This window comes from Mytilus galloprovincialis, chromosome 12 (genome assembly GCF_965363235.1).
Source record: "Mytilus galloprovincialis chromosome 12, xbMytGall1.hap1.1, whole genome shotgun sequence".
Taxonomy (NCBI): Eukaryota; Metazoa; Mollusca; class Bivalvia; order Mytilida; family Mytilidae; genus Mytilus; species Mytilus galloprovincialis.
This window is the reverse complement of record NC_134849.1, coordinates 54077696-54149784: the sequence shown is the minus strand read 5'-3', so window position 1 is coordinate 54149784 and position 72089 is coordinate 54077696. Positions and strand designations below refer to the sequence as shown.

Genomic DNA, 72089 nt, shown 5'->3' with positions numbered 1-72089 from the left:
CAATTAAAAGTCCCTATCTGTTTAACCAAATTTTTGCAATTTTCACAGCTTTCTAAATATTTTACCTTAAGGTTTACTTCATAGAAACCAGGTATATCTTGAATTGTACATGTATCAGCTTTCTACATGCCAATTTTCACTATACCTTTAAAGCCTTCTAACAAAATAACTGACCTCGAGCAGAGGTACTCCAAAAATAACCCATGGTTTTCTGGAAATCTTAAATTAGTATACTATGGAGCGCATTAATCCTCAATTTTTAATGCAAACTCATAGACACGTAAATTTTGACTTAAAATGGTCTAGATATATGTCTCTTTCACCAAAAGTTTCATTTCTGCAAATTTGTTAGTTAGTTCAAGTGAACAAGGACATCAAAGGCACTATTTTGTGTCAGAGTAGGGCTACTTTCACATTTTTGAATTTTAAATTGAAGGGAGTAATTGGGGGTGTGACACCTAAACTTTAATTATATTTTGGAAAAATCATAATACAATATACCTTTTGACATATTATTAAACAAATATATGGATTTTAATTCAGACCCCCATACTTTCAGGGAATGATAAGCAAAACTTGTGAAAGGTGTTCTTTCATCTTTAAGCAGTAACATTTATTCATATCACCATACATTTTGTGATTGATTGACAAAAAAAAAATCAACTTTGTATACAAAACATGCTTGTAAAAAGTTTCATATAAGACTACAGCATGTTTAAAAAGAGATGTTTGATAAATGTTTGTAAGACAGCAATAAAACTAAAAACAAAATCCAATTTGACACCAAGAGGTCGATACTAATTCTTCACTCATATACGGTTAACTATACAAAATATTAAGCTTTTGTTAACATACAGGTAAGAAAAAAAAAAAGAATATGGCAATAACATCAGATTTTTTTTAAATGGAAAAAAAATAAAATAAACAACAATACAAAACAATTCCAGATTCCTTACATTGGGTGGTCACTTAAATATAGGCTGGATCGTACCTTAAGAATAATAGAAATAAAAACTACCTGTCCATGCAGCATCGACAAAACAGGTTCAAAAAGTAAGTATTTATATCTAAATGAATTAACGAGCCTTAAAAAAAAACAGAATAATGTAGTAATTTTATTAGTTTCAAAGTCTACCTGTTATAATTTATTCTCTTCAGTGAAAAGGAGGGGGTGGGCGAGAGGGGTTTCATCCCGATTTCCCGTTTTTAATATCAGAAAGTGCCGAAATCCCGGACATATTTTGTGAAAAATCTCGATCCCGATAAATTTGTTCCCCAATTTTAAAGTTTACAGTTTCAATGCTTACGATTTAAGTCTTTTAGCGTAACCAATCCGAACATGTATTACCAATATTACCGTGACCATGCTGGACAGAAAATAACCTTCTTTAAAAGTGAGGCAATGTAATTTGTCGAGCGAAGCGAGGCTAAGCAAGGCGAAGCGAGGCGAAAAAGTGGGCGGAGGGGGACATTAGAAGCTATGAAAAAAATGACGCAAAATCGTGTACTCTGGGCGTTTCCCGGACTCTTTTTTACTCTGAAACGCATTATTTCTAGCTATTTTTTAACAACATTCTGGTCTCAAAGCAAAATATATAAAGATTCATTTTAATTTAAGACTTTTGATAAGTGTACATGTAAGGGACAACATTAAAAGACCCAATATGTAGGATAAAGCTAGATAACATAATTATGATTGTATTTTAATATAGTGAGAGTTCAATATTATACTTTAAGTGCCACAAAGATCAACACTAGGGACAATCTAGACATTGTTGTATGGTGTTAATGATTCTTTCATTGTTGAAGACGTAAAAGGATCTGAACACTTCTTAATGTCTTCAATGTAAAAGGTCATATTGCAATACATTGTTGTTGGGTTTTTTTCAAATGATTTGCTACTGGCCGATTGGTGATTTGTGTCCAATAACATTGTATCTTCTTAAAATATTTGTTCGCAAAATGTCTGGCCAAATGGACATCGGTAAACATGCAACATTGCCAAACCACACGACCGTTCACCCGTCATCGTTGATATAATTTCATATAGTCTTACAATTTAATGTAGTTGTTTTAATTCGGTATGAGTCAAATTACTAGATTTACAGATGAAAATCAACAATTAGACTATAGTTATAAAATAGGACAATAAATGAACAAAAGACAAACCCGGGTACAGATAAGACACATAACTACACACAATAGACCATCAACAGTGAAACCTAAAAGTAAAATAGAAACATGGATCACAAAAACAAGAAGGGGCGACATCAGAAAGTAAAGATAACATGCTTCTTGCAAGAAACTCACCGTGAAAACAATTTGATATGAAGACAACTTTTTTTTCGAAATTTCCAACATGAGGCATGTGACTCCACTACAGATGTCACTTGAGAGATTTAGAAAAGTAGAAAGTTAAGCTTATTTTATGTAGAAATCATGTTTTAAAAAATTTAAATAATCAAGATAGTCCGTGACAATTTTGTGAATTTTTTTTTTTTGTCCATTAGAGATTTCAAAATGCACAGTGTTAGTGCTATAAATAATCAGCCAGTCTTGATGATATTCGTAAAGTCCTCCAAGATCGAGAAACGGTCCGATTGGTGATCTGGATTTACTCTGTTTCTAAATGCTGTTCTGATTGAAGTATTATGAAAATGGCACTTTTATCTGTCCAAGGTACAGTTGTTTGTCTGTCCAAGGTACAGTTGTTTGTCAATCCCGTTATATTTCAAAATGAAAATCCCGATTTCCCGTGTCTAAAAACGTGGTTTTCCCGTATCCCGATGTTTTATATACCGAATACCAATCTTTAAACAAGGCAATCCCGATTTCCCATTGCTAAAATCGGTCGATCCCGGCGTCCCGCAATTGGCCTCGCCCCCTCTTCAGTGTAATATTCGATTGCCAACACGTGACAATAAACATCACAATAAATAAACTTTCCATGATGCAATATTTTATTGGAAATATTATTGTTGCTGTTTTTATATGTCGCATTACCATTAATATTGGTCAGTGGTTAAACATATTACTTAAATAAACCATGTTTGATGCTAAAACAGTACATTCATATTTGATAATTATACCCTTTGACACATGTGTGTTATTTACATTGTATCACTCATGCTCTACGATTGTTCTAGAAATGTAATGTTAATATATGCTATATTCAACTAAGAGAAAACAATCTCTGATACAACGAAACAAATCTGAATAGCATTTAAGTAAAAGAGAGTTGATGTATGAAATACATATTTAATGACTTTATAAGGTGTAACTAGAAGAAAGGTATCCATAAAAAACACAGTTACATCTACTTTGGTCTGCGAGTTTATATCTAGAAAAAAGGCATAACTTAGGAATTTAACCTCAAAATGCAGATTAATTGATAAAATCTTATGTTCTGCATCTCAGCAGAATTATTGCTATGTATTGTCTTAATTTATATATGTAGCATTAAAGCAAGTGTTATATGAAAATATTTCAAACTGATTTAGATACTTGAAAACGTAATGAATAAATTAAATAGCAAGTCTGCAATTAGGCGCCTTTATTATAATGCACAGTTCAAATAGTAACGAGTGATACTTCACTTTCTGAAGTTTTATTCTAAAACAGCAAATTTTTATTTTTAAAATATTGCTCTTTAACACACATGTGTAATTTTCATACTATCACTAGTGATACGTGATTGATATAGATGTGTTAAAAGAATTGTACATACATGTAAATTCTTGGTTAGGAAAAAAAAAACTAATTATAAAGCTTAATACAACAATATGTAATGCCTTTCAAGGTTAAGCATTTTTAAATTTTAAACATATAAAAATATAACTCCTAGTTTTGGCTGAATAATATAGGTATTAAAGAACAAGGATTTAACAAAATGAGGAAATGAAAGGAACACATGTTTGAAATAACATTGAATAACATCGAATGATAATAATTTTTAATACCATCAAATAAAATCAAATAACTTTAAATAATACCCCAAAACATCACAGAAGTCAGATAAAAACTATGTTCTGTAAATTAATATCTAAATTTATTTACAGTTACGGATTGATTTAACATGCATATATATGTAAGCACTAAATATGGTTGTTAAATTTGAGAAATGCTTTTTTGTGAGTCTTTGTTAAATATTTGTTTGTTTTTGTTCTCATTAAGATTGTGACACGGTGATGACTGCTGTACCCCTATTTGACAATTTTGCATATTATGTCTCTTTTGTTCACGCATAGTTGTAAATATAATGAAATGTGATGCAACTGTCATACCAGTGAGAAGTTAAACGCTTCAAACCAGGTTCAATCCACCATTTTCTACATTTGAAAATGCCTGTACTAAGTCAGGAATATAATAGTTGTTGTCAATTCGTTTGATGTGTTTTATCATTTGATTGTGCCATATGATTTTCCTTTTGAATTCTCCTCGGAATTCAGGATTTTTGTGATTTTACTTTTTTACGAAATTTAAAGCAACAAATGAATATAGATTAATTAACTGCTATAATTTAATTCTTATTTGTTCAAAGAAAGCTTATTCGTTTTGTTTATTTTGAATAGTGAATCTATCGTTTGCAACGAATCTAATCATGAGCAATTGCAAAAATTTAATTTAATTATTCCTCATGAAATCAAAGAGGGACGAGAGATACCAAAGGGACAGTCAAACTCATAAATCTAAAACAAACTGAAAACGCCATGGCTAAAAATGAAAAAGACAAACAGACAAACAATAGTACACATGACACAACATAGAAAACTAAAGAATAAACAACACGTACCCCACCAAAAACTATGGGTGATCTCAGGTGGTCCGGAAGGGTAAGCAGATCCTGCTCCACATGTAGCACCCGTCGTGTTGCTTATGTGATAACAAATCCGGTAAATAGTCTAATTCGGTAGGTCACATTCATGAAAGGGAAGGGGATTGTAGTTACGACGTAAGGAATATATCAGATATCATTTGTGAAACGGTTATTCAGTAACGGTCAACCAACTCGTGATGGCGTACGTAAAATTTACGAAGGGATGATCTCAACTTCACCATTTATATTTCTTGGTTTAATAGCTTCCTTGTGAGCAGAACCGTCTATCAAGAAAATCATGATAGGAAATGCAAGCACAGGAATATCGTATCAATTGGGAGATATATACCCCGTATGCAGATGCTGCTGGAATGTTGCTTCTTAGAAATGGAAAGTTCCCAATTGGAAAGCTGAAATCATCTCTTTTGTCGTAAAGTTTGGTTTTCAACCGACCCTCATTATCAATTTAGATGTAAGTCAAAATATGAGGCCGACTTAACTGTATCTGTAGTATCCTTTATCTCTAGTTCGATGGGATAGATGCGTTCCACATAGTCGCCAAGTTTTGAATTATTTATGGAAAGAACATCATCTATATAGAGGAAAATAGAGTTAAAGGATATTGCTAACTTCTTATCTTTCTTCCTAAGAAGTTCCTGCATGAAGTCAGACTCATAATAATAAAGAAACAAGTCGGCAAGTAGAGATTGCACAGTTTATTCCCATCGGAATACCGACAGTCTGTTGAAAAACACGTCCTCCGAACGTAACAAATATGTTGTCAATCAAGAAATGAAGCATCTTGATGATGTCAGTTTCAGAGAATTTATTGTTTGAATCAAAGTGATTCTTTACAAAGTAGGATTTATCTCTTCCTAAGACAAGATACTTGTATCTTCGTAGGCCATTCTTTTTTCATGAAACATTGCAATACCAACTCTCCCAATTTGTCTCTTAGTTTGGAATGTGGTATACTTGTGTAAAGAGTAGAAAAGTCAAATGTTTTAATACTGTTGCATGATGAAAGAGAGTTAGATTGTATGTACTCTAAAAGATCTTGAATTTTCAAGAATCCACATCTGATTCACGCCACCTCTAGAATAGGCAGTTCACAATTACTATGAAGCCCGTCTTTGATTGCTAATAAAATAGATGTTAATAATTTAGAAAGAGGTGTCGTTGAGCACTTGGAAGACACAGCAATATACCGTTGTATGTAAGGACACTTATGTAATTTAGGTATCCAATACAGTGATGGAAGATCCAGTTCTTCATCTTTGGTTGAAATTCCAAAGGAACAGAGAACAGATCTATGATTATCCAGGATTTTCTCTTTGGTAAGTGTCATGAGGGTATATGTTCAGTTTCCAAGTGAATTGTCAATACCTAATTCGTTTATCAAGTAGTTAATGTAATGAGTTTTACACACAAAAACGATGTTGTTTGGGGCTTTATCTGCGGGGACAACAACATATTTGTCATGGAGGTAGGATAGGTTTTTTGAAACATTTGGGTCTTTAAAGATTGACGTAGCATGGGCATTGATAGATCCATTCAGTTTCTTAATTAATTCTGATTTGTATCAACGACCTCACTGCCTTAATCCATTCGGAAAGAGTGTCTACGTCTTCCTTCTGCGCTTAGCCAATTGCCAGGCATAATCCTCGACTGAATCCATCAAAAGTTTTAAGTTGTATTTCCAATTGATGGATTTAGGTTCACGATATTCGGACCTTTCGATAACACATTTCGCAGAGAAGTGTTATTAACAATGTTAAGGTCACCCGTAATAACGTGGCCAGCACGATTATATGTGAATTGGGAACTAGCACAAATGCAATCAGGAGGTTAAGACTTGAAGTCGTTAACATCGAGATCCTGCAAAACGTGTTTGTAATTGAAAATTTTAGTTGCAATAGGTTTGGTATAGGTATAAAAAATTATTGGTACAGACTGGTCTTTGAAATAAGGAGGTATTTCCGATTAAACTAATTTATGATGAAGGTTATTGCCTAAGTTGGCGCCATCGAGACCTTTGTTGGCATAGGGAATTAAGGAAAGATTTTTTTTCTCTTTTTCACCTTTTCCAATGCGGACTGGCTTGAAAAGTCTGTGACTTGCAATATCCGAAATTATAGCTTCAAGTTTGTATTGGCTTGAATGAGGGTTTGTTACAGTGGATTCCAAACATAAATGGAACAGACAATGAAGTTTTGAAAGGGGTAATGAATAAAGTTTCGTGCGAATGTGATGAATACCTAACGGCTTTTGTATAAATGGCAGCAAGTTATTAATAGAGAAATCATGCAGAGAAGGTGATGTATAATGACGATGACAATGACTGCGTCTACGTCGAGGAGTCGAGTTGAAAATATTCATCAGATTCACCGAGTTACACGAAGGGCTCGTGCGAATGTGATGAACATCTAACGGCTTTTGTATACAATTATCACCACTTTACGGAAAATATATATAGTCTCAAAAAAAGATAACTTCGTTGATGTCATAAAATATTCAGTTCGGAACTCTTTTTCACCTATATTTAAAACGACCAAGATAGTTATCGGACACATAAATCAGTTTTAATAGATAAATGCATTACACATAGCATATATTATATGAAAATAGTTAAAAATAACAAAGTTATTTTTGAAACTGAAACTATGCAATTTTAATTGTAAGTAAATCGTTCTTAGACGTGTCTCTATTATATTATGCACAAATAGTTGTTAATAACGATATGTTATAATTAAAGGAGATTACAAATTCGTCATGACAAAAGTATTCAATTTAATGACACATATAGCAACTTTTTAACAAGCACTTTAAACCTTGAATACTTTAGGAAAAAATTGACAAAAGGACAAATTGGAATGACATAATTTGTCATTCAAGTTTATATAGTAACGCTATTATTACAGAAGAGACAGAAAATTAAAATTAAAAAAAAACAATTGATGTGCTCCTCACAATAGGAGGAAGTTCCAGAAGGATGAGGAAGTATGTGATATATTCATTTGACTTTATTACTGCTAATCGGTGTACTAAAACACTTCTGAAAAACAGACAGCAACAGGTTACAAAAAAATCACACCAAAATGAATCTTTAAAAATGAAATTACTGAACTGCAAATATACAACTGTGCGATACAATACATATTACAACGATGAAAAATAAATTATGATGCTTTTTGCAAATGCACCGTATCCTTAATTATATGATGCTTTTGACAATTTTATAAAGCACGCTTTTGGTTTTTTTTTCTGTCTGTAGCATTGACGGTCATCACACATATCCCTTTTCTTTCCATTCCGTCCCTGCCTTTTTTGACACTTGCTACGAAAGGATTAAATGATTCCAATACAGTATAGTATATCAGTAATTAAGCCGGCGGGTATTAAAATCCATGCTTTTATATAGTACATTTCCTTGTCACTTAAAATAGCATTTAAAGTTTTTAAAGAAAATTAGAAATATCGAGGAAGTTCACAGCTTATATATCAGTTCCTGGAAACCATGACCGCTTTGTTCAACATGTTGAACAAAGTTAACAACGCAATGTATCAATCAAATTCTAAGCATGTAATCACGAGCAAAAACAGATGGTTTAACGTAGTTTTATATGAGAAAGTATCGTGGAATGCGTTCGGAAAGACAGTACCTGTTAGTAACATTCGATTGATAAATGATAGGGTTTTTTTCTTACTTCGAGATGTAACAACACTGACGCAGTACTTATCATTCATCTCAATTACGTCAGTATGCACGTGCACTGTAATAAAAATCAATAATGTAAACTGAAGACGGATTAAGATTGGTATTTTTATATACAAAAAGGTACTGATTCAAATGCTAAACACGACAAAAGAAGAGGTACGACATATATGCAAGTTAATAATCATCACACAGAAAATACAAATTCGAGTAACACTTAGCTATCAAATTTGTCAGCTGATTGCTATAGTTGCTCCTAATCCTTAAAATGTCAACCGCAAATTTCACTTTATTCAATCAATTGTCTATGATGAGGCATTATATTTAGAGCTTGCCTTGAGCCTTGAGTTTCATAGACATTGCATGACTTTTTTTTTTATTAGAGTGCCACTTATCCGTCTTATGAAGACAAAATATATGTATGGTGTACTTAAAGTACAATATCAGACAATGAGAAAAAAAACCGATTGCAAATGAAAAACATATAAATGACTGTACCAATTCAACAAAGTAATTAGATCATTAAATATTATTTTTATTGGTTTTAATATTGATTTTGGTATCAGTAAATTAAAAGCAAACTAAATATGTTTGTTTTATACATATAACCTTCATGGATCTAAATTTATCGATACCATTATCTTGGCATGCGTAGGGTCATGGTTTTTTTTTTGGACTGTTTATGACGTCTTTACACTATATCCATTTGACGTTGGATGTGTACTGATTGAAAATTTAGTCTTTGATGGATCGTTATTTTTATTAGTTGTCCGTAAGTGCGAGTACTCTCAAATCAGAAGGAGCAGTTTTGTGATGGGATATACAAGTACCCGGCCATGTCCATTCTGTGTTTTTTAGATGTATTTTTTATTCGTATTCATCTGATAAGTTAAGCCTTTTTTTACTGATTTTTAAAGTTCGTTTTTATGCTGTTCTGTAACACCACTGTCCCAGGTTAGGTTAGGGTTGGGATCTTGGGATGTTCCGTAAGGTGAGCTTTACTTGTTAACTTCTTCAAAACACATCTTCTTTTTTATATTTATCGAATAAACATAAACAAACACATCTTCTTTTTTATATTTATCGAATAAACATAAACAGTAACCTGCTGAAATAAAAATAAAGTAGTGTTTGCGTCATTTAGATATTTAGATTATGACATTTTTGTCATCTGGGACATATTTTATTGTCTTTTGAACTTAAATACTTATTCAGGAAACCAATTTTGAAAAACCAAAACCACGATCATTATTGTTTAACACAGTTTTTGGTATATTAATATTGGCGTCAGTGATTAGATAACTTAAGTTAACAAATGTTTGGATGAAGTAAGTGAGTTGATGTATTATAAGTTCAGAAAGACCGATATCTATGTTATGTAAACTACAATCTTTTTCAGATCTTCATGAATATATTTTAATCAAACTACTATGCTTTGCAACATTATCTTTAATGTGAATAAATATTGCCTATACATTAGCTATTAACGTTGATGATAATGCCTAGTCTCGTTTCGAAGCCTTGATACGAGAATTACGGAGCGACAGAGCAGGATGATATAGGTGTAGGGAAAGGGCGATCAGTAGTTTTGATAGGACAACCTGATTGATATCAGCCAATCAAAATGAAGGAATCCTCATGAAAAGTCTGTATAATATTTATAAGTGTATCAATCGTGCATATCTTGACTTGTGCATAGTTATAAAATAGTATGTTAATCACTTAAGGGAGGAAAGCACACGACAAAACCACAAAACAATAAAATTGATAAATATTGGTTGACTAAGGTGTTAAAATATTTTATGTATAACTTAATGTCATAAAGTTATGTTAGTGATATAAGTCATTTGTTATTTTTGCCTCCATACACTGAGTGTTTCATAATTGATTAAATTATGAGGCATTGTGTCGGTAAGGGATAAGGAAAGTGGTAGTGCTTATCTCTATAGCATTTTTAAAAACTGTTAATAATTTTTTTCTTTTTTCTTCTTCTGTATTCTAGTATTCCCGATCACGTGATTATGTTACTATTATATATACATATATATATAAATTACACGTGTTCGCAAAATTTAAGGCTGGATTATCAAAATACACATCTTCAAAAGAGGGGCGAAAAATACCAGAGGGACATTCTAACACTTAGATCGAAAACAAACTGACAACAAATACATTTGAACTACTTCTAAATACAAACATTGGACTTTTGTATTTGTTACTTATATTGTTTTTTTCTTATGAAGGAGGTAAAAAAGGGTCGTGGACGTCCTTCAAGTCTTATAAGTCAAATGATGATATAAAGTGATTCAATATTATCTAGTTCTTTTTAAATGAGTAATTGGGTCTTCAATGCTCTTCAGTTGTGTACTTGTTTTGCTTTTGATAACTATTTTAATCTGAGCGTCATTGAGCGTCACTTATGGGACCTTTGTAGAAGAAACGTGCGTTTAGCGTATCAAATTAAAATGCTTGGTACCTTTGATAATTATTTACACCACTGGGTCAATGCCCCTGCTTGTGGACGTTTCGCCCCGATGATATCACAAGCCAAGTAGTTAGCACTTCGGTGTTGACATGAATATTAATTATATGGTATTTGTTTTGTAAATTAACTGTTTGCAAAGTATGAATTATTCGATACTTAAGAGTTTCTTATTCAAGGCATACAATATCTTAGTGGTATTTGGTACAACTTTTTTTTAATTTTGTGTCCTCAGTGCTCTTCAACTTTTGATTTGTTTTGCTTTCTAACTTTTCGTTATCTCAGCGTCACTGATGGCTCTTATGTCCACATGTCATAATTCTCTTCAGCACTTGTTCTGTTGAAAATATGAGAGAGGAAAAAGAATGTATACAGATGTGTATCTATGACATTTAAACTATATGACCTTGTAATCAAATTATGGAAAGAAAAGTAGAGATTAGTGTGCTAATGTTTTACTGGCAGTACATGGATAAAACCAGAGGATTCTGAAAATCTGGCAAAATCATAAAACCAGAGAAGAGATCAGATGATTACCGCGCGCACAACACGTGTTTCTTGAATAGCCTTCACCTTGCATAATCGAGATTTGAAATAAAAATGAATTTACATTTCTATTATGTAATGATTTATGAGTTATAATGCATATAATCAATGTCATTTTTATTGTTTGATGAGACATTAAACAATGTTTTCCTGACAACTCCCAGTGTAAGGTTCAAATCAATGCTACGGGGTTAATGCAGTTATCAACAACAACACAAAATGACGATATCAAGAAATTTCATTTTTCTCCCATTGGTCTTTGCCGGATTTTTGTCTCATTTGTAATCAAACCACATCTTCTTAAGTTTATATTTAAAACAGTCGGGAATTATTTTTATCCTTCGTACATGTAGATACTTCAATTTGAATTGAGAACAAAAAACAAGTTTGCTTTTCCTATCAACAAAAAAGAAATTAGGACTTGTTATGGACATAATTGAATAAAGAAGATGTAGTGTACACATCCTATAACACCTTCATAGTTCTGATACAGTATAACACGTATAATGTGATTCTATTTTCATAGATTGAAAACATCACTTCACGAGAGCTGTATGTATTTTTTTATAAGCTCCAATGACATGTTTATAAAAAAAGAGGAATGACGAAGAAAGCGAAAATGTTTTATCTAGGTAAACCAAATTTTCAAACATTACAGTTTGGTTTACCAGTAGATAAATGATCAATTGGTGCTTCTTCTTAAAAATAAAAAACCTAGGGGGTAATAATGTTTTTACTTTTAAACCTGAATGCATAATAAAAAATCAGGACATGTAACATAAGCAACACGGCGGGTGCCACATATGGAGCAGGAGCTGCTAACTCTTCCTGAGCATTTGAGATCCCCCCAGTTTTTGGTGAGTGTCGTGTTGCTAAGTCTTTAGTTTTCTATGTTGTGTCTTCTGTTCTATTATTTGTCTGTTTGTCTTTTAATTTTTAGCCATGGTGTTGTCAGTTTATTTTCAATCTTTGGGTTAGACTATCCCTCTGGTATCTTTAGTTTCTCGTTTTTAAGTTAAATATGTGAAGGATCTTTTATAATATGCATCTGCATTGACAGTCATCAAAACATGCAGTGCAAATAAATGCTAGTTCTGTATTGCACCTTCAGCGAGGCATGTACTCGTTTATCTTTTTTTGCGATCTCACTTTTAGTTTGAGGTGAAACATTATCAACAGTAGCAAAACGTATGTTCACTTGCTTCAATTCTTAGGGAAGTATGTATACAGTGATGCCTTTTTCTATTTTTTAAATAAGGAGAAGAGCTTAGATTGTCAATGTGAACATTTCATAAAAAGGTACTCGTTTCTGGATTTAATAAGTATACATACATTCCTAGACAATGAATAGAACTCATTCTGGATAGTCAAGTATAAAAGGCACCGACATGTAAAAGGTGGTTCAGATTGAACGAGAAAAACAGCCAGTTTTAGGGAAAAAACACCGATACGATTAACAACATCAGGGACAACCCGAATTACAGTTTGTGATATTGATCGGGGATGTCAATAAAAGTAAACATAATACACCCAATCCATGCAGTCAAACCAGTGGGAACATCAGTATTTTCCTGATGTTTTCACTGATGCTGAACTCATTGACATATATTAATTTATGTGGTATATTTTTGACATTATAGTGCAATGACCGAAGCCCTCAAATGATTAATGGAAAATTGTTCACACCGATTGAAAACAAAAATGACCTTTGTACTATAAAGGGAAAATCAGTTTTCGATACTTATATTCTGTTATGGATTATATTTATGTCACCATTTTTAGAAAATGTATAACATGGGATATAGGTCAGAGACGCGATGAGAATTCGAAAACATACATTCCAACCTAGAAACATAATAAATAGGTTGGCACAGTACCAATTCCATTTAGACAAACACTGAAATTATTTAAAAACATTCTAAGCATATACATGAACAAAACTTTGCTATACTGTATCTTATTAGACGAACAGACTTATCGAGTAAAATAAAATCTATTTCATTGAATATAATTGTAAATTATTATTAGCAAACTATACTTAACAGTTTTCTTAATTATGAAACAAATAATGTGGATTAGATGTTAATTTGTTTAGTGTTACTGTTTCACTGAAATGGATATCACATCCCCATATTTGCGACCATATTATACATGCATTAATTTCAATTTAATGTTTAATGATTCGTAGTTTAATCAGCACATAGGCATATACAATTGTTTAGATATTTTATTATTTTGTATTTTTTCAGTAGAAAAAATTAATACATTTAAGAGGGACCACAACCCCTTTAAAAAACAAATAATGAACAATACAAAAGTTAAAACATTAGAAATCAAAAGGCTAGTTTACATATATATGTAAGGGGACTACATAACCTTTTTTTCATATGGCATTGAAATACAATCACAGGTTTGTTAATTGTACATATATATGAACAACGCCATGACTATAAAAAGAAAGAGACAAACAAACAAACAGTAATAAAAAAAACACAACATCGAAAACCAACAACTGAGTGATACGAACCCCAACAATAACTTGGGGTGATCTCATGTGCTTCAGAATGTTGTAGCGGATCCTCTTTTTTACAAATGGAACCCGTTGCTTTGCGAATGTTAATCCAACCCGGTAATTGGTCCACATCGGTAGATCAAATTCGAAAAACATGGACGAGATTGTAGTTATAACATTAGGAACATATCCGCTGTCATCTGATAAACGTATTTTCAATAAGAATAGTAGCTTTTTTTTTAATAGAGATCGAATTTGAATTTCTGTATTACTTCGGTGTTGACATGAATATCAATTATATGGTCATTTTTATAAATTTCCTGTTTACAAAAGCATGTTTTTCTAATAAGGATTTTCGTATCCCATGCTCAAATTACCTTGGCCGTATTTTGCACAACTTTTTGGGGAATTTTGGGTCCTTAAATGCTCTTCTACTTTGTACTTGTTTTGCTTTATAACTAGTTTGGTCTGAGCGTCACTGTTGAGTCTTATGGAGACAAAACGCGCGGCTGGCGTATTAATTATAAGCCTGATACCTTTATTAACTATTGCATGATATTCTTTTACATCAAATAGTCGTAAATACAGAAAATATCTTTATTAAAAATTAATATCAATTAAACATGTATTCTTTTTAGGAAATGTCGCTATTCTGCCATTGATACATGAGTATATAAGCTAATCAATAATTGTTGACATGTCTTTCTACTTTTCAATCAACATAGTTGAATACTTTGTAAAACTGCAATAATAATCATTGATTTGACTACTGACCCTTTAATGATGTAACATGTTGATAACATGATTAATTGCTATCAGCTGTTATATCAATTCTAGCTAAGACAGTGGAGCTGAATGGCATTAATTGAAAAAAACAATATCGTCACTACAAAATAAGGTATCAAAATCTTTTGTTGAATATATACGTGTATATCCAAGTTTCAAAAGCAATGCAATGCAATGGAATACTATAAAGTTTCATATGGAGCTATATCGGCTTATCCGTCCGGAGCACTAGGGATCTATAGGTTTTGATGGATTCGAGTTGCTCAGACTATAGTTTGCTATGTGGTGTTTAGAATTTTTCATGTCATGCCGTTGTCAGTTTATTTTCGTCCTCGGGGTTTAAATGTCCGTTTGTTGTCTTTCGTCTCTTCTTTAAAACTATTTGCATAGAAATGCAGATCGCTGACAATAAATGGAAAAACATATTAACTTCATAACTGAGTTAATATTGATTGAACTTGAAAATCCAGCTTTTTATACTATGCCGATCATCCAAAGTTTCCACTCAACTTTTTTTCAGAACATCAATAAAAATATCTGTACATAATATCTGTTTTCTTCTATTGCCATGCGGTGGTGATATTTTGTTGTTTATTGACAAAACCTTCATCATGCTTCAAACTTAAATCAGGTCTTTAGTTTTTTAAATGATTCACATTTTGTCATCCCAAGGCCAATTATAGTCTATATGGAATGGAAATGGGGAATGTGTCAAAGAGACAACAACCCGCCCAAATAAAAAACAACAGCAGAGGGTCACCAACAGGACTTCAATGTAGTGAGAAATTCCCGCACCCGGAGGCGTCCTTCAGCTGGCCCCTAAACAAATATATACTAGTCCAGTGATAATGAACGCCATACTAATTTCCAAATGGTATGCTTTTCACTCTTTGTTTACATATGTGTTCTTTTGTCTTCTAAGTTAATGGATATGTGTAGTTTTTGTATTGGCAATCCAGCTTTATCTCCCTAATTTATATAATGAAAGCGGGGTTAAACTATTTTGTTTAATAGGGTAATTGTTAGAAAGCTGTTTGATTTATTAGTGTCATTTGTTTTAAAATAAAAAGTTAATAGGTTTCAACATATGTTTCTACATGACTCACATTGCTGTCCTATATATAAACAATTGAACAATCTTTTAACCGTACTTTCAATCATGCTGTACACACAAAAAAAACCTACGTATTCCTTCTTAAGGATGTTCGCTACTCTGTTTCAGAATAACAGGCTTTTCAAACGATGAAATTATATTATATAAATGAATAAACGACCGACGAAAATAGGGTCCGTGTGCTTCTTTGTGAGACATGAGCCATTGAATATTTGACGGGAAATGATTCTCTCTAGATTTTTCGTACATTTAACATTGACAGCTTTTTTTTTCTTTCAAAACCTATGTAAAATAACAAGAATTTTATAACGTTTTCAGATAAAGCTTTTGAAACTATATGTAATAAAATTATGAAAAGAAAATTAGCATGATTAGGGCTAAATTGAAATTTACAAAAATATACATTGATAAAACAAGAAGATTCTGAATCTGTCAAAAACTCAAAAAAGAGGATCAAACTTCCTTTATTAACAACTTTATAGTTTTAAACTGCTTGATTTGATTTTTATTTTTGCTTATTACGCTAAATAATTTCATGCATCGGCCATTCTGAAAAAAAAGTAAAATAACAAAAATAGCGAACTCCTAGGAAAATACTGATTTTGCGTCATCCTCTTTATTAATTGGTTTTGTTAATTATACTGTTCTAATTGCATCTTACATGTCTTAAGAGAATTAAAAAAAATGTTCAACTTCTGAACGAATACCACAATACCACAATATTTCGAGAATACATTTCGCAATTTAAATTGTTAGATATTTTTCTTTTTGCATGTTAAGAGTAAAATAAATAAAAAAGAGACACGGAAATATATCTTTTAGTAAATGAGATCAATCTTCGTTATAATGATACGTCACTAAGAACGTCTTGACGACACCTTTTTATTGTATGACGTCAGAAAAGTGAATTTACAAAATTGTTCTCATGAGGAAATAATCAGTGTTTCCTTTCAAGGTATTGTTTTTTTAATCACATATTATTTTTTTACAAATCTTAAATTAGATATTGAAAAAAATCTAAATAATAAGATGTAAACTGGCTTTTTATTATGAAGATTTAACAAATCACTTTCTTTTCATAAAATTTATTTTACATCTATTAGTTTTTGTAATAGTTTTCGTGTTAATATTAACTAGAACTTATTATATGAGATACAGTTTGTAATATTCGTCTTTACTTTAAAGTAATTTGATTTTGTCAAATTATTAACAGTACACCTTGGTGTATTCCACATTATTGGTTCTTAATGAAAAAAAAATAATTAAGTGAAGCCGTGTCTTCGAATCACTCTCTGGGTTCTCTCATAATATTTGAAAGTACGTATAACAATGAATAGTGCAATATGTGATGTGTTTTCTAACCACAAATGGCATCTTAAGGTGGTACCTAACACTTTCGTTCAAATTAATTTAGCTCGTTTAATTTTCATGAAATTTTGACAAAGTATTTACTTTGACCCTTAAACAAAAAATTCAAAATTTCAAAATTTTTGAACCAACCGTTTTGTCAGAAAAATTACACTGGTTATATAGCAGTTTGACAAACATCAATTTTGATCATCGTGAAGCTTAATATTCCATTTACAACACAACGTAATCAAAACGTTTAGCTGATTTTACAGAGTTATCTCCCTGTAGTGTTAGGTACCACCTTAAGAAAAGTAAAATAGACAGTGACGAAATTGTCATTGTTATTCTAGACTATTGTCTGCATTAACGTGTGTGATAAATGTGCATCATGTTGATATATTTGTTACATTTTCTTAAACAATAATTCTTCTTTCGATTTTCATACAATTGACAGGTTTAGCTATCTTTTAAACCAGGTTTAGTCCATATTTTTCTCAAAATGAAATGTCTGTACCAAGTCAGGAATATGACAGTTTTTATCTATGCGTTAGATGAGTTTGAGCTTTTGATTTTGACCTTTTATAAGGGACTTTGAATTTTTCTCGGAGTTCGGTATTTTTGTGACTTTACTGTCTACTTACAATATGTAATACCTTCCCTCTTTTCAGTTTTTATTTTTAAATGCAATATCTAATTTCGAAAAACGTGACACTAAGCTAAACAGATTATTCATGTTTTATTTAAATAATGCATTACTCTTACTGAATTAGATGCGCATATTGATCATTAACTTGCATGTCGGTAAACTTGGAACTAAAATGTTTAATATCCTCAACGGGCATCAACTTGGAAATATGATGTAACAAAACAGTACCAAAACATATTTCAATTCCACACGAACATTGATAGCAATGTTTGGGAAGATACATTCTTTAATTTAAAATAGTTTCATTATGTTAGATAAAACTAAGAACTAATAGAAGAAGACTACGAAGTACTGGACACCAAGATGGTGATACCCGTATGTGACTAACAGTCCACTTGAAGTTTTAGGCTAGTAAACAACAACCCAACGGTACCATAAAATAATCAAAAGCCTGACAATACGAGTGTTTTCCTATATATTTATACATCATTAAATTGAATATATAAAAAAGAAGATGTGGTATGATTGCCAATGAGACAACTATCCACAAAAGACCAAAATGACACAGACATTAACAACTATAGGTCACTATATGGCCTTCTACAATGAGCAAAGCCCATACCGCATAGTCAGCTATAAAAGGCACCGATAAGACAATGTAAAACAATTCAAACGAGAAAACTAACGGCCTTATTTATGTAAAAAAAAATGAACGAAAAACAAATATGTAACGCATAAAAAAACGACAACCACTGAATTACAGGCTCCTAACTTGGGACAGGCACATACATTAATAATGTGGCGGGGTTAAACATGTTAGCGGGATCCCAATCCTCCCCCTAACCTGGGACAGTGGTATAACAGTACAACATAAGAACGAACTTAACTCATCAGATGGACAAAAATACAAGTAGACGTGGAACTTTGTTTTGCTTAACTTATTCAGTAAGAACGAAACTTTTTTTTTTGGAAAATAAAACTGTTGAAGTACATATAACATAATTTAAAAAGTTAAAAACTGTACAATATTTATTGGTAAAGAGAAAGAATTCAATTTCATTGTTATAAAACATGTATATGGCGTTGTAAGTATTGTCTTTCTTTTTCAGTTGCCCTTCAACTGATTAATTGTTACAGGTGTTTTCACTATATCATTTGTATTGTCAGTTCTAAGTTTATTTTAAATGTTTGATGTAAATGACTCACTAAGTATTAATGTTGGGATCTATCTCTTACGCAAACTAGATACTAAATAAATAGTCACTATAACGATTTCTGATAAAACTGACGATTTAAGAATGGTAAAAAATGCCGCAAGTGAGTTTAAATATAGAGATTTCATTCTTCATCATAAATATGCTGTAAATTCACAAAACGATTGAAAAGTTAACGATAAACACAACAATACGAAAAACGACAAAAAATAAAAAGCATCAAAAAGTGTTATAACGACCGTATTATGACCATACTATACTTTAAATGTGTCTCTTATATATGTCCGAGTATTTATTAATACTTCACTATTTAAATGATATTTTAAACAATCATGGCAAAACGATTGTTATCTTTGATTATTTTTTCACATCCTTATTAGAAACATTCAGATTAGTTCAATGGCATTATATGTTCTTGATATTGGACAAATCTTAATGTTAATATTTGGTAACATTGACAAAGGAAGTTAAGAACAGAAACCTTAGAAAGTACAAAATTAATCACAAGGATCAGTTTCACGTCATGAAGAGAGTATTAGTCTGAGGTTCACTATGCAAAACGATTTTCTGCGTAATTTTTAACCCAAGCATACCGATATAAACGATAACAAATTCTGCATAAAAAGATACAACAAAGTATAGGATATATATCAAATGGTTGTTGAAGAGTGCTTTTTGAATATGTTATTGTAGAACAGCGGTATACTGCTGTTAATTATACCACGAATCATTGGATGTTGATTACTGCATAATGCTTTATCACAATCATTTATTTTCAGTACGTTTTTCCACAAATTGTTTTGGAACTCTCTGTTATAAAATCTGTAACCACTTAGTTACCCCATGTATACTGAAAAATAGATCAACCAATTAGTGATAGTAACCATAAATTGCTTGTAGCTCAAATTTTAGTCATTCTTCATCATAACTATGTTGGACGAAATTAATGAAAAAATAGATAATACATTGCATCCAAAGGTTTAATAATGACCGTATGGTGACCATATTATACTTAAATGTGCCGTGCGGCTATCTCTCGTACATATATCTATACGAGAATGTATTAATACTTCACTATTTAAATGGCCTTCTTATAAATAACAATGGTGAAACGATTGTTATCTTTGGTTGTTTTTTCCGTTTCTTAGAAACATTTAACTAAGCTCAATAGCAGAATATGTTCTTGATAATGGACAAATATTTTGTTAATTTTGACGACATAAACAAAGGATGTTTAAGAACAGAAACCTTAGAAAATACAAGTGTAATCATAAGAAACAGTTTCACGTCACGAACATGACGAAGAGAGTATTAGTCTGAAGTTCATTTTGCAGAACGATTTTCTGCGTAATGATTGATCAAAGGCTACCGATATAAACGATAACAAAGTCTGCCAAAAAGTACATTAAAACAAAGAAAATAAAGGTTATTTGAAAGTATCAAATCAATATATTAATTGAACAGGGGTAAACTACTGATACCTTTACCTAAATGGGAATCACGTGGTGTTTATTTGGGGATGTTATTGTTTCTCAAAATTTTAAATTTGAATACGGTTTTCCCATTTCTTCAATTGGCTTTTGTAGTTCTCTGTTTGGAAAATCTGTATCCACTAAGTTAACTTAAGTATACTAATATAAATGATACGAAGTCTGCAAAAGGTACAACAAAACAAGGGAACAGTTAAAAAATTTTATTCAAAAGTGCTATATCGATATTTCAGCGAACAATTATTCTTGAAAATCATTATTGTCAGATATTACTCCGTTTTCTTAATCTATCTTAAACTTCTACAAAGTTATTAAAAAGATATGTTTGTATTATATTATAATACGTGTTTGTAATTATATAAAGTTTAATTCATAGTATTATACTCTGTTTTATGAAAACATTAAAACAACATGACCATGCAGATACTTATGATTGAAATATTATCATGCCAAAACTAGCCAGGACTTTCCTTTAAACCTACAAAATGACATTGAACGTTTTATCGGCGATTGAATTTGTAAAATTAAACATTAAACATTAACGATTGTTCTAAAATATTTGAGTTGAATTCAATAGAGGTTTCCTAATGAACAAGTTAAGTTTGAACTCGTTCCAAACTCAATCTTACCAACGGAGCTCATTTTATGCCAGCATTTAGTATATTTGGCAGTTACCACAACAAGTCACCTTTGTTATATGGTAGTTGTTGAAAACATGACATATTTCTACGTTATTGATAAACAGTGAAATTTAAATAGAAGTGGCCAAAATACAAACAATTTAAAATAAACAAATGTTTTCAAATACATATTGTCGGAAACCCATTAGTTTCAAGGAATCCATTATCAGAGGGAACATGCCATCGAATACGTTGTAGTTGATAAAACAAAATGTGTCTAATATTAACAAACACAATATAAAAAAAAGTTATGTGCGATTTGCTAGTCAAGAGGAAAGTGGTTTAAACAAAAACTAAAGAAGAATACAATGCTTGTATTGTCAAGTATTATGTACAATTGTTATAGACAATAGGCGCGTCAAAATCCTGACATCCTGGGTGATTTTGTTCTCTTCAATGTAAAAGTCTGTTCAAGCCAACCTTTCTATATGATACATCCTTCACCGACGGGATTACATTTTTTTGTTAGGGTGCAAATGTCTCTTTCCATTTATGAAGAACTTTTTTTTTAAATTGGAAACAACACGTTTGATAATTCTATGCGTCCGAAGCGCTTCTCTGGATTTATCTTCATCCGGAACGCTCAAAACTAAACCTTTGAAAGCCGAAGATGTATAAGTACCGAAACCGTTGAAGAGCTATATGACAAAAATACCTAAAATAAATAGCCAAATTCATCTAAAGTCAACTTTGTCTGTTGGAGTTGAAACCTTAGTCTCTTAATAATTCCAAAATTTATAAACGGACAAATTTTAGAAAAGTTTACTAAATCATATCAGTACCGAAGTAATGACTACTGAGCTGATGATACACTTGGGGACTGATAGTCACTAGCAGAGGTGGATTTAATTTATGTATTGTCCTTTTAAACATTTATTGATTCGAGCGTCACTGGTGAAACTTTTGTAGACGAAACGCGCGTCTGGCGTTATTATAAATGTTAATCCTGGTATCTATGATGAGTTTAATTAGTATTTGAATACATGGTCTAGTAGAGGTAATTATTTACAATTTTAAAAGTTCAACATTTTGCAGATCAAACGTAGATTTTCAGATTTTTTTTAATAAGTGTATTTTTTACTTGGTATTCGCTACATAATTTTCTATCCATGGTAGAAGATATGTTTAAGACGTTTTAAAATGAATCAGCAGTTCTATTAACATTAACGGTACCAATGTTTCTGCACCAGATGACAATAAATGTTTCTTCCATCATTTTTTCCATGATGCTGACGAAATTTTGTTTAATCATCCATAACTTAGAAAAAAAATGGAGAACCAAAAAACAATTGAAATAGAGAAAACCGTTCCAAAAAATAATCCCGCTGAATTTTGGTTTGACATTGTTGAATGATGCAGATCAAAGATTAAACTAAACAATGTATCAATCATGTGTAGATCCCGGTAAACAAACACAGAACAATACAAACTCTGATGAGAAACGGCTTTGGAATGTACTACAAACAATCATATGATGGATTATTATAAAGCTTGTTTCTAAATTTGATATTATACATGTTGATAAAAATATCGACAAAGGTTTATTTTAACTATTTTCGTGGAACACTCGTCTTTCCAGAATTTCCGTATTTGCACACCAAAAAAGAAATTAAATTATTTATCGCAAATGTAATTAAAGAATGCTACCAAGAACTAGGAAAATAAAGCAGGAATTATTTAGATATGTATACGACATCTGCTATCAAATTCACTTCCGCCATATAATGATTTAATCCGTTGACAATTCTTATTCACACGTTGAAGAATGGATCAGTTTAGAAAATTTAGTAGAAACTTCATAAGATCAGATAGCCCGTTTACAAATTTTAAAATTATTAAAAATGAAAAGTTTCGACTCACTAAGGAAAAGTTTGCCTTAAGTTGATATGGTTATTACTTAGATAATATTGTCTTAAAGCTCTTCAACTGTTCTGGTTCTTATGCATCATCGGCTTTCACATTTTCGGCTTTTGAGCGTACCTGATGAAAGTAAATTCAGAAAGCGCTTCTAACGAAATGAAATTATTTAACGTGCATGTTGTTTTCATTTTTTATTGTACTATTGTAGGATTATCGAAGAGCCGACATTTTAATGATATCGTTCCACAATTGAACACGTGATTATAAAAATTACAATTTAAAATAAAAATTGTATCAGTTGTTTTTAATATACCCATGAAATGATCATCAATAGTTGACAAACATTTGTACAACATATCACTTTTTAATAACATTTGTATGCGACAGGTTTTATAAGTCTGAATTTAAAGCTTAAGTGTACTACTGACGAACATTAAACGATCTGGAAATCGTTGCCATAATGAATTTCTGTGTATTCAGGTTTTTTCGTGGGTACCAATTTTCGTGGATGGACGAAAAATTTTGCATTTTCGTGGATAAACAATTTCTTGGTTTTGGCAAAGTCTGCTTATATTCTTTAACAAAATTTGCAATTCGTTTAATGTTTAATATTAGAATTCGTGGTTCTCCTGTACCCACGAAAATTTGTATCCAATGAATACTAATGAATCCACAATGTAAGAACTTATGGTAACAAACTGGTCTTTTATAAGGCCGTACGGTGACCTATAGTTGTTAATGTCTGTGTCATTGTGGTCTTTTGTGGATAGTTGTCTATTTGGCAATCATACCACATCTTCTTTTTTATATACGGTTAATTTGAAAATAACATAGGTAGATGATTTGCGGTTAATGGTCAGTTCTGATAAGTGTCTTCTGAAATTCTTTATCCCAACAGTTACTATAAAGTGCTTTACTTAGCGTTTGCTTTATATAATGACAGTGTTTTAGGCAACCACAACTGTTTTGCATACATTTGAATATTCATTTTCCTTGAAGATACACATATTTAACCTTTATATGAATGATGACATCTGAATAACTGTATTCGTTGTATGCATCAAGATAGGCTCATATTCAAAATTGAGATGACAAATAGAGAAATTACGTAGTTAAATGGTTTATCTTAATTTGTTTATTGAAATATTGATTTATTGATTTTTACAATTAAATTTGATAAATGCCAAAGTGCGAAACCTTGAACTAAGTACACTGTAGACATATGTTTCACACCTGTACCTTTGTGTTGATGGCCTTTGAGATAACAATCTTGTTAAAGTGCGGTGGATATCCATCAGAAATTGTATAGACCAAAACAAAACCATTTCCATGATTTTATATTGTAAATATTTTTCTCAATAAATGCAAAACATAATCAAATGACTAAACATTTTATCTGATCTTGTTAATTTTTCAGTAAAATTAAGATAAGTATAATGTTTAACTATTATAAATTGTTACTTGACAGGAGAGTTGTCTCATTGGCACTACTATCACATCTTCCTATATCTATATGGTATAGTTTGCAAGTCCCAAATTATTTCTTTAGGTCAGAGAATAAGTAAACAATGGTTCGCCTTATACACATGAGTTTTATACAGTTTGTTCTTTTTTTCTAGTATAATGATTGTTTTCCTTATTTAGTTTTGTGTTATTATTTGTGGTCGTTTTCGTCGCTCAGATTGTATATAATAAAATATGGAAAAGGGTTGAAATATCAAAATAGCTGAAACCTTTAACATAACATTATCAAAAGAGCAAAAATGTTATCCAACACGTTCCTTACTTAAGATCTGCGGAACAAATATCGCCAAGTTATATTTTGCATACTGTGAGACCGTATACAATTGGTTTATTGGTCGTTAAATGTCCAAGATATGTCAAAATAAAAGAAAAAGATAAAACAGTCAGAAAGCTGACCTTGGTTAGACCTAAATTTGAAAAAAACAAGGGATATCTTTTTACGGACCTTATATTTATTCAGAGGAAACGAACTGCATTCTTTCTTGATGTCTAAAATTGTATGTTCGTTATATCAATAAATGGGAATATATAAGAAACTTTGTTGAGTTTTGCCTTAAAATTGCATTCATGAAAATAAAGGAACAAGTCTACATAATCAGGGGTGTAATACCTTAATACCTTCAACCTGTCAATTACTTTGTAATTCCGAAACGTTCATGTATATTCCATTATATTAATGTTCTATTCCTTTGTATCATTGACAAATACACCACATCTTTTTTTATATGATGTTAATAAAAGGCAAATGTGCTTGAATTGAATTCCTGAAATTTATTCATATTTTATTTTTAAATAACGAAAAAAGTCGTCATATCTCGTAACTAGAAAAGTCTCTCTTTTTAATTTTTATATCTATGTATTTTATTTCTTATTTCTGAAGCATATGAACACATTGTCAAAACTCAAATGGTAATCTCTTTGTATTCAAGGAGCTTATCTATGACATGGATTTGGATGGAGAGTTGTCTCATTGGCACTCACACCACATCTTCCTATATCTATAAAGTTATACAGTTTTACAACCATACACGAAAGCAGCATTTATCAAAATTTAATATTCATTTAGATAAAAAATGGAATCTAAACAATAACTTACAGGTTAAAGGTTATGTTATAAAGATGAACATTGAGATAATCTACGAAAATTGATACCCACGAAAAAATAATGAATCCACAGTAGTTTGAGCAACGAAGACAAAAAAAAACATTTTGCGGACTTTTTTATTTACTTTACTAAAACACAGAATCCAAAAAAGTTGAAGGTTATGGTTTGAAAGAAGAAAGCAATTTCGATAGTCATTCGGAAACCTATTGCAAACTTATTTGAAATTTTTAACTAGTTGATTTTTAATATTTGATTTGATACACAAATTATTCTTGAAATGTCCGATATCTTTATTGGTTTATTTTGTAAAATATTGTAACGAGAATGTGTTTCATTTCTACATTTTTTTATGCAATAGTAAGTTTATTTCATAAAATTGTAATATTGAATGTTATGAATCTTAACGTCAGTCAATCAAGACATATAATAAACATTAATAATAAATATGCATATTTGTAAAAAATCAAAATATGTACTATTCAATTAGGAAACATTCTAAGAAATCATTTGTTATATACAACCAATAATTTAAAAACGATCATTGGTTGTTGTGAGATTTGGTGACAGCGTTTTACATCAGACATTATAAATGATTGGCATTATCAGGGCTGTATTTAATTTAAGCATAACACACGTGACAATTATATGTACAGGTATATAAGGCTGATTTACCATTTTGAGAGATCATTTGTATTTGAATAGTTGTGTGCAGTAGTTTACCTGTAGTATCAGTTTACAGTACTATTGTGGTTTTAGTGTTTGATCATCAAACTATACAGGTAAATATATGTAAACTTAACGAATCTATGTTAGATGATGATTATTAGTTTGATAAATTACATTGCTCAATTTTTCATATGTCAACAAAAATACGTTACAAATATTTTATTCTTGATTTATTTCATAAAGATATGTGAACATACTGTTTAAACTTCAAACAATACAATACGCTTTATTTAAAAACACTCGGTCACATTGACATGTAAAACAAGAGGTAAATACATACAAAATGCAATCACATAAAATCAAAGAAACACTTTGCATACATGAAACTGAAGAATGTTAACTACTTGAAGAAAAACTGTAATGAAATTATTTATCTTTCAGAATGCTCTCCTCACCGACTTCAAACGTGTTAGATTTGCCAGAGATAGATACACTATATACAGGCCGTCCAGTAGTAATTGATTTCATGACAGAACAAGAATTAACTGAAACATATAACATGATTCAAGAAGCAGCAAAACATGGTGAAGGATATGGTATCGACGAATTCAATTCGGAAAAGGAGTTTCGAGAAGAAATAAGAGGAAGTGATTGCTTCGTAATAAAATGCGCAGAATCAGGCACTATCTTAGCAGGCGTTATAGTTGCAGTCAGCAAATTTTACCGCGGTCATGGTTCAATAGCCGATCCTTTCGTAATTGTAAAGAGAACCGAAAGGAAGCAGGGGCTAGGAGAATTTGCTATGAGGACATCGATAGACTTTGCAAAGCGATTAGGATATATGGGGATGTATGTCGACACATTTTCAAATAACACTGCAATTATCAAGATAATAGAGAAGATAGGTGGTTTTGTTCAAGTCGGCTGTCTTCCTGTCGGGGGCAAATTACAGAATGGAAACACAGTTGGTTCTGTTATCTTTTATACCAATTTGTCTGACGTAAATAACAATGTTGTCAACGAGACGTGAAGACTTTGTTGTGAATCTTGTTAAAAATGCCTCTTACGGTATTTAGCAATAGCGAATTACACATTGCCTATTGGTTGGGATTAACCAAGTCAGACGCTGTGATAAAAACGTTATCAAAAAGATATCAAGAACTAGAATACAATAGTAGGACAAACCGATCTTGGTGTAAAACATAGTATTCTTTATTTTACATAATTGATGAGAAAGTCAAGGACATAAAATAGAACAATATTCAAACAGCTTATTGACATTCTATCACAATGGAAAAACTGCCATTGATTGTTACTAAATGATTAAATGAAATGTAGAACTTACATTAAATGATGAAAAAATATCATGTTGTAGTTTTGTATTTTGCATTTATAATTCTAAAAAGTGTATATACATGTACACGCAAATGTTCAGATCACAGAACTATCTTGATAACATAAATCATGACATCGCATGATTAATGTCTAGGATGTCCTTTAACAACCATAGTTTCTTTGATTTGTCTGTAGCTGTTTACCTAAAACAATTTGAGATGTTTAATGATTCTAGGGTTTTGTTTTTGGCATTTATTGCATGGTTCATTCTTTTAATGTTCGTGTCTTCCAGTTAAATTTTAACATTGAATTATTTTGTAAAAATGTTAAAACTTCATATCTTTAAAAAAAAAAGAGGTATATTATGAATACCAATGAGGCAATTTTCTCCCAAAGACCAACGGACAAATAATATAACGGTTATACTCTTACTTTTATAGTTCTTAACAGCCTTGTGCAGTCCAAGTAAAATTGTAAGCTTGAATTCCATTAGTTCTCTTGATGAGTTTTTGCTGCTGACCAGTGATTGCAACAACAAAAAACAGTCGCACTACGGCAAACTTACATGGGTGATTAAAATGTCAACGCATTTATAAGGAGCATTTTAACGGCAACAAATTGTGTGCCATATATTATGAAGCATTTGTTTTATATGATGTTGCTTTAAAATTTGTCATCTTGCCACGCTGATATATTTTCACATACGTTGTCTTATTGTTGTATTTTGCTTGCCATGTCGTTCTTCCGTTTCCGTCTTTAAAGTTAGCTGTTCGGTGTGTACCGAGGTTCCGTGTTGAAGACCGAACTTTGACCTATTTTGGTTTGCTTTAACAAATTGTGTTTGTCTCATTGTTACTTATACCACATCTTCTTATATCTATTATATTGGTTGGCAATCTAAGCTTTTATGATATTGTTTAAATGCAGTTGATTTGGGTTTTTTTGTTTACCCATGCTGCCTTCTTCCTTCATTGGCTATTGTTCATAGGAATTTATCTGTATATCTCTTTAATGTATTTAATGCTATATATATGTTTAATAATACTTTTCAATTTGTGCATTAAAGAACTGATCATCGTAACTACCGTCGATCAATAGCATACAATGTACCATGAAAATGATAAATATTTATCATGTTTTAAAACTGTCAAGGTGATGTCAAAAACCACATAACACTACATCAATGTTAGCTAATTAAAATGTAATGGATAATAAAGTACATCTAGACAGTAAATGTCAATTTGGTATGTAAATAAAATAATTTTGACATGTTTTCCTTTAAAGGCTTATAATTGGTTCAATCAGATGTCACTGGGTTAGCAAATGAGTTATCGCTCAAGTATCTAATGGAAGACAGGACGTTGTTTTACCGAAGTCGAACATGAAAAACAATCATGAAAGACCATAGGTCTATAATTCAGTTTGCCAGACGCTCGTTTTGTACACAGCTTCTTTTGCATAGATACTATTTCTGTACTTAAAATATGTAGTGCTGGAAATTTACCTGTAATATTTAGTACTAATTCTTTACTTTAGAATTATTGCAATATTTAGGTACTTGTATTTTTCAGTCCTTGATTTGTACTTAAAATTTTGGTACCAAAAATAATACCAACAATGATCACAGTATTCCACGTGTGAACATCATAACTTTAAGAGATTTGAAAAAGACAAATTTCAAAATGCTCAAAATTTTACCGCGCAACCAAAAATATGTAGTACTTAAATTTCAAGTACAAATCATGTACTGTAAAATGTCTAAGCGACAGACAAAGGGGTGGTAAACCACAATATAAGACGTGGTAAAATTTGCATTAGTTAGTTTAGACACAGACACATCGTATAGATCAACCAAATTGTGACGATGTCCATTAAATCTAAAGATTTTCATTTTTAATCTTTCCTCCTCAAAAATGTGTTTCAGCAGTTAAAACGTAATGAGCAAATATTCCTGTACATGAATTCCATTAAGTGTGAACATGCACGAGCACAACGTATCAATTGAGAGATATTTTAACACCATACGACTGAGCAAATGGTATGTTTCTGTGGAGATATGGAGATTAATAGTTAGAAATTATCCAGTATATCATAGATTTTAGTGTGAAGTTGTCCATCTGATTTAATGTAATGAATGCTCTTCAACTTTGTACTTGTTTGCCGTCATAACTATGAGCGTCACTGATGAGTATAGTGTAGACTAAACGCGCGTCTGGCGTAATAAATTATAATCCTGGTACCTTTGATAACTTTTTACTATGTTAATATTGAGAAAAAAGTTCAAAGTATGCAGAAGTTCAGTAGTATCCCTCATTTTAAAATCACTGGTGTATTTGAGATACAAGTTCTGACTGAAGTATGGGTTATTCAATGATAAGACATTTTTAATTTATATGAAAGTAAATTAAAATAAATCTCAAGTTATGAAGTCAGTCTTTCAATTGAGTATGGGGAATTGTAGAGTAAACATTAGTTGGTTTAAGTACACATTTCAATGTGGGCCACAATGATTGATTCTATACTTATGTTTAAGGTCTACAATAGCTAGATTTAAAACCAGGTTTAATCAACCTTTTTCTACACAAGAAAATGCCTCTATATTTTTTAACAAGTACAGAGAATGACAGCAGTTTTCCATTTGTTTCATTCGTTTGAGTTACTGATTTTGACATTTTGGTATGAGACTTTTCGATTTGAATTTTCTTCAGAGTTTGGTATCTTTATTATTTTTTTCTTTTCAACTAATCATTTAAGGAGGTAGACCTAGGTTAAGGGAAATAACTCTTAAAATCATCAGTACGTTAGTGTCAACCTTTTTCAAAAATATATTCTAAGCTTCTAGGTTACATAGATCATTTTTAATCTGTTTCAGGTAAATGCTTAAAATACATTGATGAACTTGACTTTTACAAACGCTTAACTGATTTAAAGAGTTATCTCCCTGAACTAAGGTCTACCCCTTAAAATCTGCTGTATCGTGAAAGAAATAGAACAAAACAGTTTTCATTTGTCTGTATCTTCATTTTTAGCCAGGCGTTGTCAGTTTTCGGTTTTTTTTCGATTTATGAGTTTGACTGTACCTTTGGTATATTTCGTCCCCCTTTCTAGAAAGTATGGCGATCTTCATTGTTTTCAAATGAAATGAATGCAAACTATACTGCAGATTAGTCATGAGAAACCAAAAGTGGAGCAATGTATAAGATGATTCACCAAAAAATGTGTCGTCTTGCAAATAAAGAATTGTGATTGATCTTTTAAAAACAGATTAACCTTTATTTCTTGTAAATAATTGTGTACTATTTCTGAAATTCGTTCCTGACACATGACACAAACACGGCATAATTAAGTAATAACTAAAATCCATGCTTTTGACAGAACAATACAATGCTTCTGTATACAATGCACTTCCCTATTCGGTATAAAAAAAGTTAAATCACAAAAATACTGAACTTAAATGAAAATTCAATCGGAAAGTCCCTAATCACATGGCAAAATCTAATGACAAAACACATCAAAAACGAATGGACAACAACTGTCATATTCCTGACTTGGTACAGGCATTTTCCAATGTAGAAAATGGTGGATTGAATCTGGTTGTATAGCGCCAAAACTTTCACTTGTTCTACTATAATCGAGGGAAATAAAAACGTGACAATTAAAATAAATAAGCCAACCCAACCATACAGCACAATGGTCATTAGAGGAACAACTTTGTTTGAACTGCCTTAAGTCTGTATTTGTTTATAGATAATAGCGTCACTGGTGAGGCGTATGTAGACGACACGCGCGTCTGTCGTATTAAATTATAATCCTGGTACTTGTGATAAGTATTTATCCCACTGGGTCGACGCCACTGCTAGTGGACGTCTCATACCCGAGGGTATCACCAGCTCAGTCGTCAGCACTTCGGTGTTGACATAAATATCAATTATTGGAAATTGTCAGGATACACATTTCTTTGTGGTTTTACATCGCCAGGTTATTGTCTCTAGATATTAATTCCAATTGTTTAATTTTTGTTTGTGGAATTCTCTTTAAATAATTGTGACACAAAAGCAAAAAATACAAAGAATATGGGTTTTAATCCATGACACAAAATCAGTCCATGTTAGGCAAAGGAACATCGCTTGTATTGCTTTTCCTTATAGCAATATTACATATTCTTTTGTACACTGATAGGTATTTTTTCTGCTTTGTTTAAGGAGGTAGACCTAGGTTAAGGGAAATAACTCTTAAAATCATCAGTACGTTTATGTCAACCATTTTCAAAAATATATTCTAAGCTTCTAGGTTACATAGATTATTTTCAATCTGTTTCAGGTAAATGCTTAAAATACATTGACGAACTTGACTTTTGCAAACGCTTAACTGATTTAAAGAGTTATCTCCCTGAACAAAGGTCTACCCCCTTAAGTCTGACAAATACTGATAAAATGTCTAAATTAATAAATAAAAATAATATTGAAACATATAAAAAATAATTTGCATTCGTCATAAAATCTAATATCTAGGCTTTGCATCTTTCTGAACAACAAAAATAGTCATAATGTTGTAATACATGATCATTAGTTTGATTAATGATCTGAAGTTTCACGTATGTTCGATCTTGATATGAAAACAATGTCTTACATAAGAAAATTGACAACATTTCAACAAACGGCCTTTACTGCACTTTACCTTGTAAATTATTAATTGTGGTTTGTGGTTTAGTTGTAAACCTTGACTCATATTTCATCAGAAAAAACATTGTTTACAAAATAATTTGAAAATGTTTCAACATGCATATATGTCATGGTTTATAAAGTTTGATGAACCATAGTTAAGACTAAAAATTTTTATAAAAATATGAAGCTTTTCAAAACTACACAGAGCCTAACATACATAAGAAAAATGTGTCAACTTAATTTAAGTCAAATATCTAATTCTATATCATAGTTATGTAAGCATTTCTAAACAAGACACATAGACAGTGGGGAAGCACAAAACAAGTGAGAGGTTTAATTAGTTATAACTCCACCAGTTTCTACATAAGGAACTGCCGGTCAAGAATATTACAATTGTTAACGATTTGTTTGATGTGTTAGAGCTTTTTTGCATTTTAACATCTGCTTAGGTACTTTCCATTAAGAAATTTCAACGAATTCAGTAATTTTATTTGTTATTTGAATTTTTTCTAGACATTTGAAAATAATAAGGACGCAATTCGTAACGTTATATTTGCTAAAAGCTTATGTCAAAGGTGGAACTCTGCGATTGAGGTTTCTGCCAATGGCATTCCAGACATGTTCGATAGGGTTCATGTCTGGCGACATGGAAGGCCAACATATAGTGTCAATGACTTCTTGCTATTTGTACTCGGTTACAATCATTGCCCTGTGTGGTCTAGCATTGTCGTACATGTACAAGGGTCTTGACGCAAATTGAGGCTTATCAAAATGAAGGACTCCAATGTTTCTAAGCACCACATCCCTGTATGTCTGTCCGTTTATGATACCCTGCAGAATATGCATACCCAGCTTACAACAGTATGAGAAGACACACCAACGTGCAACACTACCAGCAATGTATTCAGTCGTTAGGCAAATGTTGTTTTGTTCATAAGAAGTTTTATTAACACTAAACTCGTATTCTGGCGTCTATTGGTCGTTACAGAAACTGACTCTCATTTGCCCAATGAACATTTAACTAGCTTCTCATGTTCCAGCGTCGATGGGCAATAGTCCTTTGAAACCTGATTAAACGGCTGTTAGGGCAGGTCTCCTAATCAACATGGCGTGGTCTTAGGTAGCTTCTATAAGTCGACAGACCAATGTTTGAACACTAACACGACCACCTTGAGGCCAATGTTGTCTAAGCTGTGGGGCAGGAGTAAATGGGTTGGCTTTAGGATGACCAATAAGCAGTCTGTCATCACGATCGGAAGTTAAACGGGGTCTTCCAGACCTTGGTTTATCATTTGCAATTCCTGTGTTAAAATGAAATTGTAAAAATCTGATAATGACGGTGTGTTTAACATAAAAATTGTTACCTACGCTTCTTGTGCTCCTACCGGCTTTTGACATGTCAATTGTTTGTCAACGTTCAATCACAGATAACTTACGCCTTGTCATATTTCACAGTGACTTGGTGAAGGTACACACGACAGTAGGAAGATGATTTAAAGGCGTCTAAACAGTGTATACTAAAAAGTACAGATGACCTTTAATAAAAAGTTTTTATTTGAGTACAGTTTTTTTGGTCGTAACGATATTTTTGTTTAGTGTATGCTATTGGCAATTCTTAACACCAAAAATAAATATTTTTTTTGCAATAGTTAAAAAAATATTTCGATTTATATTTAGGTGGTGCTTAACTTTTGGCGGACTGTATATATAGCATGTGTATTGCGTTCTTAGACTAGTTTCATATCAAATATAACACCCGTTGAGTATACTCTCATCAGTCGGGCATTTTTTCGGCATACTTTGAACAAAGTTTGCAACCTATAATTGATGCACTGAAAAATTAAAAAAAAATTGCATTATGCATATGTTGTATATATTCATTAGGGTACTTAATTGTATATTTTAAAAACAAACACAAATTATATCTCTTTCAAGATTAATGACATCACGAAAATATGAAAAGTATAAAGCATTAGAGAAAAAAATACATGATTACCCATGCTTCTGATTCACGAACCCATGAACATTCATTCCTAGGAGTCGATATAACTAAACAAATAAAAGATAGTAGCTATCTTTCGGTCCAAATTGGCGATAACTTATAATGTCAGTTTGAATGTCTAGATAATGAAATATTTTAAGTGTTTGGTTCTCACCTTTATATACTTATTTGGATTTCTATCATTTGTATCTATCTTGTTCTGATTTAAATTAATTTTTTGTTTGTGCTCAAACGCCACTTTCAAGCACCGCTTTTGGGCAATTTCGTGTCGGACAGTTTTTATTGGTGGAGGAAGCCGAAGTGTCCGAAGCAAACCACCGACCTTCGATAGGAAAACTGACAATCCTAGTCAATTAATATTGGAGTCGAATGCAGCCGTACAAGCTGGGTTCGAAGTCACAACCTTAGTGTTGACTGGCTAGTGATTACAGTTGTAACTAATAAGACCTCTCGACCACCGATGCCCCTATTTCGTTCTGACGTCACTGATGCGTCCTGTGTAGACGAAACGCTTGTTTGGCTTATTAATTTATAAGTCTGGTACCTTTGATAACTATTTGGAAAAGACACTGTTAAAATGATCTACAAGTTGAAATTGATATTGATCTGAAGTATTTTGCATAATCTACCTGATGTTAGCTATATATAGTACTAATCCAAATAGTGAAATATATACTACGCAAAATTTCAAAAATATGTACTTCTTCGAAATGATTTTTTTCATTGAGAAGACTATTCTTGGCTGAAACTAGACAGCTAGATTTAAGGTACATTTTGTAAAATAACGAAATAACAGTGCTGTGTTTGATTAGTTTAAATTATCGATTTGGGATTTGACAGTCGGCAATGCAATTAACCAAGATTTTTCTTATCGCAGGCATATATTTTCCTTAGCCGTATTTGGCACAATTTTTTGGGAATTTTGGGTCCTCAATGTTCTCATACTTTGTACTTGTTTGGTTTATCATCTATTTTCACCTGAGCGTCATTGATGGGTCTTACATGTATGTAGAAGAAACGCGCGTCTGACGTATTAAATTATTAGCCTGGTACCTTTGATAACTAATGATGATAATAATACGGTTTTTTTTTGTTTTTTTGTTGTTGTTTTTTTTGTTTTTTTTTTTGTTGTTTTTTTTTTTTTTTTTGGCTGCCGCAAGTACTAAACTGACGATGCTAAGTTTGATACAAAAGTACTGGTCTATACACAGTTACTTTTGCATAGGTACTATTTCTGTACTAACAATTTGTAGTACTGGAAATCTACTTTTAATATTCAGTACTATTTTGTTACTCTAAAATTATTGTAATATTGAGGTACCTGTATTTTACAGTACTTTATTTGTACTTGAAATTTAGGTACTATAGATTTTTGGTTACTTTTGTTACATCTTCAGCATTTTGAAAGTTTTTCTATTTCAAATCTCTTAAAGTTATGATTTTCAAACATGGAATATTGTATTATTTCTGTACCAAAATATTTAGTACAAATTAAGTACTGTAAAATACAAGTACCTACATATTACAATAGTTTTAAAGTAAAGAAATAGTACTAAATGTTAAAAGTAAAGAAATAGTACTACAGATTTTTAGTACAGAAATAGTACCTATGCAAAATTAGCTGTGTAACTATATTATAATGCCATTTACCAGATATTTCTTTTGATTTTATTGAACCATAAAATTAATTTTTGACTCTTCACATTGAATAATCCGCGAAGCGGATTATGTTAAATGTGAAGAGTCAAAAATTAATTTTATGGTTCAATAAAATCAAAATAAATTATTGCCATTCATTATAAATAAATTTCTATCAAAAATAAGACTCAAAGATATATATTAATACGAATAACAACATACACAGATGTTTGCGTATGAATACACAACGTTAGAGTGGGCGTGTCGCCATAAAAATTGATAACATTGAAAATTAAGCTAACTATTTTAACCAATCAGAAGACAGTAAATTCACCAAATTTATTTATTAAGGTATGAAAATACATTTGACAATTGTGTTATGATTAGATAACCTATCAATGTATTAGTTTGAGTTGCAGTATAAAAACAATATTAGGTCAATGTCATAAAAATATATTTTTTTTTGTCACGGCGCAAAACTGTGGAAGGGCTCGGTAGAACTTCGCCCTTCCGAAGGCCTAGTTTCTCAGCCTCATACAAAAAAGTTTATATTTTTCTTTCATTGACCTAATATTGTATATGTATTGGTACATTTTGTAGCAGGTCTCGTCCAATCAAAACAAGGATAGTTTTTTAAATCTCTCATTTAATTAAGGGGAAAAAAATCAGTAATTTATTTATTCTTTAAAGTTTATTCTAGGAAGTGATCTTTTAGTAAAGGTTATTTTTCACATTTCTTCTGTGTTATATCTATGTTATGCAATGTTCACCTAAATGTCAATTGAATTAAATGTTACTATGTTAAAGTGCTCTCGGTGTTGTGTTATCCTACAATATTTTAAACAGTCGCTACAATATCACAATTTGAAATATTTTGTTAAAGTTGATATATGATTTTAGACAAAAGGTTTTGTTTGAAATTCAAAACAAATAAAAGAAAATATCTACCATGATGAATGGTTGAGATATCTAAAAACATGTTCAACCCGCTGCATTTTGGCGCCTGTCGTAAGCCAGGAGCTTCTGGCCTTTGTTAGTCTTGTATGATTTTTTTAGTTTCTTGTGTATATTTCGGAGTTAACTACATATTTGACGTCCATTATCACTAAACTAGTATACATTTTTGTTTAGGGGCCAGCTGAAGCACGTCTCTGGGTGCGTCAGTTTCGCGCTGCATTGAAGACCCATTGGTTGTCTTCGGCTGTTGTCTGCACTTTGGTGGGGTTGTTGTTTCTTTGACACGAACCCCATTTCCATTCTCAATATTACATTTAGGAAATTAATAGACGTGGCTGCGAACTTTACATCCAGCACAGCCAAAACTGACTCCCAACTTTTGCAAGTATCTTACTATCGGTCGACAGAAAACCTCAGTTATTATATGTCTATCCCCAGGTCAACTTTCGAAGATCAATCGAGATTGCCGATAGGTATATAATCGATTGAAACGTAAATATAAATATAAACGACACACTTACGTATGCAATCGTTTCATGGCCATTTCCTATGTTTGTTTGATGACATGTCATAGGTTTAATGACGATTTTGTAAGTTTGTTTGATGTCCTGTCATACGTTTAATGACGATATTCTAGGTTTGTTTGATGTCATGTCATACGTTTAATATGTCATGTCGCACGTTTAATGGCGATTTTCCATGTTTGTTTGATGTCATGTCATACGTTTAATGGCAATTTTCTAGTATTGTTTGACGTCATGTTACACGTTTAGTGGCGATTTTCTAGGTTTGTTTGATGTGTCATACTTTAAATATATCATGTAAATCATCGCTTTGTCTGTATAAGAATGGGCGTTTTGTTTACAAGATCGTTAAACGAAATGGTATAATTCCTGGTGGCTCTCTAATTTCACTTTTTAATGTTAACCTTGTTTTCCATACCTGCCAACTGTCACTATTTGTGGGGGATTTCCTCCATGGAGGCTACCAAATGGAAATTTTGAAAGAGCAATTTTGTCCAAAATTTTAAACAAAACAATTTATTTTAAATGGCTATAGGCTTGTAAAAGTATAAAGAAGCCAAAAAAAAAATAACTCTAAAATATATTTGAAGGTCGCCTTGAAGCTTTTGAAGGATTATATGAGCCATCTTGCATGTAAAAACCCCATGGGCATTTCGAAAAGTTGGCAGGTATGTTTTGCTATTATTATCTTTCATAACTTCTTTCTATAAAATCATATATATGTTGTCCATCTGTCTTTTTTCTCTTCATACAACCAGTCAATTAGGTCATCCTTGGATCCATCCTATATTATATGCTCCAATTAACCGTCTAGCTGTCCGTCCTATTTTAGGAATCCTCCATTGAGACTTTTGTTCACAATATCAACCATTCTGCTCGATTTTTATTTTACATCTGTCTGTTGTGTTACTTGGTTGTCGTGTTAACAAGAAAGTGTCAAGTACAGACAGCATTGTCCCTTGCAAGTGTTTATCTGAAAGAGGGAGGCAGACTCTTTGTATTTTAGATTATGCTTATACGGAGGAGAAAGGGGTATGTGGGTGAAAACTGTTAAATGTTGTATTGTTTCGTACAAGTTTTAATAACGAATGGTCTAATTGAATTGTTTTACATTATCATATGTGGCCTTTTATAGCTGACTATGCGGTATGGGCTTTGCTCATTGTTGAAGGCCGTACAGTGACCTATAGTTAACGTTGTTAATGTCTGTGTCATTTTGGTCTGTTGTGGACAGTTGGCTCATTGACAATCATGCCACATCTTCCTTTTTTATAGTTGTAGATATTATTTCAATATTATGCTGTCAACTTTATTCACGTGTTGCTTTCTTTAAAATGGAAATAAATCCGCATTTTATTAGTCAATAATTTTACAATTTCTAAAATATTAGTGCAAGAAAGATAATTCAATCATGTTAACTAAAGTTTTGTACAATTACAATGTACATATTTCTTTTAAAATCAATGGTACCGAACAGAAGACACATTTTCCGTCCAAATAGGTAATACGGTGACCTATAGTTGTTAATTTCTGTGTCATTTTGGTCTTTTGTGGAGAGTTGTCTCATTGGCAATCATAGATACCACATATCTTCTTTTAATATGTATGCCCGCATCTTTAGAATACATTCATATTTTATCGTATTATTACAAAATGTAACCATTACGGTACGTTGTGTTACAAGAATCACCAGTCCTTCACCTTTCATTTGATACCTTAATTTCTCAAATGTATGCTACATTGTTTAATATTTACAACTATGAGCGCGTAGAAACTATTTTGTTTTAAATATGTACTACTTTCCACGTATATATAAAAAGGAAGATGTGGTATGATTGCCAATGAGACAACTGTCCACAAGAGACCAAAATGACACAGACATTAACAACTATAGGTCACCGAACGGCCTTCAACAATGAGCAAAGCCCATACCGCATAGTCAGCTATAAAAGGCCCCGATAAGACAATGTAAAACAATTCAAACGAGCAGTCTAACGGCCTTATTTATATAAAAAAAATCAACAAAGCCCGATTGGGTAGTGTTTAGTCTCACAAAGTCTGTCCAAATTATTTTACAAAGAATACCGCGCAAGCCGGTGCTAGAGGTCTTAAATTTGCAGTGAGGTAAGATTTTTGGTTCCGTGTCGAAGGCCTCATTGTGATTTTGAGATGAAGAACATTAATCAAAAAGCGCTGTTTTGGGGGTATTGTTTGGAGTTGCTGTGCATGTATTGATGTGTCATGGATAGATACCCAATGTCCTTTGCGTTTTTCATGATTATTCTAAAGAGAAAAAACGCTCGAGTTTGGTTTGAAGACTGCTTGAAATGAAGTTAATTTAACGTGATACACAGCTTGGGTTTGATTTTCTCAAACTTTTTTGTATGCACTGATGCATGATGTTGATAGTTTAGTTAAACTAATCATTTTTCATAAGATAGTGAATGTCCAATTACACAACATTTACATGTAGTAGCTTCATTTGGCTTGGTTGTTTCACACTTGCAAAAGAGGGGCGAAAGATACCAGAGGGACATAAGTCATAAATCGAAAATAACCTGATAACGCCATGGCTAAAAATGAAAAAGACAAACAGACATTCAAACAATAATTCACATGACACAACATAGAAAACCAAAGAATAAGCAACACGAACCCCACACCGCAAAACTGGGGGTGATACAAACTGATTTCCGTTGTTAACAAGACGATTTAAAGTCCACGTATGTGGTTTTTGACATAACTGCTGATGTAAAAAACATTTTCAAAGAGAGTGCCAGTAAAAATATATTATCGAAAAAAAAACCGGCGAAGAATTTTATTTTTAATTGCCATTTTGATCTTTTTTATGGATCCTTATAATCAGATGATTTATTTTCTATACATCTATTGTTTGAATATCATAGTAAATAAACTTTCAGTCGCATATATTTTTCACTTGTCCCTTATAGACCTTATATTTTCTTCTTGTCGCTTCTTGTCGCTAAAATTCTTTTTGTTCCTAATTAGTGAGACCGGAAAACTCGGGTTACCGGACTGTGCGTGTATTTATAATCCACTTACTACTTCCGATAGAAAATGGACAAATTCAAAAAGCGAAAATAGCTTTTTATGTATTTACCGTAGCGATTTTTTACTGACAATCATGGCTATATGCAAATTTTTTGTTCAAGGCCATTGTAAATATGGAAGCAGCTGTAGATTTGAGCACCCAGTTGGGGGCAATGCAGGTACATTTTGTACATTTTCACTTTTCAGATAATTTTCTACTTCCATGCCAAATTATATCATAGAATAGTAAACACAGGCACTTGTGTCTATTGATGTTTACGCATGAAAGTTAATAGTAGTTATTTCCATCAATAGGGACAAGTGCTTATGATTGTAACAGATTAAATATTAATACAGTGGAGTCCCCAGTGTCCGTGCGGCCCGTGATATCGCATATCAGCTGATTTCGTCATACATTGTATCAACGCAGTAACACAAATAATATCGATCTTTTTATTGTTTTAGCCCTCCAAAGGGATAAAAAAGATTAAAATTGATAAGTTCAAGAGTTAAGTAATAACTGCAATCCAGTGATTTATCATATTTGGCCAATTTCCATTTAAAAAAATTATTACCTCATCACATAGAATTTGTTTTATTTGACTCAAATTTATATCAGATTGATAGTGACTTTAGTGGAACCTCCCATAATCAGACAGTTCCATAATCTGACAGCCGGACAGTACGACAACCATATAGTCCGACACGCAGCCAGTAGCTCTTCTCTGAAAAAAATATGGCTTTATCTATGTATATAGATAGACATGGAAAGTTTGTAAATTGGTATATATTTTTACACAGAAAACTATCAAATCAGTCAGTATGAGGTCTTGTACAGGGCTGCAAAAATTCTAGTCAAATAGTTATGACGTCTTGAACATGTTGAAAGGCAAGGAAAGTCGTCACAGAAAAAAATTAAAATAGCCTTTCAAGACTTCATAATTCAGTCAGGGGTACTGCTTGTACAAGTTATTTTTATTTACTTGAAGAAGTTAAAAAAAAATATACTTATATAGTAAATTATAATGTTTGAATAATCTCCCCTTAATTTTCTCAAAAATTTACTTATATACAGTACCATGTACATGATGCATGTATACAAGTAAATTTTTTTACAATCCCACCAAAATTCTCAAGTTTTGAGATGTAAAATCAGGCCTTTATAAATGATATTTCTCAGGTTAGCTCATAATGTTTTATTAAAGTTTAATGTTTTATCTCATTAATTCAAAGATCTTAAGTATTTGTGCTGAACCTTCAAAATTGCTCCTTTGGGGTTGTACAATGTAAATAACCAGTGTTCTGAAGATAACCGACAAATGGGATTACCCATTTTCTTTGTCCATGAAATTACTCTTAAATGATAAGTAAAGACATCTGCAATAGGCAGACAAACTAAAATTCTAATAGAGCAAAGAAATTCTAAGAATTACAGAAATAAAGATAAGATGACTTTTTTACTTATACAAGTTATACAAGTAAAAAAATCTGAATGTCTAACATGTCTAAGGGACAGTCAGTTTTTTTTTACCTATACAAGTAAATAAAATTCACTTGTATAAGTATCCTACAAATTTACTTATATAAGTATATTTTTTTTACTTTTTCAAGTTCATGTAAATAAAAATTACTTGAACAAGTAGTACCCCTGACTGTAATTATTTGGACTACAAATTCAATGATCCCATATGAATTGCAAACGAACAGAATCCAGATATGTTCGCAAAAAATATGTTCACCCCTTTCACTTTTACACCTTACACATTCTTGCAAAGAGTCTAATCACATCCTACATGTTTTGGTTTGTTTATTATGAAACAATGATAAATATATATATAAATAAGACTATGCTGTTGAACTTTACACTTATCATGCTTGTACAAAAAACGGTCTTTAGTTTAGTAGTATGTACTTGATAATAGGACAATGCAGTTGATTAAAAATTAATCCCTTCCAGGCCCTTTTAATTTGTTTTCCAAATAATTGATATTACATGTACCAATAATTGGTAAGTTCCAGGTCGATAGGTTCAAACAAAAAGATTTTGAAAGCAGAGAAAACTGTGCATCTAAAGAATGACTTAATCAGATGACAATACCCATACTTAAAATCCAGACTAAAATAAGGCTTTCACATGCATATAACATGCATGATCATGATAATTAGATACATGTACTTTTATTCAGTCACAGCCCTGCAATATCAGAGGGGGGTGGGGGTGGGGGTAATCTAGTATATGGACCATAATTTGGTATTCAGCCTTTGGTTTCTTTTTGTATCCTTTTTTGTAAGTTCTAAAACTTTTAACTTTTATTCTGTGGGTTGTGTTGGTGTTAGAATAGTATTAATGGAACAATTGAGTTTTTCAAGAAAAAATTAATACATTTTGATTCACCGTTTACGTGACAGGAAACCAATCTTTATTTTCTTTATTTTGCACAATATATTTCAAAAGACATAAATGAACACCATTACTAGTGTTACTTGCTTCATGTTAATATTTAAAATCTATTTTCAATGTTAAATTAAAGTTTTTTTTAAACGCGACAGGAAACCATAAGAAACCGAAAGCATTTTTTTAGTTTTATTTTATTGCAAAATCTGCTTAAAATAATCGGAACAGTATACTTTTTCTTAAATCCATCTTAAATGTAACAGTATTATAAAACTCTTAAATATGTGCTTGTTTTGAAAACAATTAGTACAATTTATTCAGAAATTTCCATATTTTCTTCATTGATACAGGATACCATAATCGTTGTACATGTTGTATCTTGATGTTTTAGCCAAAAAAATGTATTTATATTTGGTTTTGAAATTCCAGTTATATACAATTTATTCCAAATCATTGGCAATGTAAAATTCTTTAAATCCAGTAAAGAAAAAAACTTTTAACTTGTAATTAAAATCTTTAAAATAGGCACCATATGATATTTGTGACCTGTACACCATCTACATGGTTTCCACATTTTAACCTACTTTAGTGGGCTAAAATCAATAAAGTACTTCCTTTCAAGTCATGCATGGTAAAAGTTTACTTCTCCTTTGACAAGTTTATTGCGTTTCTGAAAAGTGTTTGCAGAACATGAATAAAAAAAAATAATTAAAAATTGTGACAAAGATACCAACTTTGTACATTCCAAGTGTAACAGTATATTAACATGTATTTATTATTAAATTATCTTTATTCACCTAAAATATCCAGTAATATTTACTGCTGAAGCAAAATCAATCCAATGAGCATCGGCAGAATGATAAGAGAAGTAATGTCGATTGAATTTTCCAAGGACCCTTTACATCGTTATCCGGAAACCAAGTGTGTTTAACGTCTGTCAAATCTGAAATCGATTTTATCAAGTCATTGGGCATTTATTTTCACACAAGATCGTATGTAACATTATGCACATAGGAAAAATAATAGACCCCCTGCGCAATCTCTTTGAAAATAGTATTTTCCTTTTTTAAACAATACGAAACAAGTCTACAGATTATGTTTACTAACATCCTGTTGGAAACAAAAACAATGTTTAGACCTAGTATTTCATATATTTGGCCGTAAGGGCGTGATCACATGTTAGTCACATGTTTCACGTATGACCGGAAATGATTAGAACTTAACGACAAAAACAATTTTAATAAAAAAAAAGGAAATAACTGGACTTCTGTTTCGTGTGAAATGTAACGCATAACGATAACGTCATTTTCTAACTTTATTATTACGAAGAACAAAACTAGAATGTAAATCATCTCTGATTTACCTGTTTGAACATCTCGCGAGAGTTCATATTTGCATATTGTTATAAAGAATTCTATTACAACAAAGCAGATTACATCATCTAAAATTTGCGTTACGAAATCGGAAACCAAAGTAACGCTAGTGTTCTTACACCTGCTACAGAAATACTTTTAGTTCTCGGCATTTTCTTCTGACTATTCTTATTGGTCAATGTTCTTTATTATTTGAAAGCAAAAGTTACGAATTTGCCGGTGACGATTATCTATAAATCAGTCAGCGTTATGCACTTCGGAAGTGAAAAGTAACGCGAGAAACGACACAGAAATACGGTCGAATAGTCTTTGAAATTTGTTAATTTCAATTTTTTCTCTAGGGAAGAGTAGCATACTCTTGTATGTTGATAAAAATAAAGGCATCTTTAGATGTAGTTACAACTTTTCTTACACTAATACACATTTTTATCACTTTTCTATCGTTATAGGAAACGAGCCCAATAGCAAATTATGGTCCATATATATATATAATTATGCTGTAAATTCCGAAATTGAAATTTATTGCGATGTTTTTGTTATTGCGAAAAATGCGACAAGATTATAATCGCAATAATTAAATTTCACATTTTGTAAAATTTTGAATATTTATTATACATGTTAAACATTTTAAACAGGATATTTCTCAATATTGCAATAATTTAAATAGCATTTAAGTCTTAAATGACAAAATCGCAATAATAAATTCATACATTTCCTTCTGAATTTATAGTAGTGCATGTTCCACTGCCATAGCTACAATATAAATATATTTTAGGATATGCTTACTCTGCACAAAGACAGTTATTTGGAAGTGGGGGCAGTGGTAGAGGAGGGGGAGGAGGAGGGGGGAGATCTCAACAGAACACAAACCAGTACAAATGGCAGGCCTCGGACTACAGCCAAAGACAGGGACAACCCCAGGCAACACAACAGATGTCTACTAATGATGTTATGTAAGACTTTAAATTTCTATTTCGGAGCTATGTTTTACATATTAACTGTTTTACAATACTTCAATTCAATTCTTTTCTGCACAATACTTCAATTCAATTCTTTTCTGCACATGAGATAGGGTATTACCCATTGAATTCTTTTCTGCACAGACGATTTTGGTGGTCAGTATATAAAGAAAATTCAAGATAGGCTTGACCAATGCTACAAGATAGTAAGAACAAAGTTAGTTGGTATACTATTTTTTCAATCTCCCACCCCATATGACTTATGTAACTTTATTGATTACTCACAGTTATTGTCCATTTGACTTCTATATATTTGCAGAAAAAAATTCTTAAAAATTCATTTTTATAAATTAATAATTTTTTCCTCGATGTATGTTAATATATGATATATACGAACTCTGACTATTAATTTCATAATTTTTGGTCAATAATTGAAAAAGTTTCCATTAGGTCTCTATGTTAATTTTATTTTTTGAAGTGTTGATTACCTGATGGAGTAAGTATAAGTAGTGTAACAGCCTTCCAATCAAAACAAAAACAACATAAAATGTACATGTGCTTTTAATGTTTGAAATGGTTTGTTTATTTGTACCATGTGACTTTGTATATTTAAATATTAAGATGACCTCTACTGACCATCAACCAAACTTAGAGTTCATGTCATGTGATTGTAATAATTGTATATATGATAGGAAACTGCAATTTCCATTTTCTGTTTAAAAACTTATTAGATATAGTATAAACTAGTAAAATAGTACTTTATAGGCAAAGGATATGAAAATGAATAATGTTTTATATGTTTACCTTCATATGTTCTGTTAGTGGACTTAATTTACCAACTATAAAAACATTTTTTTAATTTTCCCAAATTGTTTGCTTCCAAGATGTGCATTTTGCAAATTAATAAATAACTGAATGCATATTAACTTTAGTCTGTTTTTTTAATAAACTTTTCAGAGCCTCTTTGCATTGTTATAAAACTCACCATGCTAAAAGCATGAAAAGCTTGTGTATAGTAAGTTAACTCATATAATGACATAAAATCAATAATCAAAACTACAAAGCGATGGTCATTTTCATTGGTGTCCTTTAATATTCAAATTGGTAAAGTCACATGGTTCAAATAAACAAACGTTAAAAGCACATGTATGTTGTTTTTGTTTTGGTTGGAAGGCCGTTACACTACTTATACTTACTCCATCAGATAATCAACACTTCAAAAAATAAAATTAACATAGAGACCTAATGGGAAACTTTTATAATTATTGAGCAAAAATTATAAAATTAATAGTCAGAGTTCGTATATATCATATATTAACATACATCGAGGAAAAAATTATTAATTTATAAAACTGAATTTTTAAGATTTTTTTTCTGCAAATATATAGAAGTCAAATGGACAATAATGAGAGCTTGTTCAAAGATAATAACACCATGCAAATATCAAGAGGGATAGCATGGATAGTATTTTTTAAGAAATTACAAATTTCAAACAAATAAATATTAAAAAAGATAGTATCTGACACAAATCTGACAAATGAATATATGCATACATCATCATGATCATGTGCATATAAAAAAAAAGATGTGATATAATTGCCAATGAGACAACTCTCCACAAGAGTCTAAAATGACACAGCATTTTAAAACAACTATAGGTCCCATTATGGCCTTTATCAATGAGCAAAGCCCATACTGCATAGTCAGCTATATCAGGCCCCGAAATAACAATGTAAAACAATTCAAATGAGAAAACTAATGGCCTTATTTACAACGGCCTTATTTATGTACAATTTACAAGAAATGTTTTAAATAATATTGCACAGGTTGACTTAATATAGACTTTAATGTAAGTCATTTGAATGTTAGATGTTCATTGCCAATTTTTGTTTCAGAAACACACTGATTTCAGAAGTTACAGAATGGGAAAGCAACAATATGTGGCCATTTTCATGTGTTGGATTTGAAAAAGATTCTCCATCTATACCAGGTATATCTTGCGTTGTCTGCTATTGTAAACATTAACACTGGTATGAGTAGGGGGTTGGGGCATATTAAGGGAGTTCACTACTCAGTTTAAAAATAAATAGCTTTTCAAAACTCTGGTATATATTGATAAGGGATTTATAAAGGAATCAAATGAGCAAAAAAATAGGTAGGTCAATGTGCATGATGTGCTTGTTTTTGAATTACAAGCCTATGAAATTTTGGCTGGAAAATGTTCTCTCTTGACTTTTCATAGCTTTATCATAGACAAGTTTAAGTTCTCATAAACTATTAGAAAATAATTAAAATTTTATTAGACTTTTACAGATGGCTTATCATTATACATCATAACATGTAAAAGATTTATAAAAAAAAAATGGGGGTCAATAGGCAAAATTTTGTAAGGCATTAAAATTGATAAAACAAGAGGATTCTGTAAAAGCAGACAAAAATTCCAAAACATGACAAGAGAACATCTTAATCTATCCCTGTCTGTCTCTCCATCCATCCATCAGTCTGTCCAGATTTGGATACATTTTGTGATTATCTCCTCCTACAGGTACATCTTCAATATTTTGTAGGATTTTAATACCCATAATCATGATAATGCATTTAATCATGGTAATGAAGGTGTGCATGGCCACATGATTTAGATTTTTGTCATATATATTCTGAAAAGAAAAAGGTTGCCAAGTTGAACTATTTTTTTTTATTTTGGTACAAGCTGAAGAGATCATGCTTTTTTTCCAGCTATCTTCTATAGTTACATGATCCATAAATAGTGTTAAATTTATAATTTCAAATGGTCAGGTGGGAGCATCATTTGTTTACCATGTTTACAGACGGCATAAAAAATTCAAGCTGTATGCCAATATCACTGTTTGTCAAATCTAAAATATGTGGATCTTTACTCATGAATGACAAAGCAGAAACGGAGGTTCATTGTCCATATCTAGTTATTTTTCTATTGTTTTGTTGACTGATTGCCTTTCAATTTTTTATGCCCCACCTACGATAGTAGAGGGGCATTATGTTTTCCGGTCTTTGCGTCCGTTCGTTCGTCCGTTATTCTGTTCGTCCGTTCGTCCCGCTTCAGGATAAAGTTTTTGGTCAAGGTAGTTTTTGATGAAGTTGAAGTTCAATCAACTCGAAACTTAGTACTCATGTCCCCTACGATATGATATTTCTAATTTAAATACCAAATTAAAGTTTTGACCCCAAGTTCACGGTTCTCTGAACATGGAAAATGATAGTGCGAGTGGGGCATCCGTATACTATGGACACATTCTTGTTTTAGGCTCATCATGTTTATGTTTTGTCTGTTTGTCATGACTGTTTGTAGTGTTTTGAGGACTTTAACCTTTAGTGGCAGATCCAGAATTTTTCATAAGTTGGGGCCCACTGAGAAGCAGTTTCTCGAAGAAGAATTATTGGTGACTTTCTGCTGTTATCTGTTCTATGGTCAGGTTGTTGTCTCTTTGACACATTCCCAATTTCCGTTCTCAAAATTATGATACAGTACACACACATGTACAGGAGATAACTATTTACAAGTCAACACAAGGGAGATAACTATTTACAGATTATACAGAATGTTTTAGGATCACAAAGATATTGTGATACAATTAATTCTAATATTACAAACATGCATCCATGTACCACCTGTTAAGCGTTTATGTTTTATTTTACAGAATTCACAGATCACTCTCCAGAAGAATTAAGAACAGCTGCCTATGAAGCAATGCAATCAGGAAACATGCAGCCTTATGTAAGACAGAACTTCAGGATATTGCTAATCTGTTTAGAAAATAACAAGTTTTCTTAAAGAGTGTTTATATAGCATGTATAGATAATATATAAATAAAGGAACAAAAAAAGCAGAAAAAATAATATGCGTACATGTGTGCTTGTTTTCAAGATATAAGATATTGGAAATTTGGCAAGAAATAATTTTCTAGCAGATATTTCAAAAACAAGAGAAGCAATATAACAGCATGATTTTAAAACTGTAATGAGTAAATATGTTCAGGACATGTGGAGGGGGGGGATAAAGAAGTTTCCATTTAACATGTTTAAGGATGTTTGCCACTCTGTTTCAAAATAACAATTTTTAAAAAAAACTGTGTTAATTGATAGTATATCAAAATAACGGAACTCAAAAAGAAAAAAAAAATAATGGGTCTATGTCTTTGTATTTGAGATATAAGCCATTATAAACTAGGGGGGCCAAATGATTCTCTGAAGATTTTTCATACAATTAACATTGTAGCTGTCTTCAAAAACTATGAAAAAATAACAAGCATTTATAAGATTTTCAATGTGGGTTTTAAAACTATATGAAATAAGATAAGGAAAAGAGAAGTAGATGGATAAACCAAGAGGATTCCTAATATCTGACAAATATTCAAATAAAAGAGGAGTGAACATCCATATTTTTATTTTTGTATTTAAAATTTCAGCATAACTGAGGTTATCTCCCTTTGCCTAGTTAATAACATTGTGATTATTTTACTTTGTCCAAGATTCACCTAACAAGAAGTATAATTTTATAAAAATGATAAACTTGTATAGGAATTGGAGAAGATCGTTCATCAATTTTGTATAGAGTACTGCAGATGACTGGATAGCACAAACATCAACACCACAATCTGCTTGCTTTAAAAGCTAATATTTTGTCAAAATTTTTGGTAAATTAAATGAGCCAAATTGTCAGCCTACCTAAGATGGTACATAACACTACAGGGAGGTAACTCTGTAGAAATCAGATGCATGTTTTAATCACATTCTATTGTTAAGGAAATATAAGGCTTCTCAATGATAAAAATTAGTGTTTGTCAAAATGCTATATATATATATATCCAATGAAATTTTTCTGATAAAATATGTGGTTGAATTATTTGAATTTTTGTCAAACATTTGTCAAAGGGTCAAATTTAATATTTTGTCAAAATTTTAGAAAATTAAATAAGCCAAACTAATTGAAGTCGGAGTTTGGTACCATCAAAACAGTAATCTGTCATGTCTGTGTGCTCAACTCAAGAATATGTTTGAGGGGCCTGACGGGTTATTTTAGTTCTTAGTGATCGGTGCATTTTTGCTACAGTGATCTGTTTTTCTACAGATTTTTCTCTTTTTTATATTTTCCTGATCTGTGATCATGGAAATTTATTTTCTGTGAATTGTGATTGCCAAAATTCAACTTGTGAATCGTGATGAGACCCCCCCCTATTACTATAAACAATAAATCATTAAAGTAGTTCTTCTGTGGATCAAGGGTAACCAGTTGATAAATATAATGCATTCTACACAATGTTTAACTTTTCCCATGGAAAAACATCAAACTAGCAGCATAATTTGAACAGATGTTTATATCACATCCAGTGACAAATATTTCATGAATATTCAGGACATTTAAACTGTTGAGAATGTATTTTTTACTATTTTTGCAGATTCAGCAAGCTGAAACATTGATAAATGAATACAAACAGAAAAGATCTCAAGTAAAAACTATGACAATGACACTGAAACAGAAATTAGTAAGTTTATACTCTGTTGCTTTTTTTTTTAAAAGATCAGATATGAAATAGTGTTGTATTCTTGAAATCGTCCATTCTTTTGGACTACTATGAACATGATGATTTAGAAAAGCTCAGCCTCTTTCTTACAAAGTTTAGAGATTGAATATTTTGACTATTAAGTCATGATATAAAAGTGTTGCAAGTATTCAAATAGATACAAGAAGATGTGGTATGGGTGCCAATGAGAAAACTCTCAATCCAAGTCAAAATTTATAAAAGTAAACCATTGCAGGTTAAAGTACGGTCTTCAACATGGAGCCTTGGCTCACACTGAACAGCAAACTATAAAGGGCCCCAAAACTTACTAGTGTAAAACCATTCAAACAGAAAAACAATCGGTCTAATCTATATAAAAAATGAGAACCCATTAATAAACTACAAAATCTGATCATTAGGTTCCTGACTTAGGAAATTATGTTCAAATGCTAGGGAAGAAATCTGGTCACCCAGAAACACACCATTTCTACAATTACTGTGTCCAACACACTTATATTGTTGGATCTAACTTCATGTAAATTTGACATTTTTTAGAACATAGAAGGATATTTATGGAATGATCACCCATGCCTAAAAAATATCCACCAAATATAAAACACATGATTAGTTCTTCAATATTGATCACTGGGCTATTAACTGTGATAACTGGATATTTGTTAGTTGCCAAGAAGTTTTCCTATCCAATATTGATGGTTTTGCATCTTCCTCCTTAAAAAAACTGGTCGCAAGGATAAAGAAAAATGTGCAATGATTGCTGAAATTGTTTTTTTAAAACAGAAACAAGCAAAATAATAGATGATGGTTTTTTTCTGCTCATGTAAGACACAAAATTAAGTTGCTCACCAAAATTATTTGGTTTACAGTATCAATCAGATCGTCTTTTCCTAAATTTGCCGTCGACAAGTTACACATAGTAATGTGTCAACAATTTATCTTAATCATGTTAATAAAATGACTGTTATCAAAATCAGAACCATGTGTGTCTGTTTGAAATATCAGCTGTGGCTGATCAGAGGGGGGTTCCTGCAGGGATTGGAACCCCCCTTTTATTTTGATGATCAATGCATTTGAATGGGGACATTATTTAGTTTTTTTTCTATGTTACAGATATCAATGATTGAGGATTACAGACTGAACAAAAACAAGTATGTTTAATTAAAAAACTATCATTGTTGTGCACACAACAGGCTTTTCTGGATATTACTTTAGATTTTGACTTAAAAATATTCCATCATTATAAGAAATATTAAGATAACAGTTATTGTTGTTCTTTTGATTATTGATCATTTTAAAATATTTTCTGGAAGATTTGGTCTGTTAATACAGAGCCGTGGTGGCCAAGTGCATGACATATATAGTATATTTATAGTGATAATTGGCCTATCAACACTGATGTTAATTTAAACCCTTCAAGTGGTAAGGTGTGTTGAAATCTCTCCTTTATTGTCAGTTTTCTTGCTGAAAGTCAGTAGTTTCCACACAGTATACAGATCCTGCTTTTGGTATATTAAATTGCGATGAAATTTAGACATTGACCATTTTCTAGAATTATGTCCTGGTTATCTTCCTGATGTCTTTTCTTAACCAATTTTTTTTAGATAATTATATGTTTGAAAAAAAAAATCTGTGTTCATTACACATGTTTTTGAAAGTTAATACCTTCATCAGGAACACTTGTAACTAAAAGTTTTGAATACCAAAAAAAATTATTTAGAGCAAAAGAAAAAGGGAACTCTCAATTACAACCACAACTACTTAAAAAAACAGATATTTTGTAGTACATTTTTTTAGACAGTAAATTCTAATCTTTATGATATTGTGCCTAAGCTTCATTATGATTATTTTTAATGCGTGGTGTTCTAATTTTTGGACAAATTATAACAAAATAAGAGAAAATTTCATTAGCTCTAACTATTACTAGATTTATTTCACCTGACTGGGTGGGGTTTAAGAAGTTCGCTTAATTAAGACAAGTCCATCTATCATGTCTATAGACAGGAGTTTCGGGATAAACTAATTAATGAAGAGTCCATTTATTCGTCCCATATCATACACTCAGTTCTTTTGTATATGTGTTTGGTGACACTGATAGGTGATTAGAATTCCATAATAATTATAATGACAATCTCCCTTATCACACAGATCTTCAAATAGACTGTCTTTATGCAATTTAAGACATAAGCTCCTCCCGATCATTTGAAATAACATTAGTAATAACAATATGGATAATTTTATGTTGTTTAAAGTAATCAAGAATTGTTGGACAGCATTAAACACACTTATGTTTAAACTTTTTTCAACAGAACTTAAAATTCATAATTCATGACCCCACTTTTTTATGTCCCACTTATGCCGTATGGACATTCACTTATGCCATATGGGCATTATGTTTTTCGGTCTCTGCATCTGTCTGTCCTGTTTCAGGTTAAAGATTTTGGTCAAGGTATTTTTTGATGAAGTTGAAGTCTAATCAACTTGAAACTTAGTACACATGTTCTCTATGATATGATGTTTCTAATTTTAATGCCAAATTAGAGCTTTGACCCTAATTTCACAGTTCACTGAACATACAAAATGATAAAAAAAAAAGAATTACTGTAATATTTTTCTGTCTATGTAAAAATAACATAAACAATGTGCACCACATTTTTTATGTTATCGTGGATAGACAGAAAGAGTATTACACTCATTCTCTTATTTCTATTTAAGGCCGAAGTAAATCATGAAAAAACGTTGATGGGGTCCTGGTCACATGACAAAATTATATCTATGAGCTATTTATTATTAGACATAGCACTGTCTGCCAATGAGAAGTAGCATTATATTTAAATTTTGATTATTCAGTTTAAAAAGATGTTTTTTTATTTTTAGCAGAAGTGGATCATCTAGTTCAAGTGAGTACTATGTAATTGAAATACAGAATTCGTGAAAAATGTATTATATCCTTTTCTTATTCTGTTGAAATACATATATACTTATAGATCTTGGATGGTAAATTTTGTTCAATTTATTTTATGAAAATTTTCGGTTATTTGAAGAAATCATTTGGTAACTCACACTTATGCTCCCACCATCAGTAGATATGAACTGTTGACAAGCTGTACAGGTTTGGAGTTCCTGCTGCAACAGAGAATATTTAATACCAACACTAATACGATATAAGTGCCTGCAAGAGAGTATTACTTATAAAGGAGTATGTTCGATAAGGTCCTAAAATGGCCCCCTTTTTTAGCGTAAATTTCAAATTCAGATTTATTTACCAATATCACGATAAATTATAGCTAATACATTGACTAGATAGGATATAAGCCATTTTATTGAAAATTTCACGTTTCTGCGTTTCATTATGACGTCACAAGTTGTACTCATATTGATTTTTCACGAAAAAATCAATGAAAATGGGTAAATTTCCATAGATTATTGGACAGGAAACATAGAGCGCATACGTCGACAACAAAGATCTTTTAAAATAATGTCTTTAAGGCAACTAAAAGCATTTATTATCTTGTAACTATGAACTTTATAATTGGGGCCAAATATGGCCCTTACCGAACTTACTCCTTTAATTTATACATGTATTATAATACACATAATATCAGATTATGAATTATTGTGATGTATCTATAAAAACATGTATTATAATATAAAATTCCAATGTCTATATTGACTTAAATTCACCCTAAAATGTGAAAATGGATTAACATTAACAAACAATTAAATAATCATGATAATAGCAAATGCATTTTTTTTTTTACAAATAAAACTACTCCATTGTATAGATATAAGAAGATGTGGTATGAATGCCAATGAGACAACTCTCTATCCAAGTCACAATTTGTAAAAGTAAACAATTATACAGTATAAGTTATAGGTCATAGTAAAGTAGGGTCTTCAACACAGAACATTGGCTCAGACAGAAGACTAAGCTATAAAGGGCCCCAAAATGACTAGTGTACAACCATTCAAACAGGAAAACCAACAGTCTAATCGTTATTAAAAACGAGAAACAAGAAACATTTTTTATTATAGACTCATGAAGTTATGAAAAATAAAATAGATGTATCCAGACTTAAATAGCAAATACATATTTTATAACAAATGAAATTACTTCATATTTAAGACAAATGATTGTTTTTATCATGTTTATTGTAGATTCATCATCACTATTTAGTAAGTCTAACTCAGCCTTTGGAGGGACATCTTTTGGATCTTCAAGCTCATCAAGTTCATTTGGATCAACTGGTTCTGCCAATGCTTTTGGCTCATCGGGCACCAGTCCACTTTCTGCTGCTGGTACAAGTTCAGCATTTGGAAGTTCAGGTAGCAGTCCTCTTGGTTCAACATCCATATTTGGTGCAAAAGGTTCAAGTTCAACTTTTGGTGCAACAGGTTCAAGCTCTACATTTGGTGCAACAGGTTCAAGCTCCACATTTGGTACAAAAGGCACAAGTCCACTTGGTGCTACTGCTGCAAGTTCCGCTTTTGGGACACAACCATTTGGTGCTTCAAATATTCAAACTCAGTCTGGATCACAAGCTACATTTGGAACCTCAGCTTTTGGAGCAGGAACTTTAGGAAGTGCCAGTGCTTCATTTTCTGCTACTCCAACAGGACCTTCACCCCTGGCCTTTGGTACACAGCAAAATCAAGCATCATCATCCTTTGGTCAAGAAGCTAGTAACTTTACATCAAGTGGGTTTCCTACTGTTGTCCAATCTTGTTTTGGTGCAAGTCCTTTAACAAGTCAGCCACAGGCCACAGGATTGTTTGGAAAACCAGCACCAGCTCCTGCAGCCAACGTCTTTGGAAGTTTTACAGCACAATCATCTGCAAGCGGTTTTTCTACTGCAGGGCCTACTCCGTCTGCTTTTCCCTCAGGCGGAGCGTCACCAAATGCTTTCCCCTCAACATCAGCAAGTAGTATTTCAGACAGTCAGAAATATACCCCATTGAATCAGTTAACAACTGAAGAACTTGAAGCATTTCAAGCACCTACGTTTACCCTTGGAAAAATTCCAACAAGACCTCCACCAAAAGAACTTGTGTTTTGATTGTTTCATTAAAAAATTTTTTTTTTTATCTTATATGTAATATTATGTCTAAAATCTTAAAAATAACATTGTGACATCAGCACTGTTTTTGTCGAGCCTGCAACTTTTGCCAAAGAAAGCTTGACATAGGGATAGTGTTCTGGTGGCAGCAGTGTTAGCTGACTTCTTAAAAGCTTTATATTTTAGAAGGTGGAAGACCTGGATGCTTCATGCTTTGTATATAGATGCCTTATGTTATGAAGTTTCCATCTGTCACATGTTCATTGTCCTAGACCTCATTTTCATGGTTCAGTGACAACTTGAAAAAAAAGTTTAAGATTTTTGTAATTGTAATTTCTCTCTTATTATGAGTAAAAGCTATATAGGATAATCATATTTGGTATGTGCATATCTTGCAAGGTCCTCATGCCCATCAGACAGTTTCCAAATGACCTTGACCTCATTTAATTGATTAGCGAACGAGGTTAAGTTTTGGTGGTAAAGTGTATATCTCAGATACTAAAAGCGATAGGTCTAGTATGTTTGGTGTATGAAAGGATTGTAAGGTGTACATGTCCAACTAGCAAATGTTATCTGACCTTGACCTCCTTTTCATGGTTCAGTGGTTATAGTCAAGTTTGTGTGTAAGGTCTGTTTTTCTCATACTGTATGTAATAGGTCTACCATATTTGGTATATGGAATGGTTGTAAGGTGTACATGTCCAACTGGCAGTGTCATCTGACCTTGACATCATTTTCATATTTCAGTGGTCAAAGTTAATTTTTGAGTTTTGGTGGTTTTTTGTCGAACCTGCAACTTTTGTTGCAGAAAGCTCTACATAGGGATAGTGATCCGGCAGCGGTGGCGGCTACGGTGGCGGCAGCGGCGTTAGTTAACTTCTTAAAAGGTTTATATTTTAGAAGGTGAAAGACCTGGATGCTTCATACTTTGTATATAGATGCCTCATGTTACGAAGTTTCCGTCAGTCACATGTCCAATGTCCTTGACCTCATTTTCATGGTTCAGTGACCACTTGAAAAAAAAGTTCAAAATTTTTGTAATGTTGAATTCTCTCTTATTATAAGTAATAGGATAACTATATTTGGTATGTGCGTACCTTGCAAGGTCCTCGTGCCCGTCAGACAGTTTTCACGTGACCTCGACCTCATTTCTTGGATCAGTGAACAAGGTTAAGTTTTGGTGGTTAGGTCCATATCTCAGATACTATAAGTAATAGGGCTAGTATATTTGGTGTATGGAAGGACTGGAAGGTTTACATGTCCAACTGGCAGGTGTCATCTGACCTTGACCTCATTTTCATGGTTCAGTGGTTATAGTTAAGTTTTTGTGTTTTGGTCTGTTTTTCTCATACTTTATGCAACAGGTCTACTATATTTGTTGTATGGAATGGTTGTAAGGTGTACATGTCTAGCGGGCAGATGTCATCTGACCTTGACCTCATTTTCATGGTTCAGTAGTCAAAGTTAAGTTTTTAAGTTTTGGTCTTTTTATCTAATATTATATGCCAAAGGTCAACTATATTTGGTGTATGGAAATATATTATGGTCTATATGTCAGTCCCGCAGGTTTTATCTGACCATGACCTCAATTGCACGGTTCATTGCACAGTGTTAAGTTTTTGTGTTTTGGTCTATTTTTCTTAAACTATAAGTAATAGGTCAACTATATTTGTTGTATGGAAGCTTTGTTAGCTGTACATGTCTGCCTGGCATGGTTCATCTGACCTTGACCTACTTTTCATGGTTCATTGGTCTTTGTTTAGCTATCTTGGTTAATGTTAAGTTTATGTGACAGTTGTAATCAAGCTTTATACTTAGGACTGTCAACATAAAATCAATGATTAGTAAAGAAGGCGAGACATTTCAGTGTGTGCACTCTTGTTTTCCTAATAATATATGCAATAGGTCAACTAAATTTGGTGTAAGGAAATATTTTATGATATATGCATGTCAGTCTCACATGTTTCATTTGACCATGACCTCAATTTCAAGGATCATTGCTCAATGTTAAGTTTTTTGGGTCTTTGTCTGTTTGTCTTTAACTATAAGTAATAGGTGAACTATATTATTTATAGGAAAACAAGAAACTAGTTGAATTTCATAGATTAAACAAATGAAAACAAGCATGATTTGTCACTAATCCTTTAGAATCAATTTTCGTGATTTGTTAAAGGGAAACTGCGCAAAAAAATCAAAAATTGATATTATGTTCATTCTGTATAAAAATGCTCAAATTCATAGATATTAAAGTTTTATTCCGCTAGATAAGCGATTACCATCGATTTTAAATTTAGAGTATCAATTCTCTGCGTTCGGCCATTTTGTCTTCTTTCTCGATTAATACCAACGATATGTCTATAAACCACAAAGAAACAAAACTACAGTAACCGATGTAGTCGTAATTGCGTGTCGAAATCTTGTCAATCGTACAGTTGTTTTATCCGACTAACTAACTTGATACGGAAAATATTCTTATTTTTTTAAATTACCATGGTCTGTTGTTTTTAAACTGTTGATATTGGAATTAGGTAAAAAGTCAAAGTTAAAATCATAAATAAGTGTTCCGTGAAAATTGTTTTCGAAAATCTAATTTGTTCATAATTCTTTAAAGTAATAACTTTTTTCAAATAAATTCTGATCTTCCCTCATCTGATCACCAGCATGGCTTAAGGTATTACTTCCAAAGGTATTGTGAGGGGTGTGAGTTGACACGTCCAGGTATTCAAGTGATTTCCTGTCGGGCTTGCAAGTTAATGCATCGTTTCACTTCTGCAGGTATTGATCAGTGTACACGGCCGATAACTTATAACTTTCCATTTTGAACTATCAGATGTATAATATACAACTCTGTCTTACTTGTCATTACTTAACTCATACGCTTGTTTTTAAATAATATTTCTGGTGTAAAGAATATTGTTCATAAAAACATAAATAATACCCTAAAAATAACATTTGATGAAATTAAAATCTATTTGAATATTTTTTCCAAGGGCGAATTTGGGAAAATGTAATATATATACTCATTGTCAATAGTGAAGGACAGATTGGAACATACCAGAAATATTGATTTAATCAAATGTACGCACTTGTCGACGATTCGTTTATACGACTGGGTAGAAAGTTACGGAACTATATAGCGCAATTTAAAATAGGCACTGGCTACGGTTACATGGAAATGTAACAATAATAAAAATATTATTGTTACATTGGAGACTAATTGCCGGAATGCAAAGTTGGGTAAGGAACTGATTAATTACGAATGTAACAATAATTATTGAGGCTACAGTTACATTGCGTTATTGTTACATGAAAAACAGCAATGTACGCTAGATTTATAAAACTTAAATCTTCTATATAGTTTTGTTGCTTAATTCTTTCATGTCCACTAAATAATACTTGTTATAATGATAAATAATGAATATCATTATTCAACAAATGGTGTGTAAATAGTTTTACGTTTTAATGGTTTTGATGTTCTTAAAGATATACTACTTCAGATAAGTAGGCGAAAAATATAGTTCATGAAGGTTTGTTGTTGAGAACTCGGGCTGAGAAAAGTGTGCACTTCTAAGTATTTAACTGCACAGCTACTTTTATAACTGTCATTATACTTTGAACAATGGACGAAAAGATTCCTATTACCAATTTAGTATTGGGTGAAAACATTAAAACTTGGGATGCGTTTGAAACGAAACTGAAACAATATCAAGACACAAACCTACAACTTCATATATACAAAAAAAAATTGATACATCAAAAGCAAAGTTTGCTAACTGTGAACTTAAATACTATTAACTTTTTCAACCCATATACCTATATACGAATATTGCTTGGAGTTGTTTCATCAAAATTTTGTCGGACTTGAACATGCCCCAAAAACCACTTACTGGATATGTAGAAACTGTCATTGTAAATAAAAAAAAATCAAGAAATTGTATGTTATTATTGTACATATTGTATATAAAATAAATGTCTTTAATTTTTATTATCATGAGTACATATTACTAGTCCCATCGTGCATTGCTGTTTTTCATGTAACAATAACGCCATGTAACCGTAGCCTCAGTTATTATTGTTACATTCGTAATTAATCGGTTCCTTACCTAACAATGCATTCCGGCAATTAGTCTCCAATGTAACAATAATATTTTTATTATTGTTACATTTTCATGTAACCGTAGCCAGTGCCTTTAAAATATATACATGTATACATTGAACATAAGAAAAAAACATATATTTTGAATAAATTGGGGTAAAAGTTTTGTAAATAGACTAGTCCACGTATGTCAACAGTATGTTATCATCGAATGTCGATAGACTATTGTATACCAGAAGAAGAAGAAAAAGAAGAAGAAGAAGAGAACCAATTTGATTTAAATACAGGTCGATGTATAACTTTTGCTTTGGTTCATTGAAGTTGTGGACATAGTAAAATCACAGATTTATATTTCCATAAGATTGTTCTCGAACAAAGGAAGGAATTCGTCATCACAATTGTTATATATGCCACTGGACGAACACTTAGTATCCCCAAGGGATGTGAATATTTTGCTGCGAAACTATTGAGTATCAAAGTTTCAAATTAATTTCGGGATATATTGTCTTTCTTGGTATTCAATAACAAAAAAAAAGAATAAATTACTTGTCCGCTTAATAGGGGTATTCTTGTCAGATAAAAGACTTTTAGTTATATTTAAAAAATAGGGAAATATGAAATTAAATTGGTTCTGTCTTTTTTTTTTTTAAACATCGTTAAAAAGATGTGTGTCAAAGGTGAACGCCACAAGAACCCTGTAATACTAGTACGAGAGTATAACATATAAACAATCCTTCTCAATAATATGGTTGTATTGGAAATCTTTTCATACAGATTGACAACTCATGGTCCGATATGCATGTAATATTTGCCACATGACGCCCATAGTTCTTTCTACCATCATCATCTTATTCTTTGATATTGCTGTAAACATCGATGGTTCACACCCAAACAAAATGGGAGTAATGTACCTTCAGAGCTTCTCCGTGTTATGCACTTGTGAAACTTAATATATAGACGAAATTTCTGTATTGAAATGAATCTACATCTCACAAACAGGATTTTCAAATAACAATTTTGAGTAATCACCTTAATACAAACCAATATACACGTATGGCAAGATATAACCACGAAGGAATTTATTTCTTGTCAGACGCAAGAACTCATCACTATCATAAACGTATACGTATATATGCATGCAGTTTCAAATATCAAGAACAAGCGGTCGATGTCGATAGTTCGTTTTCTAACTGTTCAGAGTTAGACATGTCACTTGTTCATTCTTGGAAGCCTTCATATTCCCCGTCCAACGATGGGAACTCTTTCTGATTGTGTTGACTATAAATGCTTGTATGGCAATTCTGTCGTTTATCTGTACAAGTGGTTGCATTTCGTCTCCTTTCCCAACAAACAAACGAACGAAATGCTACTAGTCTGCTTTCTCTAGAGCTCATCCTCAATGGCGCTTATACGTCAGGAAACTTACATGTATACTAATAATGATTGTTTCAAGAACAACGATGTATGGACGAACTATTCTAAATTCGTCAATATCAGTTATGCATGACTAAAATATAAGTTTTATTACAACTACTGTATTACTTATTTGGATTAATGACGGCTATCATGTTCAACATTACACAAATATTATCATAGAATTTAAAAAAAAGGATGTACAAAAATCCTCAAAAATAATAATGCCTTAGCTTAGATAATTTGTATTCTTTTCACAAAAAGTTCGTGTAAATGATTGTCCAAGGAATTTAATTATGTGAAAATGAAATGTTAAAAAGAAACTAAAAAAAAATCATGCATGTTGTATGTTGTATTTTTTTTCAATTAAAAACTTTAAAATTGCGATAGTTTTATTAGCATTTAAACACAGCCAGATTTGAATACAAGTTAAGAAATTCCGGTAAAGTCAATGATATCAAACAGATGTGCAATGGTATATCAAATTGGGTAATATTGCATTTAGTTTTTATTAAAGATTAAAACTAATATTTTTTACTTCATATTTGAATCTTTACGCCAATTGCCGCTAAGAAAGTAATCAAAAATTGTTTCCTTTTATTTTTATACACTTTCGGAATAACGAATCTGAATTTTATTTTCAATCAATTTACACAATTTTTAAAATTATTGTATCTTTATTCTCATCGTGTATTAAATCTTAGTGTATTTTAATTAAATACAGCATACTCTTTCTAATCCTTTCTGTTTATCCTTTCCAAATAACAACATTCATACCTGTGTACGCTTGAACTCACACCTGCGGCTAAATAGCTACAAGGTAAACGAATTGACCTCAAGCCGAGAAATATACAGTGACCTTTACAAAATAATATACACACTCTGCTCACACATTAGTTGCATTAAAATGATTATCAAAACAATAACGGTAAATGGAACTGAAATATGTTCAGTTCAATATCAGTAAAAATGTTTAATAAATATTTTATGAAAAAAATCTCAACAATAAATAATGAAATTTATTCGAAAACATTTACTAGAGATAATTTTATAGGAGTTTAATTTAATCAATACAAAACGGTATATGCATATTCATTTTCGTTCATTCTTATATTGTGGTTAATAACTACGACCATTTGTCAGCTGTGCGCTTTTAATTACGTATATTGTCGATAAGCTATAAGAGTTAAACAGATTATATTTTTTCCCAGAATTCAACAAATCGGGCTAAAACGTCACGACCCACTCGAAAATTCAACAAAAAAAGTTACAAATACTTGATTTTCTCCGTTATTAGAAGGAATATAAATTTAAAACTTTGCAAATGTGTTTTTTATGTTAAGATGAACATAATTAGATGATAAGTAAAAAATCGAGGAATTTCCCTTTAAGGAACTATGGCCAGATAGGAAGATTATCCAATTGGAAGTTATTGCCCCTGAAATATAAAATTTGCATATTTCATAGTTTTTTGTAACTATCTTAAGGATAAACTTAGGTGAGCTAATGTAAAATAAGAAAAAATATGAATTCAAAATTGATACTTTAAGCTGGAAGAGTATTAGTTAATTGTATGTATAAAAAAATAAGCTAAACATATTGATAGGTCATGGAGCTCTTTTTCGAGATATTTGATTTATAAAATATGGCAGGAAAAAGTTGACTTTGATTTTTACCTTATATTTGTATTGGTATTATTTGGGTCTCAAATCAAAAGAAAGAAAATTAAGAAGCTGCCTTAATTCTGCCAAATTACCTTTTATGAGCTATTTTATGTTAAAGATAAATAGGTGTTATGGGGCAAAATATTTTACCTTGTATCGTATGGAAAAACACTAAGGAGTTTGAACATTTGACACTTATTCCAAAACCTCACCTAAGTACATCCTTAAAAGAAAATAATTTTATAACAGTTAGAAATAAATTTAGAACAGTTTATATGACTAAAACAATAAGATTTAACAAAAGCCAACATGGCAGATATGATCAAATTACCACTTGACGGAGTTCTTGTCTCGAGCTCTAATTGATGATATTTACCCTTTTAGCATTTGTTTTAGGCTGATAGAGTGAATATTTTTTTATAGTTAGAATGTTTTACAACATTAATTACACCTTATGTAAGAATCCTGGGTTTTGATTGGTTGATAACCAGTGTACTTTTCACCAATTTACTGTTATCAAATGAAAATCGTTCATTTTTTAACGCCCCCGGGGTATATGCAAAATGGATATGCCTTTTTTACACTTTCTGCCGTGGTATTTGTCAAAAAATACTCTATCCGACTGGAAGCTTGTAACGTCACGATCATCAATGCATTTTTATACGACCGCAAATTTTGAAAAAATTTTCGTCGTATATTGCTATCACGTTGGCGTCGGCGTCGTCGTCGTCGTCGTCGTCGTCGTCGTCGTCGTCCGGCGTCCGAATACTTTTAGTTTTCGCACTCTAACTTTAGTAAAAGTGAATGGAAATCTATGAAATTTTAACACAAGGTTTATGACCACAAAAGGAAGGTTGGTATTGATTTTGGGAGTTTTGGTCCCAACATTTTAGGAATTAGGGGCCAAAAAGGGCCCAAATAAGCATTTTCTTGGTTTTCGCACTATAACTTTAGTTTAAGTTAATAGAAATCTATGAAATTTTGACACAAGGTTTATGACCACAAAAGAACGGTTGGGATTGATTTTGGGAGTTTTGGTCTCAACAGTTTAGGAATTAGGGGCCAAAAAAGGGCCCAAATAAGCATTATTCTTGGTTTTCGCACAATAACATTAGTTTAAGTAAATAGAAATCAATGAAATTTAAACACAATGTTAATGACTACAAAAGGAAGGTTGGTATTGATTTTGGGAGTTTAGGTCCCAACAGTTTAGGAATTAGGGGCCAAAAAGGGACCCAAATAAGCATTTTTCTTGGTTTTCGCACCATAACGTTAGTATAAGTAAATAGAAATCTATGAAATTTAAACACAAGGTTTATGACCATAAAAGAAAGGTTGGGTTTGATTTTGGGAGTTTTGGTCCCAACATAATAAGGGGCCCAAAGGGTCCAAAATTAAACTTGTTTGATTTCATCAAAATTGAATAATTGGGGTTCTTTGATATGCTGAATCTAACTGTCATGACTGTGTATGTAGATTCTTAACTTTTGGTCCCGTTTTCAAATTGGTCTACATTAAGGTCCAAAGGGTCCAAAATTAAACTTAGTTTGATTTTGACAAAAAATGAATCAGTTAGGTTCTTTGATATGCTGAATCTAAAAATGTACTTAGATTCTTGATTATTGGCCCAGTTTTCAAGTTGGTCCAAATCGGGGTCCAAAATTAAACTTTGTTTGATTTCATCAAAAATTGAATAAATGGGGTTCTTTGATATACCAAATCTAACTGTGTATGTAGATTCTTCATTTTTGGTCCTGTTTTCAAATTGGTCTACACTAAAGTCCAAAGGGTCCAAAATTAAACTTAGGCTGATTTTAACAAAAATTGAAATCTTGAAGTTCTTTGATATGCTGAATCCAAAAATGTACTTAGATTTTTAGGCAGTTAAGCTGCCTTATGCGAGCACCCTGGATTTGTGTGCTACCCAATAAATGCTGAAATACGTGCCATTGTTATCATCTAGCTGGCTACTATGTTATTTATAACTTATTGAACAGTTTTTTCTTACTTTTCATTCTGGATTACAAAAAATATGACCAGAAAAAACTTAAATGATCGTCGATTTTCCCAAAAGTTTTGAAGTTGCACATAGGAAGTAGAGCATATTAGGAATCCTTATGTAGTTTATTATCCCCTGAGCTTTTGGCTAAGAAGTCAAAGAACAAATGTATGAAATATTTAATCGCTGAAAATCTCTAAAGACAAGTAGTTAAGATTTCCCAAATTGCAAAAGTCGTAGGAATATTGTTTGTCGTCAATACGTAGTCAACTACGTCAGTAGTCTATTAATATAAGTTCAACTGTTCATGCTGTTGGCGGCAATTTTGAATTAGAAGACGACATTTTCGTATCTTTTCAATTTGGACGCAGGGGTTCAAATTAGCGGTGGTCCGAGGTCTGCGACCTTCCACTTTTGCAGTCGGACTTTCTACTTGGTTAATACTAGCAACGCCCGACATGCCCGACGGACCTTGAAAGAAAATAAAAAAATAACTTTTTTACCAAAGTTTCCTAATAAACGATCTCAAACTCATTTTTCATCATTACTGTTCATGACAGCAATTTTCAATTTGTTAAACCGCCATCTTTATACAGAAAATCGCCGACAAATAATGTGTAAATCCGAGTAAAATCGTATCTCACAATCTGACAAAAACAACATTGAAAAAAAAATGGCTGCCGCGAGAAGACAATTACAATATCGGATCCGATTCCGGAACCGAATAAGGGTAATCCGGGTTTTGGCTATCAGCTAAAAAAATCCAGACAGGTGACAAAATACATCTATGCATGGTAAATAAATATAAACACTAGAATAGAAAACCAAAAGATATATGTAAAAAAAAAGGAAAAAGCAGAAAATATTTTGTACACCAATTTTAATGTCAAAATCCATTGTATTGGACCAATACAATGTGACAGCTGGGAACAGTTTATCTAACAATATATATGTTCCTGGTAACAGTATAATTTTTTTTATCAGTGATAGATGTTAGATGCATGTTAGATGCTTTAAAAGTTAAACATATTACTGCAATTTCAAGGGGTATTTTTTCTTCTCAATTTTGATAGATCAGTTAAAATAGCTGGAAGTTTCTCATATATAAAAAAATGATGTGAGATGATTGCCAATGAGACAACTGTCCACAAGAGACCAAAATGACACAGACATAAACAACTATAGGTCATCGTACGGCCTTCAACAATGAGCAAAGCCGATGCCGCATAGTCAGCTATAAAAGGCCCTGATAAGACAATGTAAATCAATTCAAACGAGTAAAACTAACGGCCCTATTTATATAAAAAAAAATATAAAAAAACAAATATGTAACACATAAACAAACGACAACCACTGAATTACAGGCTCCTGACTTGGGACAGGCACAAATAGTGCAACTATATTATATGATACCTGAATGTAAGCAGATAATATGATATATAGGTGGAGTCCATTGGGCCACTCGACCTTCTCCTGTTTGATAACTTTAAAACGGATGAGATCCCCACTCCTCAACCATATACATTTATGTATGAGACTAAATAACTAATCAAATGAAATATAGGGGAAGTCCATAGGGTCACCCCACCCCCTCATGTTTAAGAACTTGGAAACAGTCGAAATCCCCACCTCTAAACCATATTTATTCATGTATGGGACAATATATATATAATCAAATGAAATATAGGGGAAATCCCTGGGGGTCACCCCACCCCACATCTTTGAGAACTTGGTAACGTTCGACATCCCCACCCCTAAACCATATATCTTCATGTAGGGGGAGTCCCTGGGGATCACCCCACCCCTCCTATTTGAGAACTTGGAAACGGTCGAGATCCCCACCCCTAAACCATATATATTCATGTATGGGACATTATAACAAATCATATGAAATATAGCTGGAGCTCGTGGGGCCTTTCTTCCCCTACCGGTTTGAGAATTATAAATCGGTTGAGATCCCCAATCTTGAACAATATATATTCATGTATGGGACAATATTTCAAATCAAGGGAATAATAAGGGGGTTCCTATGGCCACTGTACACCCTCCTGTTTGAGAACTTGGAAAAATTTGAGATCCTCACCCCTTAACCATATATACTAATGTATGGGACTATATAACAAATCAAATGAAATATAGGAGAAGTCCCTGTGGTCACCCTACCCCTCATGTTTAAGAACTTGGAAACAGTTGGGATCCCCACCTCTAAATTAAATGAAATATAGGGGTAGTCCCTTCAGTCACCCCACCCCTTCTGATTGAGAAATTGGAAACAGTCGAGATCCCCACCTTTAAATTAAACCATATATATTCATGTTTGAGAACTAATCAAGTGAAATATAGGGAGAGTCCTTAGGGTCACCCTACCCACTCCTGTTTGATAACTTAGAAACAGATGAGATCCCCACCCCTCAACCATATATATTTATGTATTGGAAAATATAGCAAATCAAATGAAATATAGGGGAAGTCACTAGGATCACCCACCCCCTCCTGTTTGAAAACTTGATTATGGTTGAGATCCCCACCCAAACCATATATATTCATGTATGGGACAAGATAAAACATTAAATGAAATATAAGGGTAGTCTCTAGGGTCACCCCTCCCCCTCTTGTGTGTGTTTTGAGAACTTGTAAAAGATTGAAATACCAACTCCTAAACTAAACCATATTCATTCCTGTTTGTCATTTCAAAAAGATTGAATGACATACAATGTCAATCTCATAGGCGTCACATATGCATGTCACTTTGCTAGACCTAACCAATGTGTACTAGACCTTGGCCAATTTCAGGCGACCATGAGAATGAATAATTATGAGAGCTTTGTTTGGAAGACTTCGTAACAGCATTATGTTACAATCATTTTTTTGATAATTATAAAATTTTATTGATGAAAAATAATTAATTATAATTTGAATTATTTCTGGTCCTATAAAGATTTTCATTTTCATATGGCTCATTTTAAAGAAAACATATCTTTCAAGCCCAAGACTGTTTTTATAATTACCTGTCATTTTATTCCAAACTCAGACATCATAGATGAAGTGGGGGACATTTACATTTACTATGGACAGGTTAATCAGACCTCATCTTTGATCTCTGTAGTAGTAAACATTTGTCTGATTTGTGTCTCATAACTTTTGTACTGTTGAACACAAACTCAGTTTTCTTTCCAGGGAAGCAAGTCCATTCATACTTTTACAAGCTCGTACTAAAGTCAACTTAAACTACTAACAGTCAACTAATACCGACGTTAACTATCAACTAGAAGAACTGCAATCATTGCAAACTTGTACCACTGCAGACTCATGACCATGAAAAAAATATACTTGATATATGCGTTGCTTTTAAAAACTTTGACAAAATATGAATTATTTGCCTTAATGATTAATAATAATTTATTAAATGAACATAAATGTACATTATATGAATGTTTAATGTTTGTTCTCTTTAAAGATCTTTAAAAAAATTGAAGCAACATTGCCACAGTTTTTATAATTATGCTTGGCTTGGTTTTTGGTTAACTGCCTACAGCGCTTACAGTGCTTTGATTTATTATGGGCCCAGTTTTCAAGTTGGTCCAAATCAGGATCTAAAATTATTATATTAAGTATTGTGCAATAGCAAGTCTTTTCAATTGCACAGTATTGCGCAATGGCAAGAAATATCTAATTGCACAATATTGTGAAATATCAAATTTTTTTTAATTAGAGTTATCTTTCTTTGTCCAGAATAGTAAGCAAGAAATATCTAATTGCAAAATATTGTGCAATAGCAAGATTTTTTTTTAATTGGAGTTATCTTTCTTTGTCCAGAATCAACTTAAATCTTTGTTATATACAATATACAATGTATATTCACTTTTTACTACCAACTGATAAATTAAAATAATCTTTACCATTCAGTGATAACAAGCAGTTTTTTTACATCTTAATATTTTATGATGTATTTAAATGAGTAGTTATTGTTGCAAACTCCATTAGAAATTTTAATTGAGATTAGTTTTGGAATAAGGGAAAGGGGGATGTGATTAAAAAAATTGGGTTCAATTTTTCTCATTTGAAATTTCATAAATAAAAAAGAAAATTTCTTCAAACATTTTTTTGAGAGGATTAATATTCAACAGCATAGTGAATTGCTCTAAGAGAAACAAAAATTTTAAGTTCATTAGAACACATTCATTCTGTGTCAGAAACCTATGCTGTGTCAACTATTTAATCACAATCCAAATTTAGAGCTGAATCCAGCTTGAATGTTGTGTCCATACTTGCCCTAACCGTTCAGGGTTCAACCTCTGCGGTCGTATAAAGCTACGCCCTGCGGAGCATCTGGTTGAAAGTTAACATTCGGTGTAATTAAACAGATATAGCATGTTCTTGAGGGGTATTTGCGAAAAATACCAGTCTTCAGAATGAATTTCCCTCGCCTTGCGGCTCGTGCAATTTAACATTCTCTCGACTGGTATTTTTCGCAAATACCCCTCAAGAACATGATATATCTGTTTAATAATCTCCTTTTCTATAGCAAAACACTTTACAAAAAACAAATATGAACGACACTTACCAATGATAACTGCTGAACTACAGACATGTAAAGAGCCCTCCCCTAACCTGTGACAGTGGTCTAACAACACGCCATATGACAAACTAGAAAAAAAAGTTGAAAAAGGCTTAACTCATCAGATGAGAAAAACATCAAACAAAAAAAAGACAGGAGGTTCTTTTTATACGACTGCAAAATATTTTTGCAGTCGTATATTGGTATCATGTTGTCGTCAGTGTCTTCGGTGTCTTCCGAAAATAGATGGTTTCAGGATAATAACTTAAGTATAAGTAAACAGAAATTTATGAAATTTTAACACAATGCTTATAACCACAAAAGGAAGGTGGTGATTGATTTTTGGACTTATGGTCCCAACAGTTATGAAATAAGGGGCAAAAGGGGGCCCAAATGTGTATGAATATCTCCGAAATTATACCACAAAGGGATTGTTAGGATCGACTTTGGAAGAGGATATTATGGCTCAAACCATTTTTGAAAGAATTGAAGGGGAAAAAAGCTTTTCCTTGTTAATGGACAATTAAAGTCATAAGAAACCTCAAATTAAAAAAAATAATGCATATGTTTTTTTATAACTCAATGGATAGTTTTCATTATAAAACTTTTGTTACAGTACATATACTTTTTTTCTGAAGAAAATTATTTAATTTATTCATATTTAGAAGAAGTTTTCTTTATTTTAATTGCTTCCTTCCAGGAAGCAATTCCCCCCGACATATTTTCCGTATGCAAATTGACCTCAGTGTGACCCATCTCGTAAAAATTCGGTGATCACAACACGCATGGATGTCCTTAAAATAAACTATTATCTGAGGTTACATGTTAAACACGTGCTCAATTTCCATGCTTTTTTGTTGATTTTTTGTCGATTGTTGACAAACAGGTGACAATCGTTAAACATCGGCTTCAAAACACGAACTTTAATTACCTGCCATATTTTCACAACAACACAGACCGATTGAAAAAAATTGACGATTATACGAAATTTACACGAAAAAAATGATAAGTTCGTGCACAGAAGACTAAGTTTATGATGTTTGTATGCATTGGTTCAAGAATTGGAAGAACATTATTTTTCACCGGTCACTCGTTTCTTATGACTTTAAGACAATTTTAATGCAGTGTAAGGGAGGTATTCCAATCACATTTTTTTAAATAGGTAATAAAGGTTGCAAACTCCATTAAAATATGAATTGAGATTATTACCATATCTTGAGGGAAAAAGAGGAAGGTGTAAAAGGGGGCCAGGGATGATGGTTATTCAGAACTTGTTGGAGGGGATATTTTTTTCTTATTTCAGATTTCTGAAATTAAAAGAAAAAATCTTCAAATAAAAAAAGGGGGGAGGTGTCAAATTGTAACAGCATATAGTGTGTTGCACAAAAGCAAAAAATTGAATATAAATTCAAGTCATTTAACCAATTGTAAGTTCTTTGTCTACAGGTTATTATGTGTCAAATATGTAATTACAATTCAAATTCAGACCTGTATCAAGTGTTAAATTTTGTGCCCATTTTGTCCCAACTGTTCAGAGTTTGACCTTTGATGTCGTATCCAGCTGCGCTCAGCAAAGCAATTTATTTTGGACTTGAATTTGAACAAAAATTGGTTCACAAACTGTCAAAATTTCATAACGTTCTTTCTCTTTCTAAACATTTCCCGCAATTAGCTTATTACTGGTGACCTTTGTTTTTGTAACACTTGACCCCAACAGAAGTTGTCTTTACATTGGACTAAGTATTAGATAAAATACAAAGGTAACAAAGAAACAGGCCGGTAACAACCGTTGCCGGATAGTTTTTCTGCACGAGTAGTCAGGTCAAGGTCCGAGGCGGTAGCCGAGGACCTTGACCTGACTACAAGTGCAGAAAAACTATTCGGCTGGTTGTTACCGGCCTGTTTCTTTTGTTACTTTTGTTTTTTTATCTGACTTGTACGACGTTTCAAGTAATAATACGTTAAGCAAGACTAAACATTTGAGAATCTTTGATAGCCATAAAGCAGTAAATGTAAGTTATAGTATAAACACATTTTTTTTTCATTTCCCTTCAACCGAGATTTTTTTTCAAGAAAAAAAATCAGGAATCTAATAATTTGATAAAAAAAAAAAAAAAAAAGAACCATTTCAAGTAAAATATAAATGTTGTACACATTTAAGACTTTTTAAAATGCAACTTCGTAAAAAAGTAATATATTAAGGAATATTTTAGTGGTAAGTAAGAAAATGTTTGATTTTTATGAATAAAACGGAAAGCGGGGAGAGGGTAATTCATTTTAAAATACACAGGCTGTGATCTTTATATTTGATGAAAAAATGCAGGATGAGCCATTAAATCCCGC

At 31.9% G+C, this 72089-nt stretch overlaps 2 protein-coding genes across 3 annotated transcripts; both read left to right on the top strand.

Moving 5' to 3' along the window:
• The first annotated feature begins 26529 nt into the window (after nt 1-26529).
• On the top strand, nt 26530-27695 carry LOC143055506 (uncharacterized). Its single transcript, XM_076228653.1, has 2 exons — nt 26530-26619; nt 26948-27695. The coding sequence occupies exon 2, from the start codon at nt 26949-26951 to the stop codon at nt 27534-27536; it is 588 nt and encodes a 195-aa protein (XP_076084768.1). The 5' UTR covers nt 26530-26619; nt 26948; the 3' UTR covers nt 27537-27695.
• Nucleotides 27696-40678: 12983 nt separating this feature from the next.
• LOC143054243 (uncharacterized) lies at nt 40679-56041 on the top strand. Of its 2 annotated transcripts, none has more exons than XM_076227173.1 (8): nt 40679-40856; nt 45221-45398; nt 47300-47394; nt 49082-49158; nt 50840-50926; nt 52073-52110; nt 53840-53859; nt 55118-56041. In XM_076227173.1, the coding sequence occupies exons 1-8, from the start codon at nt 40772-40774 to the stop codon at nt 56014-56016; spliced, it is 1479 nt and encodes a 492-aa protein (XP_076083288.1). In that variant the 5' UTR covers nt 40679-40771; the 3' UTR covers nt 56017-56041. The 2 variants fall into 2 exon arrangements, with proteins under 2 accessions (XP_076083288.1, XP_076083287.1); XM_076227172.1 differs by having other exon boundaries at nt 53837-53859.
• Nucleotides 56042-72089: the final 16048 nt, after the last annotated feature.

Coding starts and splice junctions, on each gene's coding strand:
- LOC143054243 (XM_076227172.1), top strand. CDS start 40,772: ATGGCTATATGCAAATTTTTTGTTCAAGGCCATTGTAAATATGGAAGC. Junction 40,857..45,220: donor CCCAGTTGGGGGCAATGCAG/GTACATTTTGTA, acceptor AATATATTTTAG/GATATGCTTACTCTGCACAA. Junction 49,159..50,839: donor CAGGAAACATGCAGCCTTAT/GTAAGACAGAAC, acceptor CTATTTTTGCAG/ATTCAGCAAGCTGAAACATT.
- LOC143055506 (XM_076228653.1), top strand. CDS start 26,949: ATGCTCTCCTCACCGACTTCAAACGTGTTAGATTTGCCAGAGATAGAT.